The 72,089-nt window shown below is 35.9% G+C and overlaps 1 protein-coding gene across 1 annotated transcript; it reads left to right on the forward strand.

Moving 5' to 3' along the window:
- Positions 1-17,634: 17,634 nt before the first annotated feature.
- On the forward strand, positions 17,635-36,376 carry RGS21 (regulator of G protein signaling 21; the record flags this gene model as incomplete). Its single annotated transcript, XM_080823979.1, has 3 exons — positions 17,635-17,704; positions 22,559-22,725; positions 36,173-36,376. The coding sequence occupies exons 1-3, from the start codon at positions 17,662-17,664 to the stop codon at positions 36,374-36,376; spliced, it is 414 nt and encodes a 137-aa protein (XP_080680105.1). The 5' UTR covers positions 17,635-17,661.
- Between the last annotated feature and the right edge of the window lie 35,713 nt (positions 36,377-72,089).

Genomic DNA, 72,089 nt, shown 5'->3' on the forward strand with positions numbered 1-72,089 from the left:
CTCAATCCCAGGACCCTGGATCATGACCGGAGCCGAAGGCAGAGGCTTTAACCCACTGAGCCACCCAGGTGCCCCTAAACAGCAGTATTCTAACCCAAAGACAAATTCCGTCTTGCAGGTATGTTCATGGCGAGGTAAAGCAACGTTGCCTTGAAAAGCTATTAAAGGAGGACATAGAGTATTAAAGTTATTTTTAGTTCCATCTTAATTATATTTATACCTAATATTAATATTCTATGTCCATCAATTTTGTTGTTATGTATAAAGTAATGTGCTAAGTATTGAGAAGGAAGTCAAAGCTGAGTAAAAACTTATCTTCATGGATAAGAAGTCTATAAGGGAGAGAAGACATGCTCCTACACTAGCAGTATGCAAGTTAAAAAGTGATTAAGCATCCTATAGATGTGATGGAAGTTCAGAGCAGTAAGAGACCACTGCTAGCTCTGTGGTTGAGAAGTGGGAAAGCACGTGAGCCAAATTTTAATTTATGGGAGGAATTTAGAAAATTAAACATGATGAGGTTAATGCAAATCTAGAGGGAGTTTAGAGTATGGACAAAGATACAGGATAGATTAATGAGAGTTACGTGGGAACAAAAATAGTTTTGCTAAAGTACAACCCACTTTGAGACAATAAACTTTGGAAGAAAAAAATCTAGAAAATGGGGTCAGAAGCAGATTATGGAAGATGAAGAAAGTCGTCTTAAGAGGTTCACACATAATTTAGTAAGTAACAGAGGGATAGAAACTAGGACAGAAAACAGTGAGATCATATATGTTTTCAGTAAGCTCTTCTATGATATATAGGATGATTTGGAGAGAGAACAATCTGGAGAGAGCGCAATCAGTTGAGACCAAGCGTTAGTCTTACTAAAAAGTGAGGGCGTGGGATTGGCAGACCCGGGGAGCTATAGATAAATGTGAGAGAGATCTACATGACATCTGACAATATATTATCTTTGTGTGAAATAACATTAATGATAACTGTGAAGCTTAATTCAGAGTGACTGAGAGTATAGTTTAGCAACATACGAGGAATGAATGCTAGAGGATGGAAAATGAGGAAATCGGTTTTGACACACTGAATTTGATGACCTGAGGGATAACCAGGTTGAGGTGTTTAATAACTGGCAATGTGGCACTGATGCTTATTTTCATAATTAACAGGGTAATTGCAATATAGCAGATTATAGTATTGATCCCTGTGTATATGTTGTAATAGCCTGTACTTATGGTTGATGTATCCTTTTTGGTCGTGACAATCTCTTTAATAAAGATTGAGTGGGAGAGTACATGTAGTCTGGGTGTATAGGAGCTCTACATTCTTGTTTAGATCTAGCTGCACATGGCTGTACAAATTTTGCACAACTTACTTTCTTCCCCTTTACTGGATCAAGAAGCTATAGGTGACCTGATTTAAAAAAAAAAAAAAGTATTATTTTAAATAAACTGATTTCTCAAGTTTATTGAGTTGCACATGATGAATAGGAATTATAGACATTTAAGGTATATACTTGGTGTTTTGATATACATATATATTGTGAAATAATTATCACAATCGAGCTCATTAACATAACCATGACCTGACATAATTACCATTTTCTTTCTTAGTGATTGTGTGTAGTAGGAATCTGTAAGTTCTACCCTTTTAGCAAATTTCAAGTACAAAATACAGACCATAGTAACCATGCTGTATATTAGATCTCCAGAACTAATTCATCTTGCATAACTGAAACTTTATACCTTTTACCTAACATGTCTCCATTTTCACCTAAAGTCCACCCCTGGTAACTGCCATTCTATTCTGCTTCCATAAATTTGACTGTTTTAGATTCCATGTATAAAATGGATCATAGAGTATGTGTCTTTCCATGTCTGCCTTATTTCACTTAGCATAATGTCTGAAAGTTCATCCGTGTTGTCATAAATGGTAGAATCCTTTCTTTTTAAGACTAAATCAAAATCCTGGTGTATATGTGTGGATATAGATTTAGATATAGATATAGATATAGATATAGATATAGATATAGATATATACCACATTTTCTTTTTTCATTCATCCACCAATGGACACTAAGGTTGTTTCCACATCTTAACTAATGTGAATAATGCTGCAATGACCTGAGAGTGCAGATATCTCTTCAAGACCAAAATTTTATGCCCTCTGGATATATATCCAGTTATATCAGAGTTTATTTTTGAGAAACCTTCATATTGTTTTCCATAATGGCTTTACCAGTGTACATCCCTGTCAACAGTGAACAAGGGCTCCCTTTTCTCCACATTTTCATCAACACATGTTATCTTTCTTTCTTTTTTATTTTCCTAACAGTCATCCTAACAGGTATGAGTTGATAGTTCCCTGTGGTTTTAATTTACATTTTTGGGTGATTTAGTAAAGCTGAGCACCTTTCCACGTACCTGTTGGCCCAAATATATAAAACAGTAAAAAACAAAGGAATTTATTGATATTAATACAATCATAGTAGGGGACTTTAATATGCCACTTATATCAATGGGCAGATCTTCTCAACAGAAAATAAACAAGGAAATACTGGCTTTGAATGACACACTGGACCAGATGGACTTAACAGATATATTCAGAATGTTCCATCCTAAAAGAGCAGAATACACATTCTTTTCAAGGGCACATGGAACATTCTCCAGAATAGATCACATATTAGGTTACAAAACAGGCCTTGACAAGTACAAAAAAGATTGAAATCATACTATGCACCATTCCTGACCACAATGCTATGAAACTAGAAGTCAACAATAAGAAAAAATTGGGAAAGACTTGGAGGTAAAACAACATGCTACTAAACGATGAATGGGTCAACAAGGAAATCAAAAAGGAAATGAAAAAATACATGACCATTTGTGTCTTCTTTGGAGAAATCAGGTCCTTTGCCTATTTTTAAATTGGATTACTTGTTTTTTGCTATTGAGTTGTATGAGTTCTTTATATATTTTGGATCTTAACCTCTTAGCATATTATGATTTGTAAATATTTTCTCCCATTCTGTAAGTTACCTTTAAATCTGTTAATTATTTTCTTTCCTGTCCAGGAGGTTTTGGTGTAATCCTAGTTGTCTGTTTTTGCTTTTGTTGCCTGGGCTTTTGGTGTGATAACCAAACAATAATTGTTCAGACCAATGACAGGAAATTTTTCTCTATTTTTTTCCTAGTAGCTTTTTTTTAAGATTTTATTTTAAGTAATCTCTACACTCTATGTGGGGCTCAAACTTACAATCCCAAGACCAAGAGTCACATGTTCTACTCAGTGAAGCAGACAAGTGCCTCTTCTACTAGTTTTAGTGTTCCAGATTTTATGTTTAGGTTTATAATTCATTTTGAGTTGATTTTCATATATGGTATGAGAGAAGGGTCCAATTTCATCCTTCTGCATGTTGATATATATTGTTCAGAAAATTAGACAAATTTAAATACCTAATTGGTAGCCAATACCTAAATACCTAATTGGTAGGATAAAAATTATGTCATAGTTATTTGGCAAATACCTGAAATCATCAAATTCTATGACAGGGTAGAAAAATTATAATTATATAGAAATTTAAAAATAGTAACAAAAATATTGAATATTTTAAGTAAATATTTAAATTAGATGCAAAAGAATCTATAATTTTTGTTGAAAAATAAGGGATCAAATACACATTTATCTCCTCTCCTCAATAGACCATTTTGAAATAACATTAAAAGAATAAATATTATATATACCCACAATAACAAAGATATCTGGAGAAGGGTTTTGAGTAAAAAAGAATTTTTTAATTTGGAAAAGTTCTTTGATGCAAAAAAAATTATTGATGTAGCCGACTTAGACTAACGTTTCACAGTGGAGAAAAAAGACCAAATGGAGAAGTGAAATTCAATATCTTCATAATCTAATTAATAAACTGAAGTACAGAGAAAAGAAAGCAGAATTAAAAAGAATATATTGAGGGGCACCTGGGTGGCACAGTCAGGTAAACACCCAACTCTTGATATAGCTCAGCTCATGACTTCAGGGTTGTGAGATTGAGCCCCATGTCAGGCTCCACGCGGGAGTGACGGAGCCTGCTTAAGATTCTCTCCCTCCTTCTTCCACTGCACCTCACCATCCTCTCTTAAAAAAAAAAAAAGAGAGAGAGAGAGAGAGAGTGCGAGAGAGAGAAAGAAAGAGAGAGAGAAAGAAAGAAAGATTGATTCTCAGATCTGAAAAACATCAAGCTCCATATGGAAAGGAGCAGTGATGTATACAGTTCAGAGAATTTAACACACACACACACACCCCTCAAGGAAAAGCATCAAAATATTAAATAATGTCAGCAACAAAAAAATATAAATAAGTGTGAATTACATGGGATTAGTCACAGCATCATTGGATGAAGGCAGACATTGGAACAATACCATCAAAATTATAGGGGAAAATGGGTTTCAATTTTAAATTCTATCTCAGACAAACTAGCAATTGTATACCCATTAGCAGAAATAAATAAATAAACCTAGACCTAAACTTCACACCTTATATAGATATTAACTGTAAATTGATCATATTCTTAGTGTAAAAAGTAAAATTCTCAATTCTTAGAATATAACAGGGGACAATACTTAAGACCTAGGATTTGAGAAAGAGTTCTTAGAAATAATGTAAAAAGCACATCCACAAAACAATAACAACAACAAAATGATACATTGGACTTAACCAAAATTAAAAACATTTGCTCTTTGAAAGACACTTGTAAGAGGACAAAATAGTATTATAAAACAATATTTGTAAGCTCTGTATCTGACAAAGAATTTATATGACATATTATATATATGTGTGTATATATACATATATATATAAAGACTTCTAAAAAACTCAACAGTTTAAAAAAATAACAAGTGTTCTAATTAGTAAATGAGCAAAACTCATGAAGAGATACTTCACCAAGTGGGTATCTACAGGGAAAATAAATACATGAAAAGATGTTTCCCCTCACTAGCCATAAGGGAACTAAAATAAAACCATGATGAGTTATCATTATATACATATTAGAACATATAAAATACAAAACAATGACAAAACTAAAGCTGGTGAGAATGTAGAAATACTGGATCTCTCATAAATTGCGAGAGGGAATATAAAATGGTAGTCTCTCTGGAAATATTTCATCAGTTTCTTAAAAAATATGTATGTGTGTGTATGTATATATGTATATACATACATGTATGTATATACACACTTACCAGATGACTCAGCAATTACAATCCTCACTATACCTTCCAGATAAATGAAAACATGTCTACATAAATAACCTGTACACAACTGTTCATGACAGCTCTATTTGTAGTAGACCAACAACTCTAAACAACCAAAATGTTACTCAGTAGGTGAACAGTTAAACAAACAGTGGTACACGCATACTATGGAATACTACTCAGAAACAAGAAGGAACAGGCTATTCACATACAACTTGGATAGATCTCAAGGACATTATGCTATGTGAAAATAGCCCATTTCTAAAGGTCACATACTGCATGACTTCATTTATATGGAACTATCAAAAGACAAAAAATGGAGAGAAGAGAATAGATTAGTAGTTCCAGGGAGTTAGAGATGATGCAGAGGGGGAGACTATAAAGGAGAGGGATGACTGACGTGATGGAAGCGGTGGTTACATGAATCTACACATGTGATAAAAGGACAGAACTATGTCCTGTGTATAAAAGTGTCAATTTTCTCATTTTTAAATATTTGTGTTTATTTATTTATTTTTAGATTGGGGAGGGGCAGAGAGAGAGGCAGAAACTTAAGCAGGCTCAACACCCAGCATGGAGCTCAATACGGGGCTCCATTTCACACCCCCCCCCCCGAGATCATGACCTGAGCCGAAATGAAGAGTCAGATGCTTAACTGACTGAGCCACCCAGGTGCCCCTCAATTTTCTCATTTTGATATCCTGCTATAATTTTGTAAGATGCAATCACTGAGAAAGACTTAGGACTATATGAGACCTCTCTGTCCTATTTTTATGATTTCCTATGAATCTATAATTATGTCAAAATAAAAAAAAAGCTTTAAAAAGGTAAATAAAACATATTGTATGGCTTAAAATATAAGTCAAAATTATATCATTAATTCTGTGATAAAAATGAACTACTTTGACATATGGCTCTTTAAACACATTGTGGTTATAAAAAGACGGACTCCCTGTATATATAACACTGTCTTTGGGTCTGCATGTCCTTTACTAAGCTAGGCGATATTTTAAGACTCATCAAAAGTGTAGTAGAAAGCATGTTTGGATTTAAAGAGACCCGAGCTTCTATCCAACATCCAGAAGTTGTTAATTTAAGAAGTTTACTAACTATGTAATCATAAGTAAAAATCTCAGTTCGTTTTCTGAACTTCGGTTTATCATCTTTAAAGTGAAGATAATAAATAGCGATGGTACAGTTTTGTGGTCAAGAGAAAATACAATTTATAAAGTGATTTCTACCAACATTATTCCATTTTAGTTTTAAAATTGAATTTGTCTATGTTGGAAGGAACTTACATCACTTCACAGAACAATGAGTCTAACCTACTTTTATAATTGTATCATGACAGGCTACTTAACATATGTTTGTTTCCAATTTAGAAACTTCATGAAATAAAAAGAACAAGCAATGTCTAAATTCTGCTGCAATATTTGTAGGAAACTGAGGATCTCCCCCAAAAAATCAGGGAAAGACAAATGCTGAAGAGGAGGAGATAGAACAAAAACTGAGCTGCAAACAGATACTAGGGAATGATAATGTACTGCTTATGTGTGTGTATTTAGCGTGCTAAGAGAGCCCATGTAATAAAGGGCATAAAGTATATGAAATAACTGTAAAACTTGAAAAAGAAAAAAAAATTGCAAAAGAATATGTGCTCTCTATCCACCCCCCTTCACTTCCTTTCCCTTCTCCCACCAAAATTGGGTTGATGCTAGGGTAGCACTTCTTTTAAAATAAATAAAAATGCATATTCTACTTACATCATTACAATTCTTGAACCTGCCTAATGAGTTTGCACAAACCTTACTTATAAGTTTTATTTCGTATACTTTTCCAAATAAATATTTAAGACCATATTAGGACCTATACTTAACAGAATTAAGGTAGGATCCTGAATAAATATGTTCATGTTATTCTCAAAGGTGTGTCTCCTACTTAAAAATTAATTTCATAGGTCATCAGAACAATGCTTGATGCATTTGTTCTTTTAAACGTAAACCAAATATTTTCACATTGAAGGACGTACGTAACTCAAAATTTTAAATTATATGCAAATAAAGAACATAGGTTTTGGAATCCGTTAAACCCATTTTGAGTCCTTACATGAATCCATGCATTTGATAGAAGGACAGAACAATGTACCTTGTGTAAAAATGTTGATTTTCTAATTTTAAATTTATTTATTTATTTATTTATTTATTTATTTATTTATTTTTAGAGTGGGGAGCGGCAGAGGGAGAGAATCCTAAGCAGGCTCAGTGCCCAGCATGGAGTTTAATTCAGGGCTCAATCTCACCACTGTGAGATCATGACCTGAGCCAAAATGAAGAGTCACTTAAACCGAGTGACTTTTGGGAAAAAGAACTGACTTTTTCAACTTGTTTCCTCACATATATAATGAGAATCTTAGAATTTGTAGAGGAATGAAATTAAAAATTCTATATAAAGCTATCTGCAGTATATGGCATATAATAGAGGCTTACAACTGGGGATCACTCTCATTCACTAAATTACCTATTAACCTCCTTCTCACTCTTGTTTTTGTTTTTGTTTTTTAATACTTCCAGTATGTCCCTTAATTTTACATGTACTTTCCTACCATATCCATCTCATTTAATTTCTTCTGCAAATACTCACTGGACATTCTTCCAGCACAAGGTACTATGCCATACGCTTTGAGATGTTACAGGATTCTCTCTCCAATCGGACAAGAAAATAAAACTAGGACACAGTATTACAGTAGCAAACAGGTGATTAGTAACTCTGCAGTGCTACTTTCTGAAGGTTATTGGTAGGATGGTCTTTGGAGAACACCAAAGATTCCTAAGATGAAGGAACTTTTAAGCTATGCTTTCGAGGTATTTCAGAAGACAAAAAATGGGTAAAGAATTCTAAGTGGGGGGAAAAAAAAACATGAACAAGATAGTTCAAATAGTTTCCATAATGTTATGCTAAGGATTTTGGACAGACCGAGGAAACAATGGAAAACCAGTGAAGAATTTTGTTGCTCAGCAAAGTACACATTGTAAGAGTAGCTAGGTTAACAACTGTGTATAATATCCTTCTGTGAAAAGCATATTGTCTAAAAGTCAACTGATTGAAAATTAATGTATATAAGACATTTCTGAATTTCCTGTAGCCAGTCTATAAGTCAAACCTAAGCACCGCTGATCAGAAGATTAAAAGGCTTAAGTAGTCAAGAAATGATAAATGATAAATTCAATGGAAGACAGTACCTCTGTCTGATTCCCGGCAGTGCACATATTTGATGACTTCCTGCCTTCTTTATAATGTTGAAAAGAGAGTTCTTAAAGCAATAATCTACAAATTAAGAGAAACTCATTCAGCCTGTCAAAAAATTAAATGGTTGAATGTCCCTAAGTATCTAGCCAATATTTTACTAATACCTGCTATAAAGAGTGAAGAGCTTTTCATTGCCTCTTTCCTCCTCCATTCTAGAAAAATAATTTCACAAGCTTAAAAGTTATATATATGAATGTATTTTTTATTTATAATACATATATTCATATCTATGAAAACAATTATTGTGGATCGGTAAATGCCATGTTATGAAGAAAAGAAATAAAAATAATCCTGTCATGTGTTAAGGAAGAAAGGTGACTGACTTGGTGAGAATTTTATTTGCCTCTTTCCTTTTCCATTCTGGATAACTAAAAAGTAGAGAGAGCCAAGTTGTCCTTAGTTGGAGCTTGGATTTGGTTGAAATAATATAATTAATATTTTTTCATTTGTATCATGGCTTGGGTAATTGATTCTAATAATAGATAATAAAATAAATAGAGCTATTGTTTTATAAAATAGTAAAGAATATTGTATGCTGTGCTTGAAATACATTTGGATGTAACAGAGAACTTTAGACACACATCGTGTGAATTGTGTTTCATCCTTTATTTTTAGGAATTACTGCTCTCAAATGCATGGAACACCTTAGCATCTTCTCTCTGTTGTACATTTTAAAAAGCTACAATGTACAGAGAGCTAGTCGCCTCAGTATGTCAAAATTCCACTACTCAGACTGTGGCATTTTATTCCCTATCAAAATGTCTTGAATAATTTCCTGGGCCACAAAAACTGAACAAAGTATTTTTGACCAAAGATGTATATAGATCCAGTGCCAATTGTGTTTTAGAAATCATATTACTAATTTTGTTAATATCTCTAATGACAGCCACCTTGCCTTACATGTTTTTGCATTGAATAGGGAGTGCTACCAGATAGTAAAGCAAATAAGTTCAGCTTCAGAGAAAAGTCAAATAGTTGCTGTGTGTATAAGAAGGGAACACAGAAATTTGAACGCGAAGGAGAAAAGTCGATTAAATGGTTATTTACCTCTGTGTTGTTAAAAATCTCAGTTAGAGTAAAGAAAAAGTGCAAGGAATCATTAAACAGATATTATGAAGACTATGAGATTATAATGCAGATTTAAACATTCTTTACTAAAAAAAAGAGAAAAGCTGATCTTTTGATTAAATAATACTTATAGCTCTAGTCATTTCAAACTATCCAAATTTAATTTTAATTAATTAATTTAGGTATATGAATCCATTAAAATGTAAAATGGTATTTAACTTTTAAAACATCAGAGAGACATTTTTGCTTGCGTCGGAAAGCTTGTTAAACTTCTAAACTACTTCACTTTACTGAAGCAGATGTTTCTTTGACTATCAGTGACTTGGTATTCTAAGATAACACAAAGAAAGTGCATTCAGGACATATAACATGAGATGTGACTAGCAAGTAATGTGACTGATTTGTCAACAAGCATACTAAGGACTAAACATCCAAATGAACATCGTATTTCTAAGCAGCCACTTTGGGAGATCAGACACATTTCAGTGGTGTTGCCACTGCTCAAAACATTTCAAACTTCTTTAGAATGCTCTCAGAAATAATTTATGAGCCATACAAAACTCGGGCTCATTGCTTTATAAATTGCACTCATATAGCAGTAACTTGAAGCAAAGCAGAATTGAAAAATAAAGTTTTCTCTTTCGTTTACAAAAAAAAAAAAACCCTTACATTTCTTTTTGCTTTTCCCTCAGACCTTCCCCCTCTCACGCTCGCTCTCTCTCATTCTCTCTCTCTCTTTCACAGATAAATAAATAAAAAGTCTTAAAAATAAATAAAAGCTTGTATTGCCTTTGAGTCAGCTGTCAAAATGCTACGAGCTCTGACAGGAAAGTTAATCAAACATGTCTAATACACATTCTCATAGCTCTAAACTTTCTTTTACTCATTGACTTCCCCAAACCTGCTTTTCTTTTGTTATTACTGTGATCACTAGTGGGAAGTCCTTCTTTTCAGAGTATGAGGTTTGGAAGCTATTCCTTTGACACTCCCTATCCTATGCCTTCTACTCAGGCATCACATTGCTGATGTTCATTCTTCCATCCCTCTCCAAATGCTCTTGACTTCACCTTTTCAACTCACACATGGACCACCACGCTATACTTCGAATACCCCCACCTTCCTTTATTTGCACATTCTCCCAATTCATTGCACACACAACCTCATCATCTAATATTCCAAAATTACCTACTTTATACTGTCTGATGAACTTTTGTAACCCTATACCACTTATCATAATTTTTTACACAACGTAAAAAAATTTTTTTTATATCCTTATACAGAAACCCCCATTGATGGTATGATAATAGTATTGTCTGTTAGAGTCCCATACTACATCTTAACTATGTTCTGTGAATACCGAATGAGGCAAAAAGAATTTTTTTTTCTTTAAAGATTTTATTTATTTGACAGAGAGAGAGAGAGAGAAAGATCACAAATAGGCAGAGAGGCAGGCAGAGAGAGGGGGGCAAGCGGGCTTCCCACCAAGCAGAGAGCCCAATGCAGGGCTCGATCCCAGGACCCTGAGATCATGACCTGGGCGGAAGGCAGAGGCTTAACCCATGAGCCACCCATGTGCTCCAAAAAGAAATTTTTAAAACATATATAAACAGCACTCTCTAAGACTCTTTGGCTTAGTACATTTCCATTTAGTCTCACACTATAACCTGTGAGAAAAGTGCTCTCAATTTCAGTAGCAAAAAGGCTCAGAGAAGTCAAGATTACTATTCAGTGGGAAGGGTTCATGCTACATAGGAACTCATTGCTCTACTCTCAAAATTTGTGTCCATTTTAATCCATCCTGCCTTAAAGGGACTAAGAGGTGATGATATTTAGCTGTCTCGACAATACCCTCGCATTACAATCTTTTGTCAAGATGTATTGAACACAATAGGGAGACATTCAGCCCAGTTTATTTACTCACCTGCTCCTTTACTATGAATCCTCATGTTGATAAATAAAATCCAATTCTTAGTTTTTCCTGAAAAATTAAAAGAAATTTGTAAGAAACGAGCAGTGTATATTACACAAATAATAAGTGCATGTTGTGTGGAAGGATGTGGGAGAAAGAGCATGCTTGCTACTGCATTGAACTCAAAATAGAAATTTACAGTTTTTGTTTTAAAGTTTTAATATAAAATAAGCCGACTCCTGGCTTGTATTTCTTACAGAGTTAGCATGGTTTTACCAAGAGGGTCTTTATTTATTTATTTTTTATTTTTATTTTTATTTTTTAAAGATTTTATTTATTTATTTGACAGAGAGAAATCACAATTAGGCAGAGAGGCAGGCAAAGAGAAAGGGAGAAGCAGGCTGCCCGCTGAACAGAGAGCCTGATGTGGGGCTCCATCCCAGGACCCTGAGATCATGACCTGAGCCAAAGGCAGAGGCTTAACCCACTGAGCCACCCAGGCGCCCCCAAGAGGGTCTTTAAATTTTGACAGTTTATTTTTCCGAAACAGATTTGTTCAAATATATATTATAAAGTTCATACTTCATTATACCCCCCTCAGCAAAACAAAAAGTCTAAATATGCTTAATGATTCAGTTTTTGCATAACATAAGAACATTACTTAATGGTGCTTGAATTAACAAAATGAATTGAGCTAATTGATGACACCCCTTCTTAATGATACACTGACTTTCTGAGTCATCTCTTCTACTTCTGTCAGTCTCATTAGCCCAGGGCCACTTGCCTACGGGGTGCCCTCTGGCATTTCTATAGATCAACTAAATGGGCCTGCTTCAATGCTAAGTCAAGGAGAAGCAGATTTTTTGCGGTCTTCTGACTCCTTTCTTTCGTCCACCCTGAAAATCATCAATCTTTACTCAAATTTACTTTGCGGGTCATAAATATATACTGGTGGAATTTTACTACCGAAGGACTCTCTTATATTGAGATAAAAGCTTGATGAAGCATGGGGTTACATGTTCAACACTTTGACTACAAATAAAAATACCAATATATGGACTTTATTTTAAAAATATATTCAAGCATTATTACCTTCAACATCAGCATTGCATAAAGAAATACTGGCAGAACATGCCATGAGATTCGTGGTTAAAAGAAATAAATGTGTGTTATTAAGCTATAAAAAATACATACATTTTGAAAAAATATAATGTCTTGTACTAGAACATTTTAGTCCATGAGTAAAATTGTAAAAATACTTAGACACACATAGTTGTTGAAGATAAGTGTATTAAAAGTAGAGTTTTCCTTGGACTTTCTGAAAAATCAAAGAACAAAGGGGAAAAAATGATCTTTTAGACAGAAGAAAGACCTAAAGGTGAATATTAAATTTTATAGACATCTCTTTCTGAGTTGATTTCACCTCATGTGAACAGTAGTTGTCTGGTAAATGGATGTATATGAACTTTAGAAACCAAACTTTCAAATGGAATTTATTTCAGTTATGCCACAGACTCCTAGAAATGTCACTTTTATTCAAAGAGTTATTTGTTACTTAGAAGTTTAAGTGTTTTGACCAGTGAAAAGTTAACAACAAAACGAAAAAAGCTGAGCATAGCATGATTTAAAGAATGCCAATTTGTAACCCAGGGGATAGGTATTTGCATACTAATTGTAATGTTCCTGCTGTCACATTACCTTCAGCTTGAAGATCAGTCAGAAAAAGAAATTCGGCATCACCTGTGACAGTCAGACAGTGGAACGAAAAATGCCAGTGAAGTGAGTTGCTGTTTAAAGCTATTTTTATCTCGGAAGATGTACAAATGAAACACTTGAGCCTTCATTAGTCTCGATGTTTTGTTTCCTTCATTTATGATAAATATGCTAATTGTTGTCTTTCTTGCTGATTTATTTTTTCCCCCTTCTCTTTTGATTTCTTCTTCTTTTCTAAAATATGTCAACAATTCATGACTTGCTTTTGCAGTTAATTCTTTCATATTTGCAAAGATAAAGGAAGGTTATGCAGGAGAGAAAAAACAGCAAGCTTTTTTTTCTTGTGAAACTTTTCAAAATTATTAAATGTTAGAGTTTGTGACAAAAGCTATATATGATCCTTGCAAAAATTATTCATTATTGCAATATTTATTAAGAAATTTGAAAACAGATATTAAAGGCTGGGTAAGTTAGCAGCTGTCACTTCCTGGAGCACATGGACTCCTTGCTTGAATTTCCCATTCTCCAGCACACTGCTAATTGAGTGTGAACAGCTAAGTTGTTGGATTCCACATTTTTTAATGCAATACAACTGGTTCTAGCTGGCACAATTAGCAAGATAACTGGTAGCTTTCACGCAGTTCCCATCTGGCCTGGCTCTTCTCCGGACACATAATATGGGGACTGCTGGCCTTGAAGGCACTCGCTTAATGAAGGAAACAGAAAGGAAATCAGCCAAAACCCCATGAAACTCTAAGTGGAATTTTGGCTCCAGATACATGGTGAATTTTCATGGCAAATCATACACATATGAAGTTACTCTGATTATGCATCACAATTATACAGGAAATGCACACACACAAATGAGAAGAGTCAGACAAAAACTCTGTTAGAGTTACAACCAAAATTAAAGTAAGAAAGAGAGAAAAAGAAATGATAGAGCGGTGGATTATCCACTTACTTAAGGTAGCATGTATCAAGTAAAATTTAGCCAAGTCAGCCACCTTCTTTTTTTCCCCCAGTTTGAATTCAATAGTTTCTTTCTTAACATGTATATAGTTGCATTTTTTAAAATACAAAACATATTTCTCACTCACATCTAACATGAGAATTGTCCTATTTTCATTTGATATTTCATTTTCATTTGCCAATGAGATTTCAGAATCTATCAGATTTCAGAATCTATCTTCTGAAAACTTTCTACTGAGTACTTGATTACTGCAAGTTAGCTATTATTTACAGGAAATATTATTTGTGTGAAATTCAGTAAACTCTATTACAGAAAAAAGCATTTTTGAAGTATTTATTATCATTATTCTGAAACATGAGCAAAGTATGAGCATATGCATATTGACTCATTCATTCTAGGAAGAATTGTAAGAAGAGTTTAGGTTATAAGGAGACACACCTGTGTTTGAATTCTAACTTCCCATTAGTACATGCAAGATACTGCACCAGTCATTAGCATCTCTGAGGCTCCTTATTCACTGGTGATGTAGGATTAAAACAGACTATCATTTGCAAGATTAAATAAGGTAAAGTATATGACCTGCCTAACACAGTGTGGTATAGACTATGAACATTTAATGCATTGTTGAACATTTTGATGCTAGGAAAAATATTATTTCATTTATTCATATGTAACAATAATTTACTCTCCCACAGAATTATAAATATACAATCAACCCAGAATTTAAAAATTTGAACAGCTACTTAAGAACTTATTCCTTTAAATAGTTGCATCTTGACTAGCTCCAGAAAAGTGAATACTGCATTCCCACCAACGCTCCCATCATATCAGGTCATCAAAATTGAACCTTTCAAGTCAAACTTGAAATTGGTTAGAAAATAGTGAATTGAGAACATCCCAGGATTTATCACACACCAGCAGGGGTATTCCTTCAGAGAGCTGAGGGGCAAATTTTCCTTTCATAATAATGGAACATCTGGGGGGCCTTAAGTAATACTAGAACATCCAAGTATCTCTAATTCTATTCTAATAATCTCCAGCTATAGAAAATAATATTCTAGTATATCTCTCTAATTCAAAACATTGACATTTTTCTTTTGTTCTGGGTTTTACATCATTTCCCAGATTTTGTTTTCTTCTTTTGTTTTTAAGGTTTTCCTACATTAATGAAACTAACCAAAAAAGCTACCATTCATTTAAATATTTCCATTCCTAAAAGACTCCTTTACATCTGATAAGGTCTTCCCTGAATATTCCTTTTGCTTTTGGTATAAGGAAATTTTGGCTCTCCCTGAATGACATGCTTGCCTTGATGCCTTCCAGAATGGATGTTGTCCATTTCCTCCAATTTCATCTCCCCCAGGGATGAGAGAGAGTTCCATGGTCTGTTGCTCCCCTATGATAATTTCACATCCTGTCTCCTCTTCCCTTCACCCTTTGAAGCTAAAGCAATTCAGTTCTCACGTTCAATAGCCTTAGCATGGTCACCTACCACCATCTTGAAAGCCATTGTTCTGTTTCCATTGAAGGTTTTAATACTTCATTCATTCATTCATTATTTGATTATATATATTCCACAATGTTCTTGGACCAGACATACTGTTCTCGGTAGTGGAAAATAACAATATTTATTTCTATCTTCAGAGATCTTACACAACAAGGAAGTGTATGTTTCATCTCTGAATCCTTTCTGTCTACATTTTTTCTCAGGGGTTTTTATTTTTGTTTTTGTTTTTGTTTGGTTTTCTATGTGCTTTTCCTGGTGGCTGTTCCTCACTCAGAATGGTGGTACTGTGTGGCCAGGCTTGGGCTCAAAACTCCTCAGTGCCCTGTTCATTAACGTATATTTCACTCATACTAAGTGGTTCACAATCTGAATACTCTGTTAACCACCAAATATCAATCTTCAAATAGAGACATTTTTAAACATGTGTATTTTAAGTGACCATATGATAATTTTAGCAGTATTCAGTAGGACTCCTTACAAGACCTAGTATTTGAATCATGAAATATAGCATAAGCTTATTAGCATAACAGGTTTTATAGTGCACAAAAGCTCTTCAATGTAAATTTAAATCTAGGTTTGGGTCCCCTTCTCCATTAATGAAAATAGAAATTGAACAACCTAAATTATTTAAATGTCCATTTGAATGAAAAAAAACACTATTTAAAAATGGTTTCACGGAAAATCTTGGGTGCCAGTCACAGATCTTCCTCTATGTACTGTCTATAAGGACAACTGTTATTATCTGAAAACACAATCACATCTGCAACAGCAGAAGGGAGCACAACCAATCCCAACACAAATAATAAAAACGGCAGCAAATTACAAGAAGTAACACAATATAAAAGTACGGATATTGCTTCACATAGCATATTTAAGATCAGTCACCTTGATATGCAAAGATAGAGTTTTATAAGAATGACTAAATATGACACTGTCTCTATTTTATCATCAATCATTTTAATAAAAACTTTCAATTAGCTCATCCCTTTCCATAATAAGTAAGTCATTTGCACATCACAGCTATATAATCTTAGTTTTTTTTTTTCTTTTTCTTTTTTTTTTTTTTTTTCTGGGTGGCAGATGCCTTCTATGGATGGGAGCTTATCTCATCAGGATCTTAGTTTGTTAAGACGAATAATGCATGATATACTCACATCTCAGAAAGTTTATATCTTAAAACTGATTTACCATTTCTACATCACATCCCCAAAAGTATAACTTCTTCAGAAGACTTAAGTCTATAAATTTTTTGACTGCTTTGGAAAAGATATTACTCTGTCCTGACAGATTGCTAGATTTAAATAAATCATCCCAGAACTGGAGGCATACCAGTCTAAGGAAAAATAAAGCCTGTCTCAAAGTGGGGCAAAGGTTTCTCAGAACACTATAAATAAACACTTTTAAGATCATCACATATTAGAAATCCTTAATTGAAACACTTTAAAAACTTTTTTGAAATACCTAATTATAACATGGATAATTTTATATACTGTGAAAACTTAGAAAATAGTTCATTCATCACTATTGCTATCATGATAAGTTTTCAGGAATAGACCAGAGTAATGTCACATAAATTAACAATCAATATATTTATAGTTGAGAAGAAATTCACTATACTTCATAGAACCATGATCAATCTCTCTCCTGTGCCTTTATTAAGATGTAAGAATTTGCAAATATTAATAACATTGTAAACTAGATTAATAAATAATTGCTGATGTTCAATTATATCCCACTCTATGTTGCTATTGCTGTCCACTGTGGAAAACATTTTACAATTTTTGTTGACCTTTTGCAGTTTGATTAATGGTGCAAAGCTCTTTGAAATTATGTAATTCAACAAAGACATATAACTCAAATATTACTATAGGTTACAGAAGAAAAAGATCACAATGCTATTGTCAAGGGTAGATGTTGTTTCTACAGGTCACAAACAACAGAAACAATGGCGTGGTCTGAAAATATGGACACACTTTTAACCAACCAAGGTAAGATCTGACTAAGTTTAAAAATATAATGATTAGAAGTAAGTCACTAAATTCTGAAAGTTGTAGTCATTATAAAATATGAATTTCATCAATATTTGAAGCATAAGAGTCCCAAAGTCACACAAATCTAAATGGAATATAGGTCCTAAACCTAAATGGCATTAGGTAGGACCTAAAATAAGACATGATTGTAGAAACTCCAAACATTAACACAAAATGAAAATCCCAAATAGGAAGTAAGAAATCTGTCATTTTCTTAGACTCATTATCATTATATATATATATATATATATATATATATATACACACACACACATATACATACATATATGTATATCATTATATATATTATCATTATATATACACATATATATAATGAAAATCAAATTACCTTATTGAGCCAATATTAAATAATATAAATACATATCCACACAGGTACATATTAATACATTTAAATATGTTTTTTTCACTAAAAATTAGAATTGCAGTTGAAATAAATATTTAAAAACTGTTTTTAGCCTGAGACATGAACATATATAGAGAGACTATTCTTGTTACAAGCTGAAAGAAACATACAAACTATTAAAAAGTTGAAAATTTAGGGGCACCTGGGTGGCTCAGTGGGTTAAAGCCTCTGCCTTCAGCTTGGGTGATGATCCCAGGGTCCTGGGATCTAGCCCCTCATCGGGCTCTCTGCTCCAAGGGGAGCCTGCTTCCTCCTCTCTCTCTGCCTGCCTTTCTGCCTACTTGTGATCTCTGTCTGTCAAATAAATAAATCAAATCTTTAAAAAAAAAAGTTGAAAATTTAAGTAAATCACTTGTTTTTTTTCATGTCTCAGAAGCTAAAAACAGTTTTTAAGTATTTATTTCAACTGAAATTCTAATTTTTAGTGAAAACAAAAACATATTTAAATGTATTAATATGTACATGTGTGGATATGTATTTATATTATTTCATATTGACTCAATAAGGTAAGCTGATTTTCAATAAATAATAAGCCCATAATTTAATTCAAAGTAGTCATTTGGAACTTCTGTTTCTGTTATAGACAATTCTGTTTCGCAGCAGTTTTATCTCAGTTGTATCTCATACAGGAAAAAAATGGCTCTGCAGAGACATTTATTAAAGAATGTTTAATAATATTGTTGATACTAATCAAATGGAATTTCTATTTCAAATTTACAAAGTAAATATCAGAACATTGGAAAACTTTAAAACGTAATAAAGTTGGGTGAATTCTTCATAGTTGTTTATTCACATGCAAAATTAAATTGAATTAGACAAAACTATTTTGTCTTTATAATTCTTAAATGATTAATTCCTAAAGCATAGACATAAAATAATCCACATCACTCCTAAAATTCAACTAAGGACATATACTAAGACATCAAAGATACGGAATTGCATTTTTGTAAGTTTTGAAAGGCATGTTTTCTTTTTTACTTAAGTGTATAACCAGTGGGACAGATCAGGTTTACTAGAAGCCTGCAGGTGGTAGGGGAGTAGGGGAGCTCTAGGGGACAGCGCCACAGAACAGAGGCATGGAAGATGTTGAGCTGAAGACAAACGGTCTCATCTGCATACCTCCTGAGCTTTTCTATTTCATGCCCACGTAAAGTAGAAGAGTCATAGTTTCATTTGAGTAGATGTTTGGTTTTTGCTTTTTACAATACCAGAAAAATAGCTTGGAAATTTTTTGAACAGCTAAATAACTCACCAAATTATGTTTCTCGTCAACTTGGGGGTACGTCCTCTAGGTACTGTGCATCAGCTCTCATGTAAGTTTCAACACCTAGGGCTTAATCCATTTGTCAGCCCCTGTTAAGCCTAACCAGTAGCCATTCCATTCTGTAGAGAGTGCCCTCAGGGAATATCATTTTAATTGCATGTAACATAGTATTCCAAAGTCCCATGACATCTTTTGATCATTCATATTGTATATAGAGAATAGAAGTGTAGTTCAATAAAATAGTGTGTCCAAGACAGAGATAACTTGCTCATTTTAGCTGTTGATTCTATTTCATTGTGTCCCAAACTGAGTGATGGGAGAGGGAAAGAAGCCAATAGTTATTATCTCCAAGTAGTCTTTCATTAAAATTGCTGAATGTAAGAAAATAATAAGTTTCTTGATCTCTAATTTCCCATCTCTCAGGGATACATTTAGATAATCCTCATTGGGAGGAGGCTTCATACGCTTTAATGACACACATATAAAATACTGTCAGACAGGAATCTACAACATTCTTTCAATACCATTAAAGTGTACTTTATTCTCTCTATCAAATAGGCTTCAGCATAAATTCTGTTTTGAACCCTCAAATTCATCATTGTTCAGACAAAACTCATGGAAATTTTAAGTGAATGTTATTAAGAGGATTTTTATAACCTAAATTTGTGTCACAGAAACTTCTTGGATGTATTTTTAAATGCAATAAACGTGTAGTTAATTGAATTTTTTATAGTGCTCACATATTAACGACATCCACACTCTCCAATATTTCTACTGAGAATTTTAATTGGTTCCTGATGACCTTTGGTAATGACTTGTTATTTTAACTCTATTTCGAATAATAAAAAAAAATTATTAAATCTATTTTTAATTTCCCAGTGTTTTTAGATGCTTTTATCTGGCTCCCTGAAGCCTTTTCTATTTTCTCTCACTAAAAATCACTTTGCTTCCCACCTGCAACAACCTGCAAATAGCTGACTTTGGCCCCTTTTCCATAAACTTTCTCTTAACATTTTCTTTTCCACTGTTTATTCTCCCTTTCCCCTGACTCTCCACAAGCTTATTCACCCCTACTTTGGAACAAGAAGGATCAGAACTCTGAGTTTGCAGTCAGGGAAGAGGTGCTGTGAGCAAATGCAAAGGGGCACTCATGGCAGATGGAAGAGAGTCACCAATGCTTTGGAAGGCAAATCCTTCCCAAGGCAAAAGCGCTGATGTGTATTTTCCTCCCCAGAGAGGTCCACAGTCTGATTTATAAACAGATACTCACCTCCAGCAGGTGCAATCTGTGAGACCAAATGATATGAACTAAAGGAACTACCTTAGTCCATTCAATTGTGGAAATGTAATAGTGACCTTCCTAACCTGCTACCTAAGTAGAGGCACAATCCTTTTTAAAAAATATATATATTTATTACATGCAACAGTCAATATTGATGCTACCAATCCCCTCAAAATTACACTATTTTAAAAATTCCTGATGTTAAGCTTAAATTTTCATTAGTCAAACGAAGATTCATATATTTTTCTCACTCTTAATTCTCCCCAATACTTTTTGTGTTATAAAAATAATTAGATAACCAAATTTTTTTGTTCCATTTCTGTTGGTTGGATTTTCTTTTTTATTTAAATTCAATTAGCCAAACCTACTCATCCCTAACTGATTTAGCAAGAACTACCTTCCTCAGTGAGCTCTAGATATTTTTTTTAAGATTTTATTTATTTTTTTGACAGACAGAGATCACAAGGAGACAGAGAGGCAGGCAGAGAGAGAGAGAGAGAGGAGAAGCAAGCTCCCCGCTGAGCAGAGAGTCTGATGTGGGGCTCAATTCCATGACCCTGGATCATGACCTGAGCTGAAGGCAGAGGCCTTAACCCACTGAGCCACCCAGGCGTCACAGCTCTAGATATTCTAAAGAAGAATATTTCAGGGCACATTTTGATGAGGAAGGTAAAGAAAGAAACAATCTTAATCTCAGATAGGAATAATACCCATGTAAATTTGGCTAAAAGTCAAATAATGGGGAGAAATGGGACCTAAGGGAATCACAGGCTGCAAGTGGTACCTGTCGTTATTAAATTTAAAGGAAATTACATATACTAATTAAGGCAAAGTAAACAAGCCTGCAGATAAGTGGTCTAAAGTTTCTGGAGAAATGCATGCTGAGAATACCTGGGAGCAGGAGAAAAACACAAAGCACAGGCTAAGTTAGAGCAGGTACTATGAGGGAGAATGGGAGACAACAGTGGTTTACTTAAGGCAACATTGGAGAAAAGCTCATTCACTTGCTTTATTGACTTAAAATTGCGTATCACCACATAGGGGGGAGAAATAGTCACACCAGGTATTTTGTTGGTTACTTTCTTGGTCTAGAGATTTGAATTTGCTGATGTATTCACTCAAGATTGACAAATGTCAGTCCTTCCGTCTTTGCTTTGAGCCCAAACGCACATAGTCTAACTCTTGAGCATCAAATTGTTTCCTCACCAACTCATAGCAGCAAAGATATTCTTACTCTGAAGTTAACATAGCATCATTACTTGGTTTGGGCTTCGTTCATTGGGTGTAGAAAGCTAAGTCCATGGATTTCCCATGAAGTTACCACCATCAAGACTTTCCTCTAGACACAACTCCTTGATGTTTTAAGATCTAGAAAGAAAAAGTACAGGTTTTCTTTGTTAATGGAGCTAACTGGAGAAATAGAGACAAGAATATTTTATATTTTCGGGGCACCCGGGTGGCTCAGTGGGCTAAGCCTCTGCCTTCAGCTCAGATCATGATATATGGGTCCTGGGATCAAGCCCAGCCTCTGGCTCTCTGCTCAGCAGGGAGCCTGCTTCCCCCACCCCTCTACCTGCCTCTGTGCCTACTTGTGATCTCTCTGTCAAATAAATAAATAAAATCTTTAAAAAAATATTTAAAAAAAGAATATTTTATATTTATGATTACTGATCCAAAATAAGGTCTCTAAACTTAAAAACAAAAACATACAACTACATAGAAAGGGATGATAAATATTTGCCACTGAACACTCCGTAAATGCTCATATTATACAATGTATTCCTGTTGATTATGTATACTGCACTGCCTGATATACAAAAGTTTTTCTTTTATATTTTATAGCTGGTTTGGATGCTTTTCGAACATTTCTAAAATCAGAGTTTAGTGAAGAAAATGTTGAGTTCTGGCTTGCCTGTGAAGACTTCAAAAAAACAGAAAGTGCAGAAAAAATTGCTTCTAAAGCCAAGATGATCTATTCTGAATTCATTGAAGCTGATGCCCCTAAAGAGGTGAGGAAAATACTCCAGGATAGTGACTATTCACCTGCTACCAAATCTGCTCCCAATTATAAGACTTAATCCATCTAAAGGGAAATAAATTGTCACTATGTATTCAAGTAGAAATGTCTGTAAACTCCAATAGAAGTGCCTTTAAGATGATCCTATCTTTTACTGATTCAGCAAGTATTTTTCAACACCTACTATGTGCCAGATATGACCAATATTTTTGTTTCCTTAGCACAACATGCAGACTCCTGAAAAATTGTGTCCATTATCTCAGGTTAAATCACTCTAAAGTTTACCCTATAGAAATGTTACTTCAATGTGTTCTTGTATTTCAAGTTCACTTCTGTTTTCCCTTTTATAAATCATGGTGGTCAACATGGAACAGAATTCTAGAATAGAATAATTTATATAAAAATTAAGAATAATATGTGAGGGAAAATAGGACTGTTAATGAACAGCATGAATTCTTCATTTTTAATATTTTGGATGTCCACATAATGGCAGGTAATATCTTAACTTTCCAAAAGAAGCGTTTGCTTCCCTTTATTTCTTTGATAGTAAAAATTAGCCAAAGGTATGAAGCAATGTTTCAGGATCCACTTGGGCTGCTTTAAGATAAGGAAAGTAGAAAGAGTCTTAGAGAGAAACCTGGAATGACTGGTAATAACTCCCCCCAAAAAAGTGTTCAATGTATGTAACACCTCATTTATATTTGATTTCATTTCCAGAACTAAAACCATGATCATTCCCATATACCCTTTAATATTTAAAGTTTAAGCGATTTATAATTTAATGATTTCAGTTCCTCACTGAATATATCATATAAGAAAGGAATTTTAATGCATAAGTACTAAACAGAAAGCCACATGAATTACTAGTACCAAACATAAACTACTAGTACAAGTCATCTTTCCTACAGAGGCAAAAACACCAATTTCCTCCTAGGGGATAGTTATCATATTTTCTGACCCCAAATTAGGATTCATGATGTAAGAAGGGTTATTACACAGAAACAAAGAAAAGAATAGGTGAAATGAAAACACTTTCAGAAAATCTAGGACATAAAGTGGCTGTATCAGTAGTTCAAGTTTTAATTGGACATTAATTATTATGGCATACATTGGCTAGTACAACTTTACAGACATATGAGCTACTAAAGCATAGCTTTAAATTCACGAGGCGGGGGCGGGTGAAGAGTGAAGAATTTTAACTGCTGTGAAGCTATTTCAACATTCATTTCCCCGTCACCATCTAAGAATCAATAAATAATTCTGGAAAATTGGAAATATAGTATATGAGATTTGTCAAGTTGATTAATGTGTCATTCCCTAAAAGGGTTTGAAATCAGCTCTAAAGATATCCTATTTATTGTGATATTGATTTGAAAGCCAGATTTTTTTCTTCTCTATGAATTCAGCTAATTAACAGTGATTGTTTTAGAATAATATTCTCAAACATTTTGCATGAAAAGTCTTCTAAAAAGAAATGTCGTCTTTTAATTATAGCTGAATTAATCTTACAATATATAATAAGTTATCAATTTTGACAAAATAGTTTTGTTTATCTTTCTAATCTCTTCTTCTAAAATAAATTTATGTGGTAATAACTTAAATAAATAGCATAGTTATTATTTTAGCATATAAAAGTTTTATGGCTTTTTATACTTTGTCCATCTAATTAATTTGACTAAATAAAATATAATTAAATTTATGGCTGCTTTTCAAGTAATAATTATATTTTCTCCTTGAAGTATCTAAAAATGTTATTATCGAATATGACAAAATTTACTGAAAACAAAGAACTATGTAGATGTACATTTGAAATAGTCATTATCTTTCCTATTATTTGCCATTAGTTGTTTCCAGTTCAGCAGATTACTAAATTTCATCTTCCCAAATTATTAACGGGCATTTGCCTCTTATATTATGTCAGTCTCTGTCCATCAGCTGTATGTTAAATACAATACAACTGTGGGTATGTTGACTCATTAAACTGATTTTTTGAGTGCCTGTCCCCACAATGAAGTCACAAAGCAGGAGAGACTGACGTGTAATAAAACCAGTCAAATACACAATAAACAATATAATAATAAAGTCACATTTGAAGTTCATTATTAGCACACTGGAAAATTGATTAAATCTGGAGAGTTAAGGGATGCATTTTCTGGGTGACTCACACATGAAAAGAAAAGAGTAATATCAAGACGTAAATGAAGAAAGAATATTTCAGACCGAGGGCACAGTGAAATCACATGGAAGTACAAAGCTCCCTAGTGTTTCCTGAAAGTTACAAACATTTTGATATGGCTAATGAAAAGTGGGGGAATGAGGTTGGATGGGCAGTAGTAAAGATAAAGAAAGGGTGGGAAGTATTTTAGATTTATCTAGTAGGCAAACTTATGAAGACAAGTTCATATATTTGATATGGAAGCTGGAAAGCATGATTTTCACAAGTAAAAAAATTAATTCAAGAATGACATTTATATGAGAATAGTCTCCATTTTTCCATATTTGATTATAGTTGTATAAGGGACTCATAAAGAATCAAAACTGGGGCGCCTGGGTGGCTCAGTCATTAAGTGTCTGCCTTCAGCTCAGGTCATGATCCCAGGGTCCTGGGATCGAGCCCTGCATGGAACTCTCTGCTCAGTGGGAAGCCTACATCTCCCTCTCCCACTCCCCACTGCTTGTGTTCCCTCTCCCACTCCCCCTGTTTGTGTTACCTCTCTCGGTGTCTCTCTCTCTGTCAAATAAATAAATAAAATCTTTTAAAAAAATTTAAACTCCTTTAAAAAATCAAAATTACAACTGATTTTCTTGGTAGAAAATCCTACAGTAAAGAAGAATGACAAAATCATGCTATGTAGATGTCTATTAACTCCTGTTTATTTTCTCTTCAATTTCTTGTGTCTCTATTTCCTCATCTATGAAATTGCTAGCATAACTTAATTTCCAATTGATGCAATTAGACAATTTATAATTAGATTATAATAAATTTACTAAACAACCCCTGTCTATAAATTGACATTACTAATGGTTCTCCATTTCCTGTTCTAACAGGCAAAGACAGCACACTGAACAAAACAACAAAAATTGAAATTTTAGGTCTTGATGAGAAATGATAATAATCGTAACTAGACTTTATGCTCTCTCCCTTACAGCATTACCTTTTCTCTAGTTTCTATACTAAGAGTGTGATATAGCGGGAGACTGGAAGTTTAGAGATACCTAGACCTAAATTAAAATCCTGTAATCTTGTGGTAAGCTGTTCTATCTCTCTAAGCCTCAGTTTCCCATCTACTAATTCACCTATAAATCAAGCACATAACAACCACACAGGACACATGAGAATGATGAGTAAGATCAGATGTCTATGGTTTATATCATGCAAAACAGCTCTTAGGCAATTGTAATCCCTTTCTTTTTTTTAAACAAGTCACTATTAGAGCTATAGTTTCAACCTGAAAACAGCCTTTATAAAAACATGTTAGCAAATCACGAGTCTGAGATAAAAAGAGCTACTCGTTGAATGGACTATACCTAGACAATTTCAGAAGAAAATACTGAGGAAAAAAAAATATAAGTATAGCCAGACATTTTAACTAAGTGATTTAAAAATGAGAAAATTATTAGGCAAGCAATATTTTCAATTTTTTTAATTTTAAAAAAGATGTTACTTACTTATCCGAGGAAGAGAGACAGAGCACCGGTAGGGGGCGTGGGAGGAAAAGGGAGAAGCAGGCTCCCTGCTGAGTAAGGAGCCTGATGTAGATCCTGGGATCATGACCTGAGTGAGCCCAAGGCAGACCCTTAACTGACTGAGCCACCCGGGCATCCCGACAAGCAATTATTTTTTAAAGTGCCTTTGCTTTGTACACCATAAGAACTTGTAAGTGTAAAAGAAATTCTTAAACTTTTATGTATTCATCCTTCAATTTGGACCACTCATTCCATAATATTTGGAAATTTTAAGAAAATAATTGTACTTGGTTTCAAGAGGCTGGAACTCTTCAAAATATTTCAAATAATATTTTCATATTACTAAAAACACTGACAGATTTTAAATATTCGTGTTATATTTATCTCATTTATGTATATTATATTTGTGTCATCCTTTTTATTGAAAAGGAAATTACTGAGGATGGAAAATATGTGATTAGAGAGAATGTTTATGCTTATGTTGATTTTCATTTTGAGATAGTAGAAAATGTTCCAAATCAGACAACAGTGTAATATTTAAAATTATATAAATTCAACTGCATATTATCACTAATCCAGGAAAAAATACATTGGCAGTTTTTTAAGTCAAAGAATATTAGTATGAAATATTTAATTCTTAAATGTATGTATTAAATGGGACGCCTGGGTGGCTGAGTCAATTAAGCACCTGCTTTCCTCTCAGGTCATGATCCCAGGGTCCTGGGATAGAGCCCGGCATTGCTGCTATTGGGCTCCTGCTCAGCAGAAAGTCTGCTTCTCCCTCTCCTTGTACCTCTCCCTATAGTCTGTGTGTGCGCTCTCTCTCTCTATCTCAAATAAATAAACAAAATTTTCTAAAAAAAAAAAAAATAAATAAAAATGTATTTATTAAATGTGAAGACACCACAACTCATAAAACAAAGAAGAAACTCCAGTCACAGGGGAGAAGGTATCTTAATGGGTGTGTGCAGGAGACTTCTGATAATATCTATGCCTGGTTTTTTGCTTTTATTTTTAAGTCAGTATAATGTTATTTATTGACATTTTATTTCACATCAGCAAATACTTATTCTGTGTCTACTGTTCATCCCTTTATAAGACGAAGTATCTCCGTGGAAGGGCAGCTCAGTTTGGGCAGGAGAACAGATTAAAAAAAAACACTGAAGTATAATGCAATATGTTGTGTGAACTAGGCAGCTTGATAAGGAAATGCAAGAAAATAAAATAGGTTGAAACTACGGTTTGGCTCAAAAGAAACTTTGAAGCGAGTTGGGTTAAAAAAATGAAATTTATGGAACTAGGAAAAAATAGCAAAGCAACAAATGATTAAGTGAAAAAAAAAAAAAAAGTTACAGAGGGAACTCTTTGCATTAGACCTAGAAGGATATAGATTGAATAGTAGTGAGACAAGATACTGCGATAAGGTCTTTATTATAAATAAGGTTAGCTTTAAACAGAATCTCAAAGAAAGGAAATAGATATATGAATTATTGGTAGAGAGAGGCCCATGAAAATAGGCATTTGGAAGCATGTCTTGATACTACTGTCATGCCAACTTTGTATTCTCCATCTTAGATTCAAATGTTTTCTTTGCATTTTTAATGCCACTTCCACCAACATGTTGATGTTTTTGTCCGGCCCCACAAGTTGCTGCTTATCAACAGTGTCCCGCAACTCTAGGATCATCTCCAGATATAATGAGTTTGCTTCTTTATTAATTTCCTAATTTTTTGTACACTGATCATGAAGTGTCTAGTATATGCCAGGAACCCTACTGGAGCAGATAAGAAAAAAGACAGAGGGGCACCTGGGTGGCTCATAAGGCCTCTGCCTTCGGCTCAGGTCATGATTTCAGGGTCCTGGGATCAAGCCCCGCATCGGGCTCTCTGCTGGGCAGGGAGACTGCTTCCCTTCTTCCTTCTCTGCCTGCCTTTCTGCCTACTTGTGATCTCTGTCTGTCAAATGAATAAATAAAATCTTTAAAAAAAAAAAAGAAAAGAAAAGAAAAGAAAAAAGACAGAGTCCCTGAATAGGTAAAGCTAACCATTTTGGGGGTAGGACTCCAGTTAAAAAACAATTACAATAATCTCTCATGAGAGTTGTGGTAGGGAACACAGGTGATATGTAGAAAGAACAGGAAAATCAATTTCTAGGGGGATGAGAAAATGTATCTCAAAAGAAGTGATCCATGAGCTTTGACCAGAAATGGGAATACAGAGGGAATTAGACATAATGGGAGAGAAGGATAGGAAAGAAAGATAAAGAGGAAGTCAAAGCACCAGCCAGTGCCTAGAAGGCTAGAACAGTTGTGAAGGAAGCCTAGCACAGTCTGTGTCAGAGGGCAGACTGAAGGAACGCCACCTCCTGGATCCCAATAATTTCCTCTTCCTTATTTATTTCATCTTAAAAGGCCTCTGAAAATGTAAGAGAGAGAAAGAGGAGAAAAAGGAGGAGATCAAGAAGGACGAGAAGGAGAAGGGGTAGGAGGAAGGGAGGTAAAGGAAGGAAACAGAGCTGAAGAAACTATAAGTGACATCTCTATATGATGCTTTCATGTGGACTATCGTATCTGATCATCATGGGCACTATCTTAGGGAGGTATTACAATCACCCACATTGCACACGTGAAAATGATCTGAGCCCTAGAGAGAAACTAATGAGTCCTGCAGTCATAAAGATAAAACAGATCATGAGAGGAGAGGTCTACAGCCCATGCTCTTAGGTTTCAAATTCCTTTCTCTAGATCTACTGTTTATTTTATTTTATTTTTTTAAAATTTTATTTATTTATTTGATAGACAGAGATCACAAGTAGGCAGAGAGGCAGGCAGATAGAGAGAGGGGGAAGCAGGCTCCCTGCTGAGCAGAGAGTCGGATGTGGGGCTCGATCCCAGGACCCTGGGATCATGACCTGAGCTGAAGGCAGAGGCTTTAACCCACTGAGCCACCCAGGCGCCCCATAGATCTACTGTTTATTTTAAATGTTTGTAATAAAGCTGGGAACCTTGATGTTTATGCTAAAGGCAAAAGCATAAAATTATCTTGGCACATAGACTCGATCTTCTTTTCTATCAAAAGCTTTATTTCTCTTCTCATATTCTCTTTAATTTGTATAAAACTTCTTAAACCACCAAGTTTAGATTCATTACAACATTAAGAGGCAAAATGGTTGCAGGAGTACTTCTTCTAAATAATTTTCAGTGTCATTTTGGCCCTCTGAAAAACTGGTTGCTGCGTTTTAACTTGAAAAGAAAACACTCAGATATTTTTCCAATTTCCTTGTGTCTCTGTGCTATTGAAATTAATCTTGGGTTAGCATGTTTGGGTTGGTGAATGATACGAGTCAATTGGATTCCCTCTCAGCTATTCCAGATAACTTTTGCTTACGTACATCTATTTTTAGCAATCATATGCATTATCGATATACATTATGTACATCTATTTTTATCAATTTATGTGATTGTATGTTATAATTTCTTCTGCTTCCTTTGCCCGATTTGAGACATTAATGCTACTGCCCAACACGTGTCTCTGATTTCTGTCTCTAAAACCAATAACAAAAGGATAAAGTCCTGTGCAGGGGTAGATTCCTTCCAGGTGTTACAAACTTTGCCATTCTCAACTTTAATAGCCACTCTTGAGAATATATTTCAGGATATTCATTTTCCTTTAATAATGTCAAAAATGAAGTAATACAAGAGGTGTTTGTGGTGATTAAATAGAACTGTGTAACCAAAAACATGATTATAGGCGGCTTTAATTTGAATAGTAATCTTCAAGCTCTGTTGTGAATGAGGTCTAAGATGCTGCCCGCTCTGTTTTAGTAAGGTGCTTTCCATATGCAGGAGCACACTCTGTGCTTAACGACAGTCTCCTGCTCCACTCGACTTTCTAGATGAGGGAAAGACTGTCTAATTTGAATGTGAGAACACAATTGAAATTTTTCATTCAAATTATGTAAAAATAGAGAAAGCGGAGTGGAGGGTCATGGGAAAGCCAGCTGGTACCCTTTAAAATGTATTCTTCCTGATAAAATAATTTGTTGAAAACCAAAAGGATTTAAAACTGCTGGTGTAGTAAGGAGGAATTTGGCTGCCATATCTCAGAGTTAACAAAATCCCATGAGTATTAAAATATTCTGGGTCTTTAGAATAAAACTGTTTTTAAACAACTGCCCCAAACATCATTCGCAAGGTAGTCATTTTAATGCAGTGGATTGCTTTCATTGTCACCTATGTCAAGGCCTTTTCAAAATTGGCAGAATTTAAAAGCCTCTAATGGTTGTGATGACATCTCTGCTGTCAGAGATTCAGTAAGAATCACAATTCTTTTCTAAGACTGACAGTGTAGTGGGCTCAGATATCTAAGATAATTCATAATCTTTTGAAAAAATAAGCAAAAGAAATATTATATTTCTCAGAGTCCTTGAAACTGACTCTGTATCCATACAAACAAAATGCAAGTAGCTATCATATTAGTAAATAATGTGACTGTTTATTTCATTAACTGATACACTGTTTAGCCCGGGCTCTTTTTTCTTTTTAAGATTTGATTTATTTATTTGACAGACAGAGATCACAAGTAGGCAGAGAGGCAGGCAGAGAGGCAGGCAGAGAGAGAGAGGGAAGCAGGCTCCCCGCTTAGCAGAGAGCCCGATGTGGGGCTCCATCCCAGGACCCTGGGATCATGACCTGAGCTGAAGGCAGAGGCTTTAACCCATTGAGCCACCCAGGGTTCTTGACCTAAGGATTTGACCCTCTCAGCATAGTCGGAGCTTCCCCCTAGCTCCCAAGCAGTTCAGGAATGCCTCAATATCCTACAGCTGCAGAGGCTCCATCTTTAGAAGGTCACTGCCTGATGGGACCCTACCTTTGGTCTACTCCAAGCTCAGCATCTCCTGCCTTACTTTTTGAGATAGAAATTTATCCATGTATCTTCTGGTAGAACTCAACCAAAAATCACAGCTGAGATTTAAACAAAGTAGAAGATGCAGCTCACAGACATGCCCCCAGCAGTGATTCTTTTTTTTTTTTTTTTAAGGATTTTATTTATTTATTTGACAGACGGAGATCGCAAGTAGGCAGAGAGGCAGGCAGACAGAGAGGAGGAAGCAGGCTCCCTGCTGAGCAGAGAGCTGATGCGGGGCTGGATCCCAGGACCCCGGGATCATGAACTGAGCCAAAGACAGAGGCTGAGCCACCCAGGCGCCCCCAGAAGTTCTTTTAAATCTATCATCTATCTATCTATCTCTGTAGTTTAGACCTAATATTTTCACTATTTTCCCAGTTTACTGAAATTTCAAGGGATTTGAGAAGAAACAAGACACTTCCTATAACTTAATTCTCATACTCACTTATATTGACTTCTCAGGGGGCATTTAACAAAATTGATCACTCTCTCTTAATTGAAATACTATCTTCAGATGATTTCTAGTACTCGATTTCCTCCTTCCTTACTGACTGTATTTAGCAATTTCTTTTACTGTTCTGACTCATAACCCAACAGACACTATAATGAGTGTCTTCATTTTCTGCTCACATTCATTTTCCCAATAATTTGCCTGGTCCCATATTTTTAAATATATTTTTATTTTATTTCTATATTTGCGAGAGAAAGCACGCATGAGTGGAGCGGGGTAGGGGGAGAAGCAGGCTCCCTGCAGAGCAGGGGATCATGACCTGAGCCACACCCAGTCATTATACCACAGGGCAACCAGTGATACGGTTTTTTTCAAACATGTTCCTTTACTGAAATTTCTTCCCCTTGGTCTCAGGTTAAGTAAAAATTCCTTAACAGAACTACAAGGTCCCACATAATCTGGTCACTTCATTCCTTTCCAGGCTCTTACTTTTCCTTTTCTCAAAGTCCACTGGGTTCCTTTTGGTTTACCTGCCCATGTGCAAGTTCCTTCCTTAATCTATCTCTTCATGATAATAATTCAAAGATCTGCTTACTATCGCATTTCCTTCAGAAAGCATATTTTTTCCTTCGGATTATGTGCGGAAGGGAAAGACATTGTAAGACTAGAAATTACAGAATTTGGGAAAGAGATTCCATTATAAAAGGCTAAACAAGAGAAGTAAGAGTGAGAATGAAAAGAGCCATTGTGGAATAACAAAATAAAAGGGAAATGAGGGAAAAAATAGAGAGAGAGATCAGAGAAATAAGAGGTGACAGAGATGATTCCTACATTTCAAGCTTGAAGAACTTTGGAGAAAAATAATGACATTTATACAAACATGTGGGTGTGATGTTTTGTCACTGACATTAAGCTGAATTGCCAAGACACAGCCTCATAAGACTACTAATTATCTCCTGGGATTAGTATATCTGCTCATCACTCAGCTATCATAGCTGAGCTGATGTTGGCAGTTCCTTGGTAGGAGAACAGACAAGTCAGAGAAATGAGAGAGACAAGTCAGAAGTACAAGCTTCATCTGTTTTAATAAATAATATTAATTATATGTTGGAATAGTTCCCTTTAAAATTTAAACATGATTTTTTAACAAATAAAGAAACATTTTTTCACTTTATTTATGCAGTCTGTATTTATGGAGTCCTTACATGGCACAAGGCATAGAGAAGGATGCACAAAATGTAAATATGATCTAAGTAACACAAAGTCCTTTGACGGGTCCAAAAGGAAACAATCCACAAGTGAATTTCACAGGGTAGATATTACTTGAATGTAGGCTCATGGGCATAAAAGACTGTGAAAGACTTGGTGAAGAGGAGTGACTTTGAGGTAGAGTAGGATGGTATGAAAAAAATGTTCATAGGTGGGAAAACACAAGGAATTTGAGGGGGAGTGTCTAGCTTGGTAAAAATACAGGGCACACATAAAGGAGAAAAAAAAAAGTGAAGGCAGGACTCCATGGTAAAAGCCATGAATGCCAAAATCAAGGCTTTGAACGTTTTAAATAGGAAATGTGGAGTTATTGGAGGTGTTCAGTTCTAATTAAAATAATAAGAAGAAGCCAACACAGGCACCAGGCACACACCAGCCCTGCTGTCAGTGAAAACTCCACCAATGAGTGAATGCTTCAGTGAGATAAATTGCTATATTTACTATTACGGGGGGTACCAAGTTAAGCAAATTGCAGATGATGCCTTTTAGTAATTAATGGTATAGCTAAAGGAGGAAACCAGCAACATTTATCCTCATATCTCCACAACCTAAGATAGGATTTATGAACGACTACGCCAGATATTTAAAAAATTCTGCAAGGGCTTGACAACAACCACCATTCACTGATCCCTACTATGAGGCAGGTAGTATACTAGGTTAATAACAAGTCATCATGCCACTTCCCTCCTCAAAACTGTTCAGTTGTCTTCTTATTATTTCTACTAGAAAAATAAGAGCTCCTTATACTGCACTTAAGCCCTACAAGACCTGTAGGCAAATCTCATTACAGGAACTTTCTTTCTCACACCCTCTACCCCATCCGTCCAGACATGTGGCTTTTCAGAACATAACAAATTGTTTCTCGCATCAGAGACTTTGCATTTGTTATTTTTTTCTGCTAGAAATGTTTTTTTGGTTTTTTCCCCCACACTCTTAGAGGACTGGCTTCTTCTCATCCTTCAAGTTTATTTCTAAAATAATGCTATTTATTTAGTTGTTGGTTATCATTTCCCAAGTATAGAAAGCATGTGGTACATAATAGATAATCATAAATATTTGTGGAATCAATAATTGTAAGGATGTTTTTATTTTAATTCTAATAAAAAAAACTCAGTCAGGAACTACCCAGCTTAATGATGAGGAAGCATTGCTCAGAAATATTAAAAACTCGACCCAGGTCACCAGGGTACTAAGTGTTAGAGCACAGATTAGAAAATTATCTCAAAGTCTTTCCACTACCCTCCACCATCTCCCTATATAAAGAAGGAGATATTGATTCCAGATTTGAGGCCTTCGGAGAGTCGCAGCATTTGGCCTGGAATTTCCATGGCTTTTCATGGAGGATGATCAGAGAAATAAAGGTGCAGATGCGGGATTGCTGAACAGCTGAAATCCCTCAAGAAGGAAGACATCTGTGAACAAATAGTGACCTCTTTCTGGTTCTTTCCAAATTAAAAGTTTTTTCTTCTTCTCTTCTTTCTGGAATAATAATATTAAAATATTTTGATATCACTTATCTCATTTAGTCCTTGAAACACTTTAAGATAAATGCTATTACTCTTCCCTATTATACAGTGGAAATCAAAGATTAAAAGAAATTATAGAATGTCCTTCACTCATATGAATAGCAAGTAAGTAGCTAGGAAAGGTTTGATTATAGGTCTGTCTGACTCTTTTAACCTCAATTCAATGAGCACAAATTGTCATTTATAGTCTTTCTTTCACCGGACCCTTAAATTATGGAATTTTTAAAATCTCCCCATTTTGCCAAGAGACATTTTAATTCTAGTAAACAAATATTTATTGATTGCCTATTATGTGGCAGATACTCTGCTAAATGCCAGAAAATAGAAGGATGAATAAGATGGAGGGAGCACCTGCCTTTCTTAAGTTTTTAATTCTAAGATTCAAATCTCTTTTGCACTTCATGAATATTTTTTATTTAAATTAGACACCCTGGATGTGAAATTTTCTGCTTCGCAGAGTATATCCTGGAATACATGTAGAGTTGAACAAGCATCTTCTGAAGGTTTGGGGCATTTTACCAATTTGCAGATGAATGGTGTGTTCCAATGTAATGGATCTCTCTTAGACCTTGCGAAAGATACTCATGTATAGTAGTTGTTTGGGGACAAGGATACACACACACACACACACACACACACACCTGCACACACATATACAGGTATACTTTGTGGAAGGCATGGGAATCATTGAAGAGGGGGATGTTATTTGGTTTATTTTGGCAAACAAAAAGAAATACAAATTAAAAATACAAAAAAAGAATGTTCTGTGGAAAATAGAAATAAAAATATAGAAATACAAAAAAGAATGTTGTGTGGAAAACAAGGGGAAATATAGAGAATGGAAATGTGTTGGTAGTAGCCAACCTGCTAAATCCTAGTTATTATTCTGCCTATGGAAAATATATTATTGGTATTGGGGTTAAAGTACTAGAAAAAAAGGATTTATGGGAAAATATATTTAAAATCATGAAATATCTTGTTTGATTTTTCGCCTTTGTTATTGTTTTATAATCTCAAAATAAGGCTTTACCTCTGTTCTCTGTCAATGCCAACCCTCTCAAACTAGGAAAAATAATTATTTTTTAAAGACATTATTTATTTATTTGAGAGAGAGAGGTTGCACAAGAGAGAGAAATAGAGAAAGTGAGAACCAGCAAGGGGAGAGGCAGAGGGAGAGGAAGAGGCAATCTCCCTTCTGAGCAAGGAGTCCGATGCGGGACTTGATCTAAGGACTTGATCATGACCTGAGTCGAAGGCAGACACTTAACCAAATGAGCCACCCAGGTTAGTTTTTAGCCTCTGGTTGGTCTCTTTGCAACCAATGTGCCTTAGTTTGCTATTGGCTGCTTCCCCAAATGACCACCTTTTTACTGTCCTCCCATTAAAAATAAGAAAAGATGACCCAAAAAAAGAGAAATAATTATACTAAACATGCATTCTGCATTCCAGGAAAAAAAAATATGACTTTTTCTGCTGTTTTGCATCAGATTAACTTTGTGTTTAGAAAAACAACTCAAATAATATGTGCATCTACCAACTGTATAAACCATGTATTCCTTGACTAAACTAATATAATGATATGCAAACTTATTTCCACAGATCAACATTGACTTCAGTACCAGGGACCTCATCTCAAAGAATATTGCAGAACCAACTCTCAAATGTTTTGATGAGGCTCAGAAGTTAATCTATAGTCTTATGGCCAAGGATTCTTTTCCTCGATTTCTAAAGTCAGAGATTTATAAGAAACTGGTAAATAGCAAACAGGTTGGAAATCATAAGAAATGGCTCCCTTTTTTGTAAAGAAGGTAAATAATAAACTAATAATCTGGTTACAATTTGGAGAAAAACAAGTGAAAAGAGAAATCAATTTTTAATCACCATACTCAAGGCTAAAATTTTTTTTAAGGTTTAGAAAACATTTTTTTTTACTCCAGCAGAATATATATATATATATATATATATATATATATATATATATAGCAAGCTTTAGGTTTTAAGTCTTTTGTTTAGAATTTTTCATTCTATGAGGTACTTAGAAATACTGGGAGAGTACAAGGGAGTTAATAGAGATGTAATACACTCTTAAATCGTAAGTGGATATTCTCATGACATTATGAATTCAAGAACTATATATCTTCACGTTGCTGAGTGGGAGCCTGTTTAGCACCATATACATGATTTTAAATGCCATTTACATTATTCAAAACCTTACTTCTATAAAACAATAAATTCTGCACCAAAACACAATCCTCCCTTTAGTGTATTCAGCTATGTCCTTTTAATCAGGATCTGCCACATAATAATATGGTGATTATCTAAATTGCCATGACCCTCAGATTAATTAAAAAGAAAATTACAAGAATGTGTGTGTGTGTATGGAACACTGTGGATCAAAGTTTGTCAAAATACATCGCCTGGTTCAATTCAATGGCATTCAATTCTAGGTATATGTGTAGAAAGAGCTCTGAGGGTGCAGAGGACTGATTCTCTTTCCTTTTGCAAGAGTAAAAGGAAAGAGAAGGAATGAAATGGATAAATGGATGGATAAGTCCTTACATAATGAACTGCGTAATCGTAATTGTCCCACAAAATAAAAAATTATTGCATTATCTACTTGAATTGGGGAGTTAAGTATCTGTTCACTCATTCAGTACTGGAACTTGTTTATGAAACCCAAAGAAATTTTCAAAATGCATTTTTGAGATGTTCTTGAAATTGTTTCTTTCTATGTATAAGTATGAATAGTTCAATGTCAATATGAGAAGCTAAAAGACTCACAGATCATCTATGTTTCCATTTTATTTGTAAACATTTATTTATTTTTGTTAGTATCTCTGATTTGGGGATTATTTCAATATTTAAAAATAGAGGACAAATACCATGGCTTACTTTGTGTTTCCACAAACTGTTCATTTGATAGACAAAATTTTGTCTCCCCTTTGTCATGAAAAATAAACACTTAAGCCCATGCAAATGGAATATTTCCTGTATATTTGCAAATTCTTTAAAGGAAAGCTTCACACAAACTGATTGTGAAGTATTCAGTGCCACATTAAAGGGACACTTGTGAGAAATCGCTACATACTTCTCACCATTTACTCTGAAGTTTCCAACCTTAAGCTAGTCTCTCTTTCAATATGAAATTTAAAAATTATTCCTGGGGGGGGGAAAAAGATGATTCCCAGAGATGAAAAAGAATGAAAAAGACTTTACAAGTTAGAAGGAGACTTAGAAATTAAAATCACATCCGTCCTTTTAGACACACAACACAGGAGCTCTTTCCTCCAGTCTCACAGCTGGTAAGCATCAGAGCACCTTCTTCCAAGGTGCCACCCTGCCTCTTCCCAAAGCAGCCATGGTGACTCCTTTCCAGCTAGAATTGCATTGACTCCTGGCCAAGCTCAGTTCCTGCTGATCTCAAGTACCCGGGCACTGCTCTTTTCACTGAGTACTCAAATTGTTTTTTTACACTCCGTGTGCAGCTTTCTTCTTGTTATCCCAGAGTAAGAAAAGGCTTAATGCCTTTCTCTCAGGTTTTCCCTAACAATGCAGAGGAAGCCGCAAGTCAAATTTACCCTACCTAGAAGTAGGAGATGGTTGATAATGAGTAAAAATACGGTAGGTGTCAAAACACCTTGCTGAAAAATTGGAAGCGGAATGACCTCTAATTAAATAGCTGTGCTTTCCTCCCACTTCCCTGACTCCTTCCCCATCCCCAGCTATAATTGTAGGTTTTCTGATTTAATAGGACAGAAGAAGGAACAATGGCAAATTTTCAGAATTTTAAAAATATCAGGTTTTTGGAATACTTGGTAGTAAGGATTTTCAGTAAAATATCAGATACATAACTTCCACATGTGGCTCTGTTTATGTCTCTTTCACTCCATATGCGGTTTGATTTTATCAGTTATCGCTGATGAGTGATCTTATCAATGGGATTTTTAAATAAAAGAGATTAGCTTGCAAAAAAATGAGTAACAACATTAACATCTCTGGTAAAATATTTAAATATTCAATGATTATATAATGGCATTTTCTAAAACTATGTCATTGGCTTTAAGAAATGAACTGCTTATCTTAAAAGCTAAGCTAAGCAGTAGAATGATAACAGAATTACAAGATATTGACATAGATATAATCTTCAAATTATGAGTTTTCTCAAGCACGATGTTTTCCATTTTTCTAACAGTTCCTACAGAATATATTTTAAAGCAATTTATGTTTGACCTTCATTAGGTCAGACTAAACAAATTAAGTTATATATTCCTTAAAAAATCTTAGCTTTTTAAACAATCCAATGTGGAACTAGGATTCATGAATTTATTCAAAACCCTTTTGAATTTACTTGACTATCAAATAACAATAATTCATTAATAATGATTATTTATTCCTGTAAGTCTATGTAAATGTGGTTTCTTAATATTTGCCAAGAAAGGCTCTATTTTGGCCTCAAAATCAACAGTCTTGTTTTTTTGTTTGTTTGTTTTGTTTTGTTTTTACTAATAGTATATTGTAAGATTCTAAGACCTTTAGGGTATTGCAAACATGAGGTAGTGTCAAACTTTATCGTTTCCAAACTTTTAAAAATTTGTCTATATATAGAATTCACTCTACTCACCTTCAGTGCTTTACTGTTCTCTAGAGTTTTCCCAATTTTTTGTGGTGTGGTAACTATGTGTGTCTATGGTATTCCTGATGAAAGTACTATTGGTATAGTAAAGGCAGAGAAAATTTTTTTTCTGTTTCCTTCCTGACATCCTTTCTTAGAAACTTAGTATCATCTTGGCTTTTAAACAATAGTAGCACTCTGGCCCATAACTTTGGAGAACAGGTTAGATTTCTTTCCTGGAATTTCAAGAAAAGTTCAAATCCACTATTTTGCACTTGAAATTTAGCTTGAATTGACTTTCCTTTTCAGTGGACGCTGGTCAGCTCATCTTCCCAATCATATATTTCCTAACATAAGCAATCAATATGAATCATTGTTGCAAAACCTGCAAAAAATGTATTCAGAAAAAAAAAAAAAGAAGATTCTTTTCCTCTTGAAAGACAAAAACAGACTATTTTGTCTCAGTATCACTAGTACATTCAAGTGCTATGCATAAATTCTACCTCTAGCCTTCACTCACACAATTTCTATATAACAGTTTCACCCCAATTATTCTAATGTGGGCCTGATTTGCTTCCCAACGATGCGGTCATGTAATTTATTTCATGGTGATGCCAATTAATTTAAAGTGAACTTTACACAACTATGTGAAAAAGGGTGGATGTTGTCACAATAACAAACAATTATTATATGAATAAAGAGTCGCTTATTCTATGTTCCTCTTATTGTTTTGTCAGATCTGCCATTTCATTTTAATGGGACATCATCAGGAAAGAATATCAAATGACAACTATTTACTTTAGCTATGTCATTTCAGAAGAATTTTTATAGTTATATACAATTACTGTTTACAGTATATGTCCAACTATAAAATGCATATATGTAATTAACTCTAACAATAAATGAACAGACATTGGTGTGTTTCCAAGTATAACAGAGGTGGGAAAATAACATTTTGTAAATGATCTCATTTCTTTGAGAAACCACATTATTTTTTTATCCTTATTTCAAGATGCAAAAACAGGATTGGATGTCTGGTAGAAGAAGAAAGAAAAAAAAAAACAAAGTTTAACCAGGTTTTTGTTTAGCCATTAAATATTTATGCTTTGTATTATGTTATATCTAGATTAAAACCAGCTATGAATATTTCTGAAAAAACCATCTTGTTGAATTCATATTCTTTTCTTGAGTAATGAGTGTGTAAGTAACTATTCCAGGATATCTCACATAAAACCTTATTGCATTGATATATTTTTATAAATAAGAATTTTGAATCAGTTAGTTCCTTACAAATATGATGTATTTTTTTGTTCTAATACTTTCAACGTTTTGTGCGTTTAGGAAAATAAACTGTAATATTGGGATCATTAATTTTGCAAATAATGATGGGTCAGATACAAAATATAATAAATGTCTGGCTCTGTTTAAAACCTGTTTAAACAGTTAAAGTTTTCATAATGTAGATATATTAAATATTCTTGTATTTATTTCATATAGATTTTCATTACTATGTCTTATTTTTAAATTAGCCTTTTAGACCTTTAAAAAGTAAATATTTTTGTTCACAATGCTTCTGAATTACTGTTTTTGTTGTCCTTTCCAAATATGTCATGTTTACCATGAAAATGTAATCATGAATGCAAAATCATAAGACTGGTTTTCCTTACTTCTTACTTCTTACCTTACTTCCTTACCTTCAGAAAACACAAGAGGAATTTTTATTATTTAGTAGGAAAAGTGGATTTTAAAATTAATCGTTCAAAGCAGTGTTTGTTTCATATCTGAACATAAATCTTTCATGGGATCATACCAAAATCCATTATTAAAAATCAAGAGCACTTCAAGGGAGATTTGAATGTGGAATTTATGATTGGTTGATTACAAATTTGTTTTAAAGCATTGTCCAGTAATTCTACAGATTCTTTTAAAGGATTTTCTTTTTGCTAGAAGCAGTCTTTTAAAATGAGTAAATAAGCCCTAACACTGGATGGTTAAAGATTGATTGGAAACTTCAAACCGTGAGCCCTAACTGTGTGTTAAGCCAGATAAAAGGCCATTTTCCCAAATGTTGTTTATATATTAAGTGGTAGAAGTCAATGGAGAGTAAAAAGTATCATTAGGTAGTGATTTTAAGTACACTTAGAACTTCATTGAGAATCTAAGGTTATATGAATATGTGAACATACGCATATATCCACTAAAGGAACTCTTTTTAAGTTTCTGTCCTTTGAAAACTTTAATTGATTATTACAATTGGTTATTTTTAAGTCCACATAAATTATGTTTCATAATACCTCCATTTCAAATAGGAATAAAGACTTGAAAAAACAAAATGAAAGCAAGTGTTAATCAATTTAAAAGATTTATTTTCAAAATCAATAACTTTGAAAAAAGGCTAAATATAAGCAAAATACATTTACTTTCTCATTATGTAATCAATTAAAATAAAATCATTCTCCCTGGAACATGGATGAATGTTTCTTAAGTCAATGTTGAAAAACTATAATTGCATATTCATAACTGTTTAAAAACTATCATCTGATCAGTTGTTTTAAGAATTTCTCACTGTTAGTAATTCTGAAGTGAGCATTATAGAAGACAAAAAAATTTTTTAAGTCTTCCAAAAAACATGCTATAAACTGGAAAGATAGCAGATTTGTACAGCAGCTTACAAAGTATTTTCACAGAGAAAAGTAAATTTTTAACTTGTGTAAAATATACAATTAAAAGAACTACAGCATACACGATAATTACAGAATAATATGTGTCTATAAATATTGGTAATTAATACCATTACATATAACATACAAAAAAACAAGGCTAGTTAAAATGGGGTCAGCCAAGACTTAGAAATGGAGAATCAATGTGTGAGAAATGCAGCGACCAATCATCAGAGAAGAGCCAGAGAAAACGTGAACAAAGCATACAACAGCCTATGAAAACCATAGGTAGGGGGCCCAGTCTGACAGGGAAAGAAACTGCGAAAGAACTCCTTGTAGTGGTTCTTTGGGCCTTGGAAGAATGGAAGAATAATGCTAAAACTAATAGAAATATCTTGTTAAAAAATCGGAATGACTGAAGTAAGATCCTGACTTAGGTTCACGTTAAAGGTATTCAATGTAACAATAAAGCTGTAGGGCTGCTTATGTATGTCCTGTGGTTTTGACTAATATAAAAGAAGTCCATGTTCCCCCTCAAGTAGCTAAAACCTCTACCTCCTAGCTTCCAGGAGCAGTTACAAATGCTCAGGTCTTGCACTTTTAATAAAAAAGCTGTCGCCACACTTAGGCCCTGCTCTGTTTCTCCCATGATGTATCCTCTTCACAACCAGGCATCAGGAAAATTTTGTCATCACTTTGTCTTCACCCTAAATTCATTATTTAACTTATTACAAGTGAGGCTTTACTCTTTGGCTCTCACTTTTCACCAAAACTGATATGGCTATTTGAGACTGAATCTAGTGACCAATTTTCAGTACTCTCACTATGGTCATGCCAAGGTGTTGAACACTCTTGACCGCTTCCTTCTTAAAACTCGACTCACGTGGTCTCGTGATTCCCCTTTTCACTACTGTCTTCATTCCATAGCTTCCCTTTTGCCATCAGCTTCATGGGCTCTTCTTCCTCTGCCTGCTCCTTCGTTTTGCAAACTTTGGTTTCTGTTCTCATTCTTGTTTTCCTGTCCCCTCAGTACACTCTCCCGGGGATCCATACTCCCCGGTCTCCACCACGATGAGTATGTTGACTCCTGGAGTGATTTAAGACCCGTGGAGTGTGAAGCTTAGACAACATGGAGGTCCCTCTTTAAGAATAGGAACACAGAATTCTGGATACAAAATGAGGTTTAAAAAGGTAAATACGGGAAGCCTGGGTGGCTCAGTGGGTTAAGCCTCTGCCTTCGGCTCAGGTCATGATCCCAGGGTCCTGGGATTGAGCCCCGCTTCGGTCTCTCTGCTCAGCGGGAAGCCTGCTTCCTCCTCTCTCTCTGCCTGCCTCTCTGCCTACATGTGATCTCTCTCTGTCAAATAAATAAATAAAATCTTAAAAAAAAAAATCACAATCTTTAAAAAGCTGAAAAATACCACAGCATTATAGAATCCAAGAAACTAACACATTTTCATTAAATGTCCGGCATGACTTTACAATTTACTCCATTTCCATTATTTTGTAACATTATAGAAAGAATGGAAAGATAAATCAGTCTGTCGTCTCACATGGTTTACCAGATGTAATTTTTTATGACTGATATATGGAATGCAAAATACTTGAGACTACTCATACAGATAAACTTGCTGTATGTGGTGTTGATTCAAATTTGTGTCTGACAAAGGAATTCAGACCGTTTTTGTGTTGTTTTGTTTTGTTCCTAAAGATCTGACTTATTTATTTGAGAGAGAGAGAGAGAGTACAAGGAGGAGCAGAGGAGGAACAAAGAGGGAGGGAGAGGGACAAGCAGACTCCACGCTGAGCCCAGAGCCCAGCTCAGGCCCCCATCCCAGGACCCCAAGACCATGACCTGAGCCAAAACCAAGAGTTGGATGCTTAACCGACTGAGCCACCCAGGCACCCCTCAGACAAATTCATCTCTTGCAATACTGTCAAAACAATGAAACATTTATAATTCTGTATTTCATTATCAAATACAAGCATGAAAGAAAAGAACTTCTGTCTGACCAAGCATTAGTAAGAGCCAAATTCTCCACCAACGTTTTACACATCCGGGTGATTAAAAGAATTTCCCACAGAACAACATGCAGTTCCGTACATTCAGACTTTGTTTCTCCTCCATGACCCACATTATGCTGTGCCAGGCACCTTGGGATACTTGGCCCTGCCTCTTCACATTATGTAATGACTCAGCACATGGGGAGTAGATGTGTTCCTAAAAGCCTTTCCTGCATCCAGGTGGCTAGCCATAGCATCCTACGTCCTTCCTCCTCAACCTAAATTATTGTATCTTCATCACCTTTCAGCTGGACCCCCAAAACTCACCCAGCCATTGTTGAGAGGGAGGATGTATGTGTGTGTGACCGGGGCGGGGAGTGGGGCAGTGAGTCAGAGTGGAAAGGGACATTAGTCTTAGAAAGTTGTGGTTAAAATTCCTTATTTTTGCAAATTTTACAAAAGCATATGACCATGTGAGCCCATTGTTAGGGTCCCTCCCAGAGCCATGGTAGTGAGGTGGCCTAGTGTTCAACGAATCCAGATGGACCTCTCCTCCTGGCTATTACACAAACATCTCAAGTTGTATGTGCTCGAGAAGGATTTGGCAAGCTTACCTCTGGGCAACAGCACCTCTGATATCATGTGCTATTTTTTCAGTTATCAGTCACCCATCACCTAGGTGCCCTAGTCGGAAATCAGGGAATCTTTCTAAGAATTCTCCTTCAATCTCATATCGCAAAAATTGTTAACTTGGCACCCAGCTGGCCCACTTGGAGGAGCGTGCGACTCTTGATCTCAGGGTCGTGAGTTCGAGCCCCATGTTGGGTGTAGAGATTACTTAAATACATAAAATAAACAAACTTTAGAAAATAAGTAAATAACTGTTAACTGCAACTGATTCCACTTATTTCCATCAACATTGCCATAGCTGTGCCTCTAGCGTACTTCAGAGACTCACCACTGCTTCTGCTTTTCCAACAGCCACCTAATTGGCACCTTCTGTGCTGGCCTTACTACCCTGCAATTTGCTTTTATGTTTTGCCAGGCTTTCTGAACTGAAAATCATGTGAAGTTGCCCTCTTGCCTAAACCCTTAACGGACACTCATTATGCTCAAGGCAATTTCCAAACTTCTCAGTGCGGCATATAAAACCCTTCACAGCATAGTTTCTGCTTTTCTTTTTTGAGCCACACCTCTTATCTATTCTCTACCCTCATCTCTGCACCATCCTGTAGTTCCACAATATTAAAAGATTGTCGTTGACTATCCCAGTGTCAGGTATTTACATCTGTTGCTCTTTCTGCCTGAAATATCACCACCTAAAGAAACTGCTTAGATTCCTCTGGTCTTTTGGAACTCATTCCAGCATGCCTTCCGTGACCACTGCTGCTCTCCCTCCAGCCTAGATCAAGGCTTCCCAGGTAAACCCATTCTGTGCCTTAATTAGGGTATGAGTCAGGTATTATAACCGATATCATGTTCATACCAAAGAAATGCATTAATTTAGGGCACAAAACTGACTCAGTCTATAGAGCAAGCCACTCTTAATCTCGGGGTCCTGAGTTCAAGCCCCACACAGGGTGTGGAGCCTACTTAAAATAAATAAACAAACAGACAAATAAAAATAGCAAAGGCTTCATGATTACAGGGAAGTGCTTAAGTAAAAAACACAGGACACAATACATATAGAATTATCTCTGCTATTTAAAAACAATGCACTAATTTAGTGGATAAGACTCTGATACCTGGAGGGTACTGCAGTGGTTTCTAGGTTTACCATATTTGTATATGACAACATGTTGATACCCTGTTAAATGTTCCGTGACAGTTGATAATAATGTAAATTTCCCACTAAGGCAGACGCTATTAACTGTCATAAAAGCTGAGATATGTTTTACTCTCAGGAATCATCAAAATATCTACCTTAATATCTTTATGGGTTTAAAGTAGTACGCTCCTTATTTGATCATAAATCATCTTGTTAAACATGATCAAGACCAATTAAAGTGAAGAATCATAAAAATAACTAAATATATAAGAAAATAAGGATTAACCTAAGATATTTTTTCTCTATGAATCTATTTTTTGGTTTCAGCTTTTTTACCTTTGTCTTATGACTCCATACCCACAATCCAAATTCTTCAATTTATAGTTCAGTTTCTTTAAAGTGAATGAGAACTTCAAGAAATTATCTTAGTGTAGATACTCTTTCAGACTTTTATTTTCCAAATGTGGGAGCCCTGTCTACTTGTGGGGTCAGCAGTCAGACCATTTATAATAGATCCTTAACTTGGGCAAGGAGAAGAAAGCATTCAGCTGTTTAGAACGAAGGTACACCTGCTCCTTCATGCCTTCCAAATGTCTCACCAAGTCCATGCTGGGTTATAAGAGAAGAGCCTCTCTGTGACTGGGCTCTTCACCTCAGTTAGCACCCACCCACACCTAAGGACACATGACTACCTTGTTATCATATCATACAAAAGGTAATAAACTTTCTAGTTGTTACTGTGCCATGAGGCACGAAGATAGAAGAGAGCGGATTTACTTAGAGCATAGAGATTTTCAAAACGAGGCACTTCCAAACAGAGGCCGCATCATGGTCAAGCACACCAGACTTTTTTTGTGGCTTCACTCACACTTAATTGCTTGGCTATTATGTAGCAATTCACCTTTGTCTAGGCTTCTCAAAGCATTCGGTTTGGTCTTCGTTGAATCAAATCTCTCCGTGCACGGATTTTGTTTGTATATTATTTAATTAAATCACGTATTAACAATAATGAGTAAAACTTACATAAAGAGAAAAAAAAACTTCCCTGTCTTTTGATAAACATACAATTCTACTGGTAGGAGGAGATGAGCACTGGCTATGAGGATTCAGTATCGCAGAACTCAAACAGTATGTTATAAAAAACATGGAAGGGGCACCTGTGCGGCTCAGTCGGTTAAGTGTTTACCTTCAGTTCAGGTCGTGATCCCAGCGTTCTGGGATCAAGTCCCACATTGGGGCAGGGGGGAGTCCTTGCTCAGAAGGGAGCCTGCTTTTCCCTCAGCCTGTGTGCTCGCTCTCTCTCTCTCTCTCTCTCTGTCTCTCTCTCTGACAAATAAATAAATATAACCTTAAAAAAATAAAAGAAACTGGTTAATGTTCTAGAGAGTAACACAACCATCATCTTAGGATATCTTTTCTGCCATACATAAATATATTGCTTCTGCAATGGACAAAAGTCATTTACAACTTATTAATTTATAAGTTATCATCTACCTTCATGGAGTCTGAATCCTGATCAATAGTAAATAGCAAATCAAACAATGGTTTATTCCCCTAGAGCAGGAGTTGGCAAATATTTTCTATAAAGTGCCAGATAGTAAATATTTTAGTATTTATGGGCCCCATAAAGTCTCTGTCACAGACTAATCTTTGTTTCATTTTTTAATAACTCTTTAAAAATGTAAAATCCATACTTAGCTCAAGGACCGGACAAACACAGGTCTTGGGGCTGATGTTACCTTTGGGCCATAATTTGCCAAAATACTGCCCTAGACAATAAAACAACCCTTGGATAAGTCTGTTGCACAAGGTCCCAGCATGACACTGAAAAAAACTTGCAGTTTTCCTCTGCTTTTTTTCCAGGTTTGGGGTAACTTTTTAACCATATAAATAAGGAAGCAGAAACAAAGAGAATAAATTGTCTCAAAATTCTAAAGCAAGATATGTAACTGGGACTTGAGTTGGATTTCAATGCCTTGTTCTCTCATTTCTTTTAATCACATACATGCATACAGACACAGACACACAGAGACAGTTGTCACACAGTTTGCATGAACTACTTTAAAAAGAATTTATTGGGGCACCTGGGTGATTCATCCGTTTAAGCATTGGACCCTTGATTTCGACTTGGGTCATGATCTCTGTGGCAAGAGGTCAAGCCCCCAGTCGGGTTCCATGCTCAGCACGGAATCTGTTTGGGATTTTCTTCCTGCACTCTCATGCATGTGCTCTCTCTCGCTCTCTCTCACTCTCTCTCTCAAATAAATGAATAAAATCTTTTAAAAAAGAATTTATTGTACTTACTAATTCTTTTTATATTGTGAAACACAAGGTGTGTGATAAGAAACCCAGTCAACATTGTTTTTCCATATTGTTTTGCTGGGTAGCTGTAATCATAGCATGTTCTTTCTGCAAAAACTCAATGTCAGTTGAGGAGTAAAAAGTTAAAAGAGAAGAGAGAAGAGCCAAGAAGGAAGGAGTAAAAGAAAATGAAGAAACTCTGACTACCAAGGGCACTAAAGATCTTTATCAATTCAAGAGAGTTGTCAGGGTCCAGTAGGGAAAAGAAAACCATTCTGGGTATGTTAAAGAGAAGACATTTAATACACGGAATTAGTTGTAAAAGTGATGGATGAGCTGAGAAACTAAGAAAAGGATGGTGATGAAATGCAGAGATTAACATCAGCAGGAAGCCACTTCTGCTTTTCAGGCTAGAGAAACACCAAGAGGAGAGGGTGTTAGTGGAGCTCAAAAGCCAGAAGTGTCTGGGGCCAGACCACCATGGTTGGGGTTGACTGGCAGAAGTTGGAACCACAGAAGGAGGGCTATGTTTAGAGCATTGGAGAAGACATAGTCTCTGTTGGAGACACTACCCAAGACAGAGAGGAGGGAAAACACTGTAAACACTGTGGATTCTCCCTTCCCCATGTCATTCACCAATTCTTGTCTATGGTTCCCATGGACCAACTCAATTAAAAAAAAAAAAAAAAGAAAAGAAAGAAAGGTCAAGAAAAAGAAGAAAGCAAAGTAAATATGGAAATAAGAGTACGGAAGAAACAAGAACCAAAGAGGAATCAAGAGAGAAGGAAGCACAGTGCACAATATAGTATATTGATTCTCAAGACTAAGCTTTCGTTTCTGCACAATAAAAGTTGCCAGCCTCTGATAAAAGCACCCAAAATAATTTATAAAATGGAACATGTTAAAAAAGGGGGAAAAAACATGAAATATATATAACTCCCTAATCTCAAAAATATTTATTACTTTAACATTATAATTATCAGGCATTGACTATTTTAAAAACTTCCTAAATTTGCATAATGAAAAAGAACATTATTATCTCACTGAATTTCCATCTTTCAGATAATTTGAAATCCTAAATATAATAATATGGTTATTATGCTGAAACACTTTTATTAACTCTTCAGTATGAAATAAAAAGGTATTTAAATCTTTGTGTAAGTGCTTAATGAAAATTCCTATTTTATGAAATGCATGTATTAAGAAGCTATACTTGAGTTATTTAAAACTGTTGTTTAAATTAGGCTTTTTAACATTTTTGAGAATGCTATCAAACTTATAATCAATTATAATGTTCCACGAAGTTAAAATAGTATGGTAGTAATTAAATATTTACAAATTTTAAAATACAGACATATTTGAATGTGAACAAACATAAACATTTTTATTAAGCTTGAATATTTCAGAAACGTGCCTTGAGAAAAATATGATTTCTTGGGGACATGAAATGTAAGAAAATAATTGAAGAACCTTATGGTGGAAAGTACCTGAAATTTTTTAAATGTAAAACTTTTAATTTAAGAATACTTTCCTCCCAAGAATAAAATGTTAAGCTTAGAAAAGTTGCAACATTTCAAGGAAACGTGCAGTGTACTGATTGTCAAAAGCAACACAATACATTATGCAAATGTAATTTTACCCTCACTATAACACTGAATAAATGCACATGTTGTATCATAATGAAACATGTCTTCTTAGTACTATTCTAAACTTACCACACAACAATTTAGCTATCAGTGAAGGGTTAGTTAGCATATGTTACAAGTATTTGTTAAAACCTAAGCTATAATTAATTCTATATCACAATGCTTAAAATAATGTATCTTACCTCACTACTCTCACTTACTGTGAAGGGTATGGGATGTTATCTCCTTTTTAAGCTAACAAGTTAGCCTGCTAAAATTCAATAGATGCTAGCAGAAGACACAAGACTCCAGAATCTGAGACCAAAAAATGTTATTACTCATAGCAATAGTAGTAGCAAGACTATCAGAATCCCTGAGTCTTACCTCCCACAGGGCAGTGTGCAAAGGGGCAGGTGACACCTGCTTGCTCAGTGGTTTGTTACAGAGAGAAAGCCTGAGTTTAGGGATCTGAATCCTTTATAATGAATAGGAAGCATGCCTACTCTTTGTTCTGAAGCGAGGCAATATTTCTCCAAGGCTGTTTGTTACAAAAACATCCTTGAAAAATTAGACCACAACAAAAATGGTCAGTGCCTCTGTCTTGTATGGATGGAGGTTTCTGTGATTTCTCCTGTGCAACTGACCACCTTAACCAGCACAGATGCAGGCAGGCTAAAGAATGTTGTTTGCAGGGCACCTGGGTGGCTCAGTCATTTAAGCGTCTCCCTTCAGTTCAGGTCGTGATCTCAGGATTTGCGATCCAGCCCCAAGTTGGTCTTCCTGCTCATCGGGAAGTCTGCTTCTCCCTCTCCTTTGGCCCTTCCCCCCTGCTTGTGCACACTCTCTCTTTCTCAAATAAATAAATAAAATAATAATTTTTAAAAAAGAATATTTTTTTGTGAGACTGGTGTGCTTGAGTGATCTCAGGAGCCTGATCAGTTGACATTAGCTGGCTTCCAGGTCAGAATTGGCCCTTCTGGTCTGGATTCTAAGAGATATAAATTTTGCCTCACATCCCATCTGGCTCCAGGCTGACGGCCCCCTCCTCCCAAATGGAATGGAAGGGATGAGAGGCAAGCACTCCTAGCCCAGGCTCCTTGAAGATGTAAAGACATGATAACATAGGAAGGCAGCTTGCTCCAAACTACACGTAGGTTCAATATCAGACCCCCATCATGTGCCCTATAAATATGACCTTTATGGGGATGGCCAGTTGGAGGTCTCATCTGAGGGGAGGTCCCTCTGCCCAGGCCTCTCAACTGGGACCCCATCCTGGCCGTCTCCACAGGGCTTCCCCAGCTAATGAGGTTGGATGTTGCAAATACCCAGTTTGCTGTAACTCTGTCTTATTCCCCTTTGCTACATACTATTGCCCTCACCTATGCATAGATTTTCCTTTTCTTCTTCCTGCTTCTATTAGATTTTTGTAATATTAATAAAGTGCTTTTTTCCCCTTCCAAACTAAGAGTACAACCGCCACCAATCTTTTCTTCAAAACAGTCTCTACTTTCAACATGGGCAGAAATGTGAGAGGTTCATGGGAAACTGTCTCCCAACAACCAACCAAAGACTAGAAAATAATTCGTCCTATTATAAGGAACATGGGGGAACGCTCAGACATCTTTGTTCCATTGGCTGTGACTATAGAGCTTCATTTGAACTTGCAGGAAGCCATTCCCTGAGAGAAGGAGGGAAAAATCAAGAGAAGAGGTCAGAGTCATCCTTCGCTAGAGAAGCACAATATGTCAAAGTACATTACTTAGTATGAGATGGGATTTTTCTTTTTGGAAACTCTTCAATAAGCTGCCTACAAATGGATAAGAGAAAATGCCTGGATAAAGAGGCCTATATTTTTTAAGGATGGTAATACTTTGAGCTAACAGATTGCATTTAAAATAAGTGTCACAAGTGAGATGACTCAACTGAAACTTCACTGCTCCCAGATCTGCTGTTTGCCGTCTTCTAAAAAGAAGTCATCACTTCAAATCCTAAATTAACCATATATAGATTCAGTTGTGTCACACCTTGTGGCTCCATATTGCGGTTATGCAATATTGCAGCTGAGCAATGTTGCCCACTTGAAAGTCAGCTTCATTTACTGTGTTGTTTTAGTTCTGAAAGCCCTACGCAGTAGACATCAGTCCCTTTCCATTTCTGCTTAAATCAATTTGAGTCTGTTAGGAGGAATACTAAATTCTGGTGTTGTAGAAATTTTTAAAATAATTAAACACAGTTCCCACTATGAGTGGCATAGGACAGCTCTTTATCAAGCCCCTATTCATCAAGTACAAAGATATAATTCATGCCTGCACTAAATCAACTACAGTAAAAAAATTTCAAGGAAGGGGGGCCTAGGTGACTCAGTCATTAAGCGTCTGCCTTGGGCTCAGCTCATGATCACAGGGTCCTGGGATTGAACCCTGCATCGGTCTCCCTGCTCAGCAGGAAGCCTGCTTCTCCCTCTTCCTCTCCCCCTGCTTGTGTTCCCTCTCTAGCTATGTTTCTCTGTGTCAACTAAATTAATATAATCTTAAAAGAAAAAAAAAGAAATCCTTAAAAAAATTTTTTTCAAGGAAAAGCATAATCAAAACAAGGGGTTAAAATCACTGTGGTTTCTTTTCTTTTTGGGGGGTGTGCTGGTCTATTTCATAAAACTTAACTATCTCTCTATGCCAACTCTAACACAAATCTCCACAAAATAGGGAAATCTCTTAAGTAACTTGGTGTAGTGTTGTATAATATAAATGTCCAAGACTATGTATCAGGCTCCTTGTGATATGTTCTTTAATGTATTTTATTTTGTTTATTATTTTGTTATTAATTTCTTCCTGCATGGTTTTACTCTCATCCATCTAATCTATTACTGGAACATAATAATTCAAGTTGACAAGATAATGGAAAAAAGCAGTTACTGCTCCAATCCCTCTTTCCAACATCCATCCGTCCATCTGTCCATTTGTTCAGTCACGTATGTAATCCTTTCAATCATGAATACGGCAAGTAATTAACTGTTGAGCTGCTTCATAATTGTGGCTGATAAAAAAGTGAATGAGAAGCAGGGACTTCTCTCAATGGGTTACATAATATGCCATTTTCACTGATCAAGTTACAGGACAATTATAAGAATGCAATGATACAGGGCGCCTGGGTGGCTCAGTGGGTTAAGCCTCTGCCTTCAGCTCAGGTCATGATCTCAGGGTCCTGGGATCGAGCCCCGTATCGGGCTCTCTGCTCAGCAGGGAGTCTGCTTCCCCCTCTCTCTGCCTGCCTCTCTGCCTACTTGTGATCTCTCTCTGTCAAATAAATAAATAAAATATTAAAAAAAAAAAGAATTATGAGTTAAGGAACCTCAGTGCCCAGCCAGCTTCATGCTTGTCCTACGTTAATTAGTATTTACTGATCTCCTCATTTCTGGAGCTGAAAGTAAAAGTGGGGACATGTGGCACCCCTAGAAATTCCACTCTTCTCCTCAACCAACACCTAATAAACCAAGACTGAAGGTGTCCAGACAAAAGAGGAATGAACTTCCCTTGGCTTTGTTTTGCTGCCTGCTGATACGCCACAAGTTAGAGGTGTCAGTTCACACATTCCAGAAATACTTGCTCTGAGGTATGCAATGTACTCGTTTCTAGAGATATAAAAATGAATAGAATAGATAGGATAACTGCCTCTTTGGAAAGTGTAATTTAGCAGAAAAATTAAACAAGCCCAATGATATTTTATACTCAAGAGAAAGGACAGGGTTCATGGAAGAATATATCAAAGTCTGACAGGGACGGGAAGCTCAGGTAACGTTCCTTTCCAAAGTTACTTTGGATTCTGTGTGTTGGAGTGAGAAGCAAACTCTGGTACAAGTTTAACCAACAAAGTAACCAAACAAAATTTTGTTTTAGAAAGATAAATGTCTGTAGTGCTGAAATGCCTTGGAAATGAACAGAATTTCTACTTCTAAATTTTTTTAAAGATTATTTATTTGTTTATTTATTTGACAGAGAGAGGGACAGCGAGAGAGGGAACACAAGCAGAGGGAGTAGGAGAGGGAGAAGCAGGCTTCCTGCTGAGCAGGGAGCCCAATGCAAGGCTCAATCCCAGGATCCTGGGATCATGACCTGAGCTGAAGGCAGATGCTTAACGGCTGAGCCACCCAGGGATCACTCTGCTTCTAAATGTTGAATGTTTATGTATAATCTTGTGAATGTAGGAATGTTTATCAAAATAGTCTATTTCTTCCACCTCCTTTGCACATACAAGTTATAGGCAACTTCAGGGCAAAAAGCTTCTTTTCACAAAGCAGTGAGACAGTGCTTCATACACAATAAACACATCTCAAATACTCTTGTGATATCTAATCTAGACCCAGAAAATACAAAGAACTGAAGCTGGCAGTGTTTGCTTTCTATAAACTATAAATAAGTTGTAACCTTAATAGTGGTTACAAATATAGTAGACATGATTATAAACACCTTGATTTTGTAAGCCTTTCATGTTCCGCATTCCATTGAATTAAAAAAAAAAAAATTATGTCAAAGTTGACTGAAGTTCTCTAACTAGTTCTCTAAAAATATCACCTAGCCCCTCTCTTGCCTATTTTCTTGGTCTATACCCTAGAAGTGTGGTGTCCTGGGTGGGGAAACAAGGGACACTTTTCATAGATTAAACTCTTCCCTGAATCCTGCCAGCTAATCTCCAGAGGAAATTCTCAGTGGGACCCACATAGGTATTTTAGAATGAGATCACCTTTCTACCTGATCATTTCACATCAAAATTCGTACCATCAGGGTGAAAAATTCACCACTACACTTTCATCCAGTTGGATGGGAGGAAGTGAAAGACCACTCAGGCGGAAAATTCAACTGCTTGCCACGGATTAGGTGTCTCCACCATCCCCCAAGGAAGGCCAACTAGCTAATTAAGCTTAATTGCTGAGCTCCAGGGCCTGGGAGTGTGGCCCCTACAGAACTCACGCTGGGACTGCAGGGACTTCATCACCCAGAGCTGGGTTTAAACCCCATGCTTGCCAAATTAATCTCAGTGACACTTTACCCTAATATATTCAAGTCAAGAGAGAGAACATATCCCAAATTTACAATGTTGCCTTACTACTTGAAATTGACCTCCAGTTAGTTTTTTTTGTATGAGCTTCAACATATTTCCCAGTCTTGCCACTTGGTTTACCATATCCATAGAAGTGCAGGAGAAAAATACACCTGTGGGGAAAGATTGCAAAATTATCATTATAAAACTCAAAATACACAATTTAATAAAACATCAGAATTCATTAGATATATATTTTTTTAATTTTACACACACAAAATTATTCCTTGCCTTTAATTTAGGAAATATTCCAAAAATTGTAGTTGTAGGAATCTCAAATGACCTGCAGAAGAATAGATTGCAAGTATCCACCTTTGTAAAGGTATGGTTTTCTGTTATTATTCTTTCTCTAAAGTTTTTTTTTTTTTCAGGATCTTGATAACTAAGATTTTTCAGGAGACATTCTCCATCTAGCGTTGACAGGAGTAAAGTCGAAAACCTGTGCCTGACTCACTTTCTTTTCAGATTTATTTTTACAAGTAAGTTGCTATGCCTCCTAGTCACCATGACAGCTTTCTATAATGCCTGGAAACACACCCTTTCCACACTGACACTCCTGTCCTACTCAGATTCCACTATTTGCATTTAAAATGAACGAATGCTGAATTATATACTTATTCAAGGCCTTCTGCAAATGGGTTTGCAGGAGGTTGCTGCTGGAGTGTGAGTAATTTCCATACTGCATTCATTAGTCATAGAAACAAGCAAGGTGATCTATAGGAAATGATTGAATCTGGAGGCTATTTTTTTCTTTCTTTCTGGTAGCATTATTGATTTCTTGACTTCCTTCCATTTTTCTTTAGTTCTAAGAACATAAATGACAGGCAAGAAATTGACTAAATTATACCATCTTCCAAGAAAAAATTTTCATATGAATTAAGACAAGAAGTGTATGTACATAAGAGAAATCTAGAAAGAAAGAAAAAAGCATCAATGCCTACATAGGAAGGAAGGATGAAAAAAAGAAGAGGCCCAAAAAAAGAAAGTCACATTACGTAAGTCCTATACCAATTATGATTATAGAGAATGTGATGGATTTTACTTTGTGATTTTGATACAAATGTCATTACAATCTAGTTACACATTATATTCATGCTGCTATACATTGATAGTTTTCTCTATGATGGCCAGTTGGTCCTAAGGTTTTTGATTCTCTAAAATTGCATGAATGTGTCAAAAGAGAAAAGTGGGCAAAAAAGGAAGTGACATCATGGAAATTATTTAAAATCAGATTCTTTCCAACCTCTAGTTTCGTTGACTAAATAACAATATAAGTCAATTCAAGGGACAATTAGGAAAAGAGGTTTAAAAGTAGATACATATGAAAAATTCTTTTCTACTAAGCCACGAATCATGTTAGAAAGTTTCAAGAACACTGAAAAAATGTACAGAGGAAAATAAAGCTACATAGTTCCATAACTTCAGTCAGATGTTGTATTAGTTGCCAGGGTTGCCATAACAAAGTACTACAGGGTAGGTTTAAGTGGATTAAGAAAGAGAGATTTATTTTCTTACAGTTCTGGAAGCTAGAAGTCTGAAATCAAGATATGGGCAGGATTAGTTCCTTCGGCGCCATGAAAAGAGCATCTATTCCAAGCATCATTCCTTGGCTTGTTGATGGCCATCTTCAGGTTCATGTGGAGTTCTTTCTGGGTCTAAATTTCCCTCATTTTATAAGGACACCAGTTATATGGGATTAGACACCTACCCTGCTCGATTATGACTTTATTTTAACTAAATACATTTGCAACAATCCTACTTCCACATAAGGGCACATTCTGAGGTGCTGAGCTTTAGGACTTCAACCTAGGAAATTTGGTGGGGATACACACGATTCAACTTTACAGCAGATCTGAACTCCTTCTAAAAGGAAAAAATATGTTAGCAGATAACCAACAACTGAAGTGTGATTTTTAGTTTAATGTTACCTGAATAAGTAAAAAAATAAATCTATTTTATAATTTGTGTAACGGTAAATAGCCGAAAACAAAATTTAAAATTGTACACAAATAGAATTAATTTAAATTAACAACACTAATTTATCAGAACAGAAATGCCATTTTGCTGCAGCCAAACCATACTTCAGAAAATAAATGTGCTTTGGGCAGCTACGATAGTAGTTCTTTTGATTTCAATATGGGACATGGGTAATTCCATTTTTCCACAAATTTTTCTATTTGAACCTCTAAAAGCAGAAGTAATCTCAGTAATACATGGCTTCCCCCTTTTGGACATCCAGTATAACTGAATTAAGAGACAACATTATCTCTTGCTCCGAATCTCTTTCAAAGTATCAGTATAATATTGGATCAAATATATCAAAATAATACTTTTCTGATTACATAATCCATTTATTCATTCCTTTATCCTCAATTACTATTCCTACTTTTCTTCATTTGTACCCCAACTTTTCCACATTCGGAAGGGACACTAGCTAGGTTCAGTCACTATGCTGGTCTGGACTGGTGGTAAATATTTCCACTCAGTCCCCTCCCATTCATGGTAGGGTAAGGTTACATGGGTATAGAACTGGTGGGCTCTCTCTCTCTTTTTTTTTTTTTTTTAAAGATTTTATTTATTTATTTGACAGAGATCACAATTAGGCAGAGAGGCAGGCAGAGAGAGAGGGGGAAGCAGGCTCCCTGCTGAGCAGAAAGCCCGATGCAGGACTTGATCCTAGGAACTTGGATCTTGACCTGAGCTGAAGGCAGAGGCTTTAACCCACTGAGCCACCCAGGCACCCCCTATTGGGCTGTCTTGACCAGCAAGCAACACAGCTGCATTCACTGTTAGTCCCAACTTCGCCAGATGTGTGAAGGCACAGCCCACCTGCTCAGGCCCTTAGGAAGTCTGACATAAAGTTTAAAAATACTATTACAATTTCTTGCTTGGGAGACATCCCTGTTTCCAGCATTTATTGTTGCAGTCCTGGTCCTATCTATGTCCACTGCATCAGGTAGCAAAAAGAAAGTTGAGTGATGTGAGAAGAGAGAAAGAGAAAGAGAAAAAGAGGAAGAAAGGAAGGAAGAAAGAAGGAAGGAAGGATGGGAGGGAGGAAGGAGAAAGGAAAGGAGGAAAAGAAAGAAGGAAGAGAGAGGAAGGAAGGAAGGAAAGTATAGTCATACCCGTGTCCTCTTCTATCCCCTCTGCTCCAGACCTACCAGAAAAGAGGAATCTACCCAGTGGGGACACTCCTTTGGCCAACGTCATGTCAAAGGTGAGCACACACCTGTGAGGATATATAAGCAAGCCCTTCATGCCAATATCTCTTCCTGTTTTAGACAACCAATGTTCCAGTTGCCCATATTCTGAGAATATCTTTCTGCCCATTGTTGGCTACTATGGGCTATAAGGTGTGTTTCTTGTTCTGAAGAAATGATAGAACCTGCAGCTGCAGTGCATTTTCTGACAAAGACATAACTGTAGAACTGCACTTGTAGCCCTTGCTAGAAATATGTCCTTGGAATGCCAAGAAAAGCTGTTCCTGAGGAGACGTCTCACCAGACCCACTCTGCTACAAAACCTCCCGTGAGGCTGCCAAGGGGAAGCTGTGGCTGCCATGCACTACAGGAACCAGGCATGGAAGTCAGTGTGCCCCCTCTACTGGCAGAGAGTCAGTGCCAGCCAGCAAAGGAAAAATATTTAAAGGGCCCCTGTCCATTTTCAGAGATCAGACAAAAAGGATTAATTGAGAACTTAGAGGCAGTACGTCGATAAGCAACACACACAGTTTATCATTACCATCTTTGAGTGCCCAGATCATTTGTATACTAAGATCAGTCCATTTTTTTCTTACTTACCAGTGACAGCCAAGTACCCCTGGTTTATCATTGTTATCCTCGCTTTCTACTCTTGAAATCATTTGAAAACCAGATGATTATCATAACTCATGTGATGGCAAAATCTGACCTGACCTAACAGGAAGGGAATATTTACGGTCTTTATCTTCCCCTTAGTTGAACAGGCAAATCTGTCATTGTTGAAATGTGATTGTGTTCATTTCAGCGTTCTGCTCCTCGCTCTCTGGGGAAATTACAAGGCACTGCATTACCGTTCTCAGATCTAAAATTATGAAGAACAACGGCCGAAGAGTGATAGGTAAGAGATCGTATACCTTACTACTTAGAACCAATCTGCTCTTGATACAAAAGCAGCTACGGAGAGGTGACTTCAGTAAAACAGCAGAAGAGGAAGCCGCTGACCTCATTCTCCAGCAGAAACATCAACTCAAGAACATACAGTCCAAGAAGCCTTCAGGAGAACTCCAGAAACCAATCTGGAAGTTGCAGTACCCTAGGCAAGCTCAAAGTCAAGGCCAGTCACACTGAAATGGGCAAGAAAAGCCATTTCCTGTTAACTACGCAGGCATCTTCCCTAAGCTGGTGCAGCTTGAGATCAGGAGGAAAAGCCATCCCCCCAGCTTCTCCCTTAGGAGGGAGAGAGAAGAGAGGACTGAGGGTCTAGCATTTCAGCTTTCGGTGGTGGGGTGTGAGGTGTGAAGGGCTACCCTAAGGATTGGTTTCTGTCTTTCCTGACCGAGAGCACTGATGAAATCAGCATGTCTGGAAGTCTGGGTGTCCCAGAGGACAAGAGAGTGGACCAGCTTGTTACACAAGAGAACTTGCAGTACCACAGAAAGACACCAGAGGGAGCAAGATACCACAAACGCCTGAATCTCTCTGAGAGGAAAATCACAAAACAAATCCAATGAGGACACATACCCATAAAAAGTTTGAGAGGCTCCCAGAATCTACAGCCAGACTGATTGGTGAAGGTTTTCTCCTGTATGAGAAAGTCTATAAGGAATAGAAGTGTCTGGGTTTTTTTTTTAATGCAAAACTCAAACAACAGTAACAAAAATAAGGCATGCGAAGAAACAAGGAAACATGGTCCAAAGGAACAAACTAAATGTCCTGAAGAAACTTGAGACCTATGAATTACCTGACAAAGAATTCAAAACAACCATTTTAAAGAAACTCAAGTACTACAACACAGGTGGACAACTAAATGAAATCAGTAAAACCATGCATGTACAACAATTAGAATATCTTCAAAGAGATAGAAACTATAAGGAAGAACAAAACAGAAGTTCTAGAGCCGAAGAATTCAGTAACTGAACTGAAAAATTCACTAAACGGGGTTAACAACAGACTCAATCAAGGAGAAAAATCATCACCTTGAAGACAAGTCAACATGCTAAAGCATGGATGAAACTAAGGATATTCATATGTTAAGTTAAATCAGCCAGTCGCAAAAAGACAATACTGCCTGATTCCACTGACAGGAGCGGTCTAAAAGGTCAAACTCTCACAAACAGAAGTAGAAGTTGATTGCTAGGAGCTGGGGGGAGGAGGGAGAGAGAGTTGCTCAATGGACACAGGGTTTCAGTTTTGCAAGATGAAAAGGTTCTAGAAGTGTTACACAATGTGCAAATAGTTAACACAAGGCACTGCATTACCTTTCTCAGATCTAAAATTATGAAAAACAACTGGCCCAAGAGTGATAGGTAAGGGATTGTATACCTTACTACTTAGAACGAATTTGCTCTTAATACAAAAGCAGATATGGAGAGGTGACTTCAGTAAGATAGCAGAATAGGAAGCCGCTGACCTCATTCTCCAGCAGAAACATCAACTCAAGAACATACAGTCCAAGAAGCCTTCAGGAGAACTCCAGAAACCAATCAGGAAGTCGCAGTTCCCTAGGCAAGCCCAAAGTCCTTTACCTACGCTTAAAAATAGTTAAGATGGTAAATTTTATGTTCTGTGTTTTTGAGCACAATAACAAATAATAAAACAGGTAAGAGCTCTGAGATAGTCTGACTGTGCTCAGTTACATGATATTGTAGCTTACATGATATGGTAGGTATCTATATAAATAAAATTTTTAAATTTTTTAATTTTCTCATGAAGAACCAGAGTCCTTTCTGGAATAGTCTCAGAATGTGGGGAGTTGGAGAGAGAGAGTGTGAAGGAGATGGAGGCGGCAACTTCATGCCCCAATTTGGGAAACACAGTGCACATGATTAATTCATACCTCATATATGAAAGAGTAAATAAAGTTTTAGACACTGCTTCATTGTCGTTTCAAATGTCAGGTCACCAGGAGGAAACAAAATACTGGGTACCAACTTCCATAGTTAACCCTAATCCTGAACCTACCCTTAGTTTCAGCAAATTCTTATGTTTTTCATGGTAATAAACTTCATTTTAAAATAATAACTTTGCTGTACATGGTAGCAATGATAAATAAAGCCATTTCTAATAACAAAAAAAAATTGACCTCTCTTAGTTTAAATTTCCACCATTATCAAAAAACTTCTAAACATCAAATAGTCTGGTAATAGTTTCTGTGTTTTATTTTCCTGGGTTGCCACTCCTTTTTTTTTTGGACGATATTAAATGTCAATATATTTGCTTCATAATTTCCATGAATTTTAACTGAAGTTAAAAGTGTAAAGCAATCCCATACACTTGTCCTAAGTTCAGAGCAGTACCATTTTACCATTTGGCCACCACCAAACTTACTGCGGAGCAGACATTGTTCATTTTCTTTATATATATTTTTTCAAGTCCATGGCTCCAATCTTTACTGTAACTGCTATTGTAGAAAAATATAACATCAGGTGTAACCTCTTGTGCTAAGGAAAGCTGATTGATCAATTCAACACCAAAATCATTCAAGTCATATCAGACGTTCACTGTAGTGTTGGTATGCAACACGATACCTCACAACAGTAATTTAATAATCTCATTAGAATACCATACAGAATAAAATAGTGGCCACAAACTTGGAAATAAGGGAACATTAAAGCAAACATTTAACTACCATCTAAAGCAAGAACTTCTCTATTGCCCATTTGGCAGGCAAACAAAGACAGTGACATCCCGAGCTAATGCACAGATACCAGCATTATTAGCACACTGAGGCTTGTGAAGATGGCTCAGATAATTGTTATAAACCACTGAGAGTGCACACTGTCAAGCATTCATATACTTGACCCCAAGCAATTGGGATGATTTTCTGCACTTTGAAATGTAACCAGCTAAGAATATGTCCCCTTGTAACCGAAGTGCAAGTGTGCTATTTGGAAATTAAAATACAGGCCCACCCATTGCTGTAAATTAATTTTGTTAATGCATTTCATGAGAAAGTTTGAAATAATGGAAACCTCAAATAACTTTAAAGTTCAGTTGATAATGTTAAATTTGCAAAGTTGTCAGGCCAAATGCATTCTAAAGTCTGCTTAAGCCTATGCCTCCCATGAAGGTAGCAATTTTTCTGGTAAACAGAAATATCCACTCCTAAACTTTCACAGTATCTCATGATACAAGCTGTTGTTAATACACATAGGAACTTTCACAGATGATTTTGATTACCATTGTGCTATTATTTTAACATAAAATAACACAATATATTTTTAAAAATTCTAATAATCTCATGTAAGCATTCATCAAGCCTCCAAATCAATAACTTTGGAATGCAAGTTAATATTGAAAAAAAGAAAATACGATGAGGATAGCCAAAGAGCCAGCACAACTCACTGTGCTGTTAACTTGGAAAATTGCATTCTGTGATATTTTAGAGATAAAGCTGAGAAAATAAATATACCATTATGGCAGACACACCTTTAAGCTAGCCAGAATCACATTCCCAGCAAGAAGAATGGGAAAAATGCAAGCAAATTGTTGGCAACATGGTTACAAGACGAACCTCTCATATAAAGTGCCCCTAAGTTTAGGAAATTAAAACATGCTTGTGACCAAATGGACCTTAACATTCTCCTCAGCCTGACTTAACTTTTGACTCTAAGCCCCTGACCTCCCTTTTCTTAGAGCATTTACTTGAGAAGTCTTGTAATTATAAATCTAATCTCTGTCTTTTAAAAGCCTCTTGTCTGTTTTACAACCAGGGATGTCTTTCTCAGGGACCTGAGAGTCATTCTTTTACAATGTCATCATCGTGGAAGATTGCACCCAGATCCCCCAGTCTCCTGGAAAGAAGGAGACTAACTTCAGTGGATGTCTTGCTTCAAGTCGTGATGCTACCTCCTGTCATGATGATGGGAGAAAGTTTACTTTTCCTTTGGGTAAGATCAACTAGCAGACGCAGATGGCCTGCATTCCTTCCCTCCAGTACTTAAAATCTCCTGCACTTCGTTTCGGTGGAACTGGTATTCAGACCTGGTCTTGCTCTCTCTCCTGTTGCTGGAAAGAGTGTTGGGAAAGAACAACTTCTGCCAGCTCATCTTGTTCAGCTCTAGCTTCTTCTTCAGCAGGGGAGTGTTGAGGCATGCTCTTCCTCCACAGAAGGTGGTCTCTCTGTACTGTAGTGATGGGAGGTGGGAGCAGAGCAGAGAAAACAAGGGCTCAGAGACTGGTTCTGGAAGAGAGTAGAATGTCTCTGCTCTCAGATTCTCAAGGATTTAACTGTCAGAACTAAAAAAAAAAAAAAAAAAAAAGGGGGATAAGGAGGGGGTGTGTACTCTTAAGGAAGGCTGTGGCAGAAATGTTCCAGTTCCATGATCTTCTGGAAGCTATCAGGTCTCCACACTCCCCAGGAGAAGAAAAATATTCTAAGATAATAGGAATTAAAAATCAAGAGGGGAGAAAGAGCCCAGGAGACAAGAGGAGCAGTCTCGCTCTTTGGGAGCCCGAAGTCTTTATGGCTTGGGTGGATGGTACCAGAAGAACAGAGACAATGAGATGGCCCTCAGGGCAAACTATGCACAGGGCGCCTCTTCAGTTTTATGAAAAGGGAGGTTGGTGGAAGAAATTGCTTTTCTTGTTAGTAGATATTGGATACTTCTTAACTTATGTTCAATATGAGGAATACTGTATGTTAATGGGAATCAGATGTTCTTTGAAATCAAAGAGTAGAAAATGTAGAGAATAAAATAAAACACTTGTTCCAGGTAAATAGCTCTCCTCGAGCCTTGTTGAATTTTAGAATTCCAGCAGATTTCCACGGCCACATTGAGGTCGGCATTGCCGGCATGTCTTGGACCTGGTGAGGGGACTAATGGTCCCTCTGGAAAGCTTCCCTGTGTCCTTTCAAAAAGGAAGAGGTCATAGAGGTCTGATGAAGCTTATTTTTCTCTTTTTATTCAATGGTGCTGCTTCTAAGTGGACAGGAGGTAATTTATAGCTCAAAACTTTTGTTAAGAATCCTATACAGAAATCTGAATTCACAAGCATCATATTTTTAATTTATTCCTTGTTGACTAGAATCTCAAGCTGCCTGCATTCTACACTGCCTCTGAGTGGGTAAAACTTAAATTGGGTCTCTTGACAAACTAAGCAAGAGCGAGAGGAGGAGGAAGAGAAGTAGTAGTTAGCTTTCAACTCTCAGTTGAGAGAAAAATGTCCTCAGAATATCCTAAAGAAACCTGTAACTTCCCATCTAAATGGTGGGAGAGTAATGTCTGCTCAGAGAAGAGAGACTTCCCCACAACTTAGACAATGCGAATGTAACACCACAGCCCAATTACACTAGACATTTATTCATCCAGCAAATATTTACAGGGCATCTAGTATACCTAAGCACCTGAGTAGGTAAAGAAGATACAGAAGTGAAGATTAACCGGGGGAAACAATCAGTACAACAAACAAGAAAATACAAGACCATAATAATTGCTAGAGGAAAATTAAAATAGGGTGATTTGATAGGAAATGTTTTTATGATTTTATAATTAGACTGGATGCTTAGGAAGGCCTAACAGAGGGGGAGATATTTAAGCTAAAAACAGGAGATCACTCATTGGAAGATCAAGATGGCAGTGAGTATAAAGACCCCGAGCTAAAGAACTTGATTGTAGAAGGAATGGAAACATCAGTGGGCTAATCTATGGGGGATGAAGGAATAGTATAAAACTGGGTGACGGAGGAACGAGGAGGGTTTCAAGGATGGGAAGAACCCTGATTCAAGGCATCTGTAATGTGGAGTAGGTCTGGAGAGCCGGCTCCTGGAGTGTTGGGTCCTTGGGAGACCCAGCTAAATAACAGCTAAAACAACCATTAATTGGTCAAGTCATCTTTGTATCTACTTTTATAAATGGTTTTGCTAAGTTTTGTAATTACCCAACAATTTACATTTAATCCCATTTTACAGCTTGAAAACCAAACCCCAGGTTATGTGACCTTATCAAGGCCTCAAAGCAAGTAATTGGCAGAATCAGAATTTGCAATATTTTATGAATTTACTGGATTAGATACCTTAGCGAAGATATGTGGCGATATGAGAGGGGTTTAGGAGACATTTCCTGCTTCCTTCATTTCTTTTTCTCTTTCTCTCATCCTGCCCCAGGGATGAGCTCCCACTCTAGACTCCTCGATGCTTTCTTCCCTGACTCTGCTCTGTTTTATGCTTTGGCAACTGCACGAGTTGAACAGTAACTCATGGTGAGGCATCTACTCCTTCAAACAATTGTTGGTATACAGACTCTACCCCAGGGAAATCATCATTTATAGGTTAACTTTCTGAAATTTGCTCCATACTCATTAACTTATACATGTCAAAAGGAATAACTTTAAACATAAGTGCATTTTTAGTGTAATCTTCGTCTATGGCATGTAATATTTTGTATATAAATGTAGTAAAAAGAAATTAACCAGAATATTTAACCAGAACATCCAAACATCCTCAGTTTGCTGGAAAGCCTTTTAGTAGCATAAACTATCCCATTAGTCCACTTACCCAGGTCCTTACTGCTTTTCCTATTAAATACAAAATGTGGCTTCATAAATGCTATAGGACACAGTAAAAGCAAGATTGCAAGTTTAGCACATTAAAGTTTGAAAACATTGCAAAGTAACTTTCAAACTGCAAGAGTTTCTTTAAAACCAAAGCAAGCTTATTAAAGTAAACTCCTACTTGTGATGAGACTGTATAAGAAAAAAATAAATTGCTCTACTTTCCTTCTGAATAGGAAAAACTCATTTTATATAAGGAACATTCCACAGAGTTTTATTTAACCACACGCATTTGATGGAGTGTGTTTGAAGTACTTCAGCACCTCTTGGTATGTCATCGTTCTGAACTTGTTTAGAATTCAGTGAAACATCACAGAGCATAATATATTCATTTGGTAACCATTTGGGTGTCACATTTATTTCTATAGGTGTTCAATTGTAATTTGATGTTAGTGGGCACTCAGGGAAAGCATCGCCTTAATTTCTATAGTTGCCCCACTGTTAGAATTCATCCGCTGCATCCAAATCAGCACATTTGCATGTACAATTTATTCCTAATCTGAGTTTTATATTTTAAAGAATCTTTTTCCTGATTATCACGTTTAAATGCAAATTGTTCAATACACAGCTAGTCTGTTACAGCTGTGAAAAAAATCTTATAAAGCAAGATTCCATAGGTTAGATATAGCTGCAAAAGTTGCCTAAGCTTGTGTTATTTTCTTATTTTTTAAAAAAGTTACATTGCACCTAAATAGTATGAGCATATTTTTGCCAGTTCTCCCCTCCGCTAACCCCAGCCAGGCCATGTTAAAAAATAAATATCCCGTAGGAACTGGTCTTAAATTTTGTGAGTTTTGAGGAATGTTATCCTACACGTAGAAGGTGACCTCTTTATATTTTAGTGAAGGAAGCTGAGCAATAATCCAAGCGTCAGAAAATGTTTCTGGGAGGGTAAAATGCCTCTGCTCTCTGATTCTCAGAGGTCGAGTTGCCAGTCAAGAGCTGAAAAGTGTGAGTGAGAAAGATGTTGGTAAAAATGCTCTCATTCTAAAGACAGATGTAAAGATAGAGATATCCAATCAAAATTGCAATTATAATCTGTCGAACTAATTCCGCAGGGTCATGCAAAAATATAAATACGTGTGTAGGAGATTAAAAAAAAAGTCCATTATCCATCATGGAGCAATATTTTTTAAAATCACAATAATTACAACTTACTGTAAATGACAATGTAAGTTATAATCTACATGAACTAAACTCAAAAATATATAGTTTTAAAAATATATAGTTTATATATATATATAAATGTGTTCATATGTGTTTTATGTAGCTAGCATGGAATTATTTATTACTATTAATTATTTGTTATCAGTTATATAGTAAATTTATTCTTAATTATAATTTAATTAACTGTAACTAAAACCTAAAATAAAATCTCAACAATAAAATATAAAAAGAATATGCAAATAAACTGAGAAAACTTAAAAATATATATATAAAAATAAAATCTCAAAAATAACATGAAATCTCACACAGCCCTTCTATACAATACCTCTCCAAAGATGTTAGAATAAATTTAAACCCCACCCCATAGAAGACAAGAAGAGGCAGGTTTGGAGGTTTGTAATAAGGTAAGCTCATAGTGAATAAGAAAGGGCTGACCCACATCATGTATTTTTCTATGGGTTTTAAATATGTTCAGTTTTCTTCAATTCTCAAAGCCAGTATATTCTCTAATGAGAAAACAGGATGAAAGGCAGTAAATCACTGCTGAATCCAATTAATTTATTCCTATTTTTGTTGGCTTCGTAAAGGCTGAAATCCTAAATGAATGAATGAAGCGTAAACAAACCAATGCGTAGCCGGACATTAGGATTCCGGCAGGGTCATCTGCCCATATGCAGGCACGCTCACAGTGTCCTGGCTGACACTTGGCCAGTCCCTGGGAGAGAGTATCACCTGTGCTTAACTAACCCTCACCTTAAAACTGAGAAACACTACTTTCTAAGAATACTAAAAAGGTCTGAACTCAGAAGTAACCGAGGTGGCCAACTGTCACTTTTAAATAGCGTATCAGTCACGTAATACAGAAAACAAATGCAAGATTGTTTAGCATCTATAATTATACCAGCTGAGACAAAACATATTTAAAAAGAAAGTTTGATTTAAGAGAAGTGGTAAGAGTAGACTTTTAAGGAATCGCAGATTCTTTTTACGTCTACTATTCCTAACCAACATGTCTGTTTTACCATATGTTTGCAGATCTAATTTTTAATTCTTTTAGACTGTAAATCCACCAAATGGCATACAGTTATCACAAGTTCACATCATTCAATACATGAAAGAAAAACTTCTGTTTCACATTTTTCAATTAGAGATATTCAAGATTCAACAATGCAGTTTTTCATCTGGAATTTTTCTTGACAAACACTATCCCACGGTATTCCTAAGTAAACAGAAGAAGTCTTATATTTCAATGAACTTTAAGTCATTTTAAAATGGTAGACCTTTTATGACAGGTAGGTATCCCTGAATAACTAAATAATAAGCCATCCATATGAAATAAAACATGTTTTATTGTTTTTCAAGGACAAATTTTATTCTTTGACCTTGAGATGATTATCATACCATACTAAAATTTCTAACCTTATCAGATACAATGTTATTGGCCTTAGATGCTATTTAAAACCACTGAAACTTCCTTCAGGGGGTAGAAGAAACAATAATTCTACAAACAGATATTAACCCCTTGCCTAATGAGATTAATTTCTTTCCCTGTGGGTTGGAGATATCTATCCAGAACAATTTCTCTTCAGAGAATTTCTGCTTTATCAGAGATGGCAGACAAACATCTCATTGCCCCCTCATCTCCTTTTTCCTGACCTGTTTCCTAAGAAGGAAGGACCGGTTGCCGAGCAACAGACCTCTGAAAAGCATACAGCTCTCCACCTCCCTTAGTTGGTAAAAAACTGAGGATTGGACACCAGGAAGGGTTTGGGCTGAGCCACCTTCCCTAGGCTTCAACAACACTGCAATCAATCCTGGAGTCTGGCAGCCACATAATTTCACAGCTGTAGAATATCAAGATGTCTTGTAATAACAGTTACTAAATTAGAGTGAACTAAACATTTAAGAACTAAAAAGAATTAGCCTAAGTCAGAGCATTTAATCAATCAAAAAAGTATTGTTTAGTTGCAAGACAGTAACTTTTGTGCCGTCATGTGGGTTAGACTGGAAAACAGAGTGACTTCTAATTTATACATTTTATTTATTTACTTATGTATCTACCTATGTGTCTATTTATATATCTATTTATCTATGTGAGGGAAGATATTTTGGTTTTTAATAAGTTCTCATAACAAATTTCATCTAAGGTTAGTCATTAGATTTTCCCTGACTTCATTTGTGCTGTCCTGTAGTTTATATAATTGATTTTAAATGAAAATCACTTAGTGTTCCAGTAATTAAGACATTTCTTGTTACTGTCTGTGAACAGGAGAATAGCCATGTCTATATAACTCCTAAATAGTTTAGAATTTTGGCTTTTTAAAAAAATTTTTTGTTGTTGTTTTTGGTCATCAGAAGCAAGTTCCCAATTCTTACTTCTTTGGGAAAGTTGATGTTCGGCTCAAACTTGAAGACAAATCAGCAGCACTCAATAAACTTCTTTTTACACTATTTCGGGACTTAAATAAGTCAAAATTTTATTTAAAAATAGATTTCATTTCTTTGTCGAAAAGTAAAAGATATGATGAGAACCTCGCAAAAGTGCTATATTAAAATACCTAAAAGAGTGAATTCTTTCTACCACTATTTGCTGAGGCAGGAAGCATTTCTCTGAATCACTGGAATCAACATGATAGAAACAGGCACAATCTTGCCTTCATGGATCGTATAGTCTAGTAAAGCTGATGGACATTTAAAAGAAATATATTTTGTGCCTATAATGTCTCCTGCATTGTCTGGGCGCTTGAGGATACAACAGTAAAAATAAACAAACAGACAGACAGACAAACATAATTATAGCTCTCAGGAGCTACAATTGCAGCTGGAAAAGGCGAACAAGAAACAAAGACATGTTCATATGTCAGACTGTGACCAGTTCCATGAAAAGGAAGGAAGGAGAGAGGGAAGGAAGGAAGAAAGGAAGGTAGGTTGGAAAGAAGGAAAAAAGGTGATAGAGATAGACGATGTCAGGGCAAGTGGAGATGAGGGACATTATAAGGGTCTGGTTTAAAAAGGTAGTTTTCTCAAAAAAAAAAAAAAAGGTAGTTTTCTCTGCTGTTGTAACCAAGAGCTTGACCCCAGTTTTGTTGTTTAACCACTGACAGCTTTTAAGGCCCATATTTTTTCTTTCCTTCTTGTCCCACATCTGGGACAACCAATAAGAAAGCCCTGTGCATTCCTTCCCTAGAGCCAGTGAAAAGTTCAAGCTAAGTCCCTACCTCCCACGCCCTCCCACCACAATCCTCACCTCACCTAGCCTCTCACTCCCGAAAAACAAAAGCCATTTATCTCTCCCTTCCCTCAAGTCATTTTCAGACCACTTGCAGAACATGCCCTGCCCTACCCCGGATTCTCTTTATGTAACTAATGCATGTATTCGTTATAGTGTTCGTGTGTATAGCATAATGTGTGGTACCAGCAGTCACAGTGTTTGTGTGACACCAAAAATCTCCACACCCAGACCAAATTTTGGGTGGTGAGGTGACAACAATAAAAGGGCTACTTAGATTTTTCAATTTGCCACAGGAATTTATAACATGTAGAGAAATGATTTGATCACTCTACATGAATTAATCCGGTCATTAATTGTTTAGTACTTACTAGTTTTTTAGTAGTCATCAAAATTTTAACATTAAACAAAAAGACAGACCCAGATAGGTCTGGAATTTCAGCTGAGAACAGTTGGTATGTCCTAAATTCTACCCACAGGTCGCCTTCAGTTGTACTAGTTTCTCGTAAGCCTCTTAGAGTTCTTGTGAAATGCAACTAAGGAAATAAATAATTCTATCAGCTTATTCGAACAAAACATTTCTATAGAATACTTACCACAGGGACAGGAGATGCCCGTGAAGAGGCATCAAAACTGCAAATATGTATTACAGGCGCAGAATGTTTCAGACAAATGTCCGCTGTCCATGTTTTGGTTTTTCTCCCCAAAGTTTTCTTTTTTGAATTTTAATTCTTCTGATTATGTAAAGAGGAAAGCCTAATATAGGTGCTAACCCAACTTTAGCATCTCTCTATAAAGTGTGCGAATCTCACGTTCACAAGGAAGGCATGCCGCCCGATCCACTTGGTGAGCTGGGGCAGCCGGACTGACAATTCTGGAGGAAGACGGGAAAAGCAAGTGGGAGAAATGGTGAGCAGGACACCAGCAGCACTCGGGGCTCCGGGAACAGTTGGCAGTGAAATCCGTGGGGCCTTCTTAGGTAAAGAGCAAATATTTGAAACCTCAAGTCCTGAATCTAAAAAGCGAGGGTATTTCCTGAATAATATCACATTACATAAAACAAATTGACCTCTTTATCTATAGAACCTGTAAATTGCAGCGATTTCAATAGAAGACACATGGGGTGAGAGAGTTTGCCCTGAGGTAGGCATTTCATGCATTTTTTAAAGCCAAATCAAAGTTCTAAAATAAGAACTATAATAGGAGAGAAATGTGGCAGAGCCACTGGGAATGTCTCATGATCCCGCATGTAATTGAACAGCATGAGTACAAAACCAGCTGCATATTAGTTGTCCTGACATGACTGTCTTAGCACCTTTCAAAACAAAATGAATATTCCCTATTATTACTTTACCTCTTTCTGCTAGTTTTATTCTGATTCAACACTTTCACAGTATTTTTTTTTTTTTCAGGCATCTTACCTGTATTCAGAGCTTTTCTTAACTTCAAAGCAAGCTCTAAGCAGTACAGTGTTCTAGGAGGTTTCAATATTGGAAACAACTATGTCCCAAACCATAATTATTTAGTGTATGATAATTGTAAAAACAGAAATTTTGTATTAAAATTTTAATCTCCTGCTTAGCAATCCCTGATAAGGGTGAATTTATTCTCTTTTTTCCCCATACTCATGAACAAAGAGTAACCCCCAAATTATATCAACTCCAGAGAGTCTTAAAGGACCTAGAAACAGAACAGACTTTGGATCTCGGTATCATTGTTTTACCTGAAAGTAAGAAAAAGCATCATTATGAACTTGTAATTTCTTACTCGAACTAAGATACTATGCTCCTGTACATACCACTTCAAATACTGCAAACTCAATTCTTTTTTTTTTTTTTGCCATACAAGAAAAAAGAAGCACAGTAAAAACAGTTTAATATATGAAATCACATCAAAGAAAAAACTACTGAAACTTCCCTCTCACCTTTATCAGACCAGTACACATAGTTGGGCATTCAAGGCAATTAAAATCTAAATGGGGATATTGATATTATGATGAATTTTCCTCTCTCCACAGTGAAGCCTCTAACACATTTTTGTCTTATTGTCACATTTTTTAACTCTGAAAATCTTCTGAAAATTCATTGAACATTGTGCCTTTCAAGGAAATAATTAGAATTTGTGTTGAAACTTTAATTTGCCACTCTTGTGGTTTTTTTTTTTTTTTAATTTAAGATTTATTTATTTAATTTTAGGGAGAGAGTGAGCAAGGAGCATGAGCAGGGGGAGGGGTGGAGGGCAGAGAGAAAGAGAGAATCCCAATCAGACTCTGCGCTCAGTGTCTGCATCCGATGCAGGCTCGATC

The sequence above is a fragment of the Martes martes genome, assembly GCF_963455335.1.
Source record: "Martes martes genome assembly, chromosome: 15".
Lineage (NCBI taxonomy): Eukaryota > Metazoa > Chordata > Mammalia > Carnivora > Mustelidae > Martes > Martes martes.